This window comes from Neofelis nebulosa, chromosome 1, assembly GCF_028018385.1.
Source record: "Neofelis nebulosa isolate mNeoNeb1 chromosome 1, mNeoNeb1.pri, whole genome shotgun sequence".
Taxonomy (NCBI): Eukaryota; Metazoa; Chordata; class Mammalia; order Carnivora; family Felidae; genus Neofelis; species Neofelis nebulosa.
The window spans coordinates 17,096,251-17,168,339 of NC_080782.1; positions in this window are offsets into that span (position 1 = coordinate 17,096,251).

Genomic DNA, 72,089 nt, shown 5'->3' on the forward strand with positions numbered 1-72,089 from the left:
TGGGTTTGAGTCCCGTGAAGGGCTTTATACTGACAATGCTGAGCCTGCTTGGGATTTTCTGTCTCCCTCTCTCTGCCCTGCCCATTCTGGTGCTATCTCTGCCTCTCTCGAAATAAATAAATAAACTTAAAAAAATCATATATGAGGGGTGCCTGGATGGCTCAGTCAGTTAAGCGTCCGACTTTAGCTCAGGTCATGATCTCACAGTTCGTGAGTTCGAGCCCCACATCAGGCTCTATGCTGACAGCTTAGAGCCTGCAGCCTGCTTCAAATTCTATGTCTTCCTCTCTCTCTGCTCCTCCGCCGCTCATGCTCTGTCTCTCCTTCAAAAATAAATTTTAAAAAAACATTAAAAAATGTTAAAAAAAGTCATATGTGAACAATTCACAAAATGTGAAGAGATATATGATTCCATTTTTATGACTTTATGGAGTAGTTAAAACTAATCTGTAGTAAAAATAAAAATGGAAGAGTGGTTACCTTTGAGGAAGCAGAATCAAGAAGTTTCTGAGAAAGGGGGCGCCTGAGTGGCTAATTCAGTTAAGGGTCTGACTTCGGCTCAGGCCATGATCTCAAGGTTTGCGAGTTTGAGCCCCCCATGGGGCTCTGGACTGACAGTTCAGGGCCTGGAACCCACTGGGGATTCTGTGTCTCCCTCTGTCGGCCCCTCTGTTGCTTGCACTCTGTCTTTCGCATCGTCTCAAAAAAAAACCAAACATTAAAAAAAAAAAAAAAAAAACTTAATAAAAAATTTGTTATAAAAATAAGTTTCTGAGAAAGGACTTGAGGCAGCTTTCTGAAGAGATGGTAATGACAATTTATCTTTAGTAGAAATTTCAGTTATACAATATTTGCATTACTCAAAAATCTCGTGACGGGTACACCCAAGATTTGCACATATCACTGCACGTAAGTTTTACCTAAAAAAAGTCATACAAGTAATATTGAATTCTAGCGGCTGACATGCTTGGTGAACTTTTTCAGGTCGAAGTAGATTTATGTCTGCAATTTATTGTGAAACGCATCAGAAAAATAAGATAGATTGGCAAATGAACATGAGTAGACATATATGTTAATTTGAGAATCTTTGTGTGTGTGAGTAGACATATATGTTAATTTGAGAATCTAGAGGATAGGTATATGAGTGTATCCTTTCACTTGTACAATTAAAATTTTTCATAATAAAATATGAAACTGAAAAAAGGGCAGATCTTATCTTTCCATGTACTGTTAGAATTAGACTGTTTAGCGGCACTTGGGTGGCTCGTGGGTTAAGTGCCGACTTTGGCTCAGGTCATGATCTCACGGTTTGTGAGTTCGAGCCCGGCATCCGCCTCTGTGCTGACAGCTCAGAACCTGGAGCCTGGAGCCTGCTTCAGATTCTGGGTCTCCCTCTCTCTCTGCCCCTCCCCTGCTCATGCTCTGTCTCTTTCTGTCTCTCAAAAATAAATAAACATTAAAAAATGTTTTAAAGAATGAAGACTGTTTATAAGAAATAGCACGATAATTCCAGTGCTTGATCCTTTTTAAATATCTACAGCAAAGAACTGTGTTCCAAACTGAACATGTGTGGAGACCATATTAGATTGACCAATCTTTACAAGGACTTAATGGTAAATTCTCTGTATTTCTAGATAGTTACCTAATTACTGAGAGAGAGGGCAGTTTTTTCCCCTACTTGGAAAATAGTTATTTTTCCACTTGTGACATTACATATCAATCAAAATACATAAATAACTTAAAAAATTCAGAAAAGTCAAAATTTAGGCAATCCGTTTTCATTAAGGGGCCATAGGCACTTTAACTTTTAGAGGTTTTTCAAGACTAAATGGGTTCCCTCCTCACTACCATGCCTTTCACAGACAATGTGTAATAACTTTTTATTTATTTATCTGTTGGGTTTTTTTTTCCTCCCTCTTAGCCTTTAGAGAAATGTATCACCTTAACTTGTTTTCTTTTCCTCAAGCAGTAGTGGAAAATTATCTGGCTGATCTACTAGATTTCTCTGTGTAATTTGTAACCTCTTTTCACTGCTCCCTCCTTCTTATTTTTTGAATACAATTAGAAAAATGAGGCAGGATTGATAGAATAAATATAATACTCAGTTAACACATGCATGTAAAAACAAGCCAGAAAATCTTCTATAGCACAGATGAAATTAAATATCTGATCCAGGAGTTTGTGGAGAGAAAAATTAAATGAGTCCCAATTAAACCTAGCACCAGGCTTAGTAGACTTAGTGTTTATTTTTCATTAGACATTGGAAGAGCACACTCTTGGGAGTAGAGTGTTTTAAAGGAAAATTCTTGGCTTCGTGTTAATTAAAAGTCGGAACTAACCTCAGACTGAGTAAAGAAATAGCAATTGCTTTTTTTAGCACAGACAAAGCTCCAGCTAGAGGTTCATGGCATTTAATTGCTATGTGTGAACTTGAAGTTAATAGTATTCCATTCTAATAATTTATCACCCTGCACTAGAAAAGCCTAATCACTATGTGTTACCTACTGGGTTTGAGTATTAAAATGTTTTTTCAGGTGACAAATTTCTCTTTGTATTTTGTCTTCCTTTTATTAATTTTAAATAAAATAATAAAACACCTTTTTCTTAAACATGAAGGTTCAAACTTACATAAACAAGTTCTTTCCAAAATTGTCAACTTGTGTATTTTAAATTATCACATTTTTATATGGAAATCTTTGCCATTAAAATACTAAAGTCCATTGCAATACATTTACATTAGTAAACTAATGTTGATTCATTCTTTACTGGAAATAATGTGGTTGCATTGCAAACTTTGAAAAGAGGAAAAGACAGCTTTAGTATAAAAATATTTTGTTATGTAATTTTCAAATAATTTTGTCATTTAAGATGTCAATAAGAGTCATCTAAGTATACTATATAGAGAATACATTTCCAATCCCAAAACAGAACGTTTACGGAACTTTGATCCAATGTATCTTAATATGCTAAATATTTTAGATTAAGAGTTAAATGTTTTTAAAAATTATCACACACACACAACTTTCAAAATATAAACCTATCTCTATTCAGGGAATAAAGCAATGGTTGAATGAAACAGAATCACTTCTAGTATGTAGTTGCCTGTTTTAGAAACAAAACAATTTCAAAGGCGCACACTGAAATAAATTCTATAAAATGTATCCCAGAAAAGATAACTGACTTTTTAGACTAGAGATTTAAAAAACTAGAGTTGTTACAGATGTCATATTTGCTGAAGTATTACTTTAATTAAATAAATAATATGGAAAACATGTATTAAAAATACAGAAATATTAGAACAGTGAGTATAAAGTCCTACGTTAAGACTCGTATTTTAAGGCCAAAATATAAAAATGTGCCTATGCTTCAAAACAGCAAAATTTGCAACAACTTTTTTGTTGATTTTTGGTGAAGAAGTAGTAAAATTTGAAGTTTGTAAGCACAATAAGATTGTTGAAAATGCTAAAATAAAAATTATTTTTACTCTAAGTATAATGTACAATCATTGCGTTGATTTTATACAATACCAAAGATTATGTAAAATAATAAAAATAAAAATAACACCCACAAATTCCCAAGGGATAGGGAGGACTGTTAAAATAGTAAGAAATAATCATTGCATTAATTTATGTCTTTTTTTTTTTTTAATGTTTATTTACTTTTGAGACAGAAAGAAGCAGAGCACGAGCAAGGGAGGGGCAGAGAGAGAGGGAGACACAGAATCCAAAGCAGGCTCCAGGCTCTGAGCTGGCAGCACAGAACCCGATGCGGGGCTCGAACCCACGAACTGTGAGATCATGACCTGAGCCGAAGTCGGACACTCAACCGACGGAGCCACCCAGGCACCCCTCATTGCATTAATTTATACAGTACCAAAGAATGTGTAAAATAATAAAAATGAAAATCAACCCCACAAATCTCCAAGGGCTAGGAAGGAATGTTAAAAGAGTGAAACACCTTAAAGATCTCAGTTGTGTTCCATTTAGAGGAACAGGGATTAACAAGAAAGATTTAAGAGATTATAGTACCTAACAGAATGCATGCTTCTTCAACGAAATGTGGGTAAGTACTGAAACTCAATTTTTGTAATATAATTTTGCCATATATAATGCAGGTCAAGTTTCAGTCTGGTACCATTTTGCATACTCTCATCTAAATTTAAAATGAATATAAAAGTCCAACAACCCAGAAGGACATTAGCCTATGTAGGCACAATAGTTCACAGACAAATATATGTAATTGCCTTTTAAATATATGAAAGTATGGTCAGATTTCTTCTTAGACCAGAACTCTAAATCACAATTACAATGAGATATCTTTTCACAGTTTACTGGTTGGCAAAATCTGTACATTTGAAAACTGTGTATTGTGGGGAGGCTGTGAAGAAATTGTCAATTGTTGAAAATACAAATAGTTCCGTTTCTATAGAAGAAAAACACTTATAATATTATAAAATTCCTGACTCTCAAGTTTGGGATTTTAGCAAACCAGCTCCTGAAGCAAGAATGAAATGCTAATTGTCATTTGGTAAATACAAATGCAGGACACCAAGAATGAAGAGAAAGGAGAAGGGTAGAGAGAAGGAGAAAGAGGGGGAGGTCAATGCAATACCGGGATAGACTCTCCCTGTGCAGAGTCAGTAAGAGCCCTACTATTCAGCCTAGAAGAATGTCTTCAATTCGTACTCATGAACTATATCTCAAATCATTCCACGAGATGTAGAAAAAAAGAGAGGGCTTATTAAAATGTGGCTCTTTCCTCTCTCCTAATTCTCATAAGTAAGATTCATTCTTTACAAAGGCAACTCTCCCGCCATTTAACCCCTTTGCTCAACAAGCCACAAGGCATTTCCACCTCCTTTAGTGTTTCCTTCTGCAAACAAAAACTCTGGGGCATCTTCTGGCTTTCCTGGCTGCAGGTAAGACACAGGGTTCAGCGCTGGTGGGCAACCGGAGTCCATCACCTGTGAAATCAGCTAAGGCAGAGCACGAAGCTAAGGGTTTTAATGAAGGAAATATAATCTGAAGAGGCACATTAAAAATTGTTGATAATATACACTACTTGTGCCTCTCAGGTCCCATTATTTGTCAACATTATAACTAACTAGCTTCCATGGTTAAACATAAGGTCACTATTTTTTTTAAGTATACTCTTTCTGGACAGGTTAGATATGCATCCAGTCAGTCACAGAATCTCTTTCAGGGTGGTCGTAATTCACAATCCCCTTGGAAAACTTAAAGGTAATCGGGAAACAGAAGCACAGTCTTTGCTGCCTCAGCTGGTCCCAAGACTATAGTGGATATTCTTCATCCTTCCTACATGAAACCACTCTACATTTCCTTTACCCTTTACTAACACTTTGCCTGGTTTAGTTTGTTTCTTGGTGGAGAGACTGAGGGCTTTCAATCTCCAAAGGGACTAAACTCTTTACTTCCTATGACAGTTTACTACTTGACTAGGAAACACTGAAAGACCCAATTCTCTGGATTCCAGAGTAATCCTTCTGGTCCTTTTTAAACAATAGTAACCTTGGTTTTTCATGGTAATGAGGATTGAATATTATAAACAGCAAACTATTTTTTTCTTTGCCTGCTTTTGTCTACCATCACACGGAACCCCACTTAGCCAAATGTTGCACATCTTCCAGATCAAGGAAGCACTTACTATAGCCTCTGATGAAGTGTTCCCTGCCTGCCATGAACAGTTCTTGTACCCCTGCAGACCCCAAGTTCTTAAGAATGGGAAGCCCAAATGCCATAAATGGATAACTGGTTCTGATAGTGAGATAAATTGATAATTCTTACACTGGTTGAGTGAACTATGTATAATATCTATTGGAGACACAATATGACGTATTGATTTCTTAGTTCAATGCATCTGTAGTACTGAGTAATATTCCAACACTTGGATGTACCACAGTTTATTTACCCATTCACCTACTGAAGGACAGTTTGGTTGCTTCCAAACTTTGACAATTATGGATAAAACTGCTACAAACTTTCAAGGGCAGTTTTTTGCATGCACATAAGTTTTCAACTCCTTTAGGTAAACACCAAGGAGAATGATTGCTAGATTGTATGGCAAGATTATTTAGTTTTATAAGAAACCATCAAACTGCCCACCAAAGTGGTTGTGGCATTTTGAATTCTCAGCAGCAATAATGAGAGTTGTTTTCCTTCATATCCTCAACAGCACTTGGTGCCGTTGGTATTCTGGACTTAGGTCATTCTAATAGGTGTGTGGTGGCATCTCGTTGTTATTTTAATTTGCATTTCATGATGATGTATGATGTGCAACATCTCAGATATTTAAAAAAGTACAATGATATAGATATCACAGAAATGTGATTTCAACGTTTTTATTTATTTTTTATTATTTTACATTTATTTATTTTTGAGAGACAGAGAGAGACAGAGCACAAGTCGGGGAGGGGCAGAGAGAGAGGGAGACACCGAATCCAAAGCAGGCTCCAGGCTCTGAGCTGTCAGCACAGAGCCCGACACGGGACTCCAACTCACAAACAGTGAGATCATGACCTGAGCTGAAGTCAGACACTTAAGGAACTGAGCCATCCACGTGCCCCTCAACGTTTTTTTTAAAAAACCCCCTTTTTGGGAGTGGGGGGAATGTAATTGATAAAAACCCATGAATTTTAATTGGTTCGTAAAATGGATCTCAGACCTAGATACAGTCACAAATAATACACTAAATCTACAAAATAAACCCACAATTGTTGGACAGCCCTGGCAGCTTATAAAAGAAGAGTGGATTCCTTTCTTATGAGGAAGGATCTATATAAATCATATGCAAAAGCAATTAATATAAAGCCACCTGACTTGTATTTCAAGCCAATAACTAATACATATGAGATGGTTTGATTCATAAAAAGCCATTAAAAGTGCTACAGAATGTTTACTAGATTCCAAGTATAAATGCATCCTCTTTTTAATTTTAGCATTATGAACATAAATATTGATTACAACATAAGCTTTAGCACATGAAGAATTACTTTTAGCTTATTATAGAATGTATCTATATGAAATAAAAGATTATCTGATGATACCAGCAAAATAAAAAATACCTATACTTGATTCAAAATATTGATAAAAATCACAATGTTAAACAAAAATAAATAAATTTAATTTCACATACCACAAAATATTTTTAAATTCATCATTGTTTATAATTTTATGATTTAGAGTTGTTGCATAAATAATAAAACTGCAACCCTTATCTATCAATATTTAAATTCTTTTTGCTACACATGGATTTCAGGTCAAAATACCTCAAATATCTGAGTGCATTCAATCAGTACAGGAATGTGCATAAATCTTTCTAAGAGATAAATTTAAAATTAATTTATGGCAGCTCAAAAGAGAGACTACACAAAATCAAAATGAACCTGGAAACACTGCTGATCCAAAATGATAGATTATAATACATCTAGCTGACAGTGCAGAATCCAAATCATCATGAATAAATATATTCTAAGGAGAGCCTTGAACAGCTTAATAAAACCCTGTAAATCACTCCTCAACTCCATCTACTGTGCCAGCAACAGCACAGATACACATTGGTAAATGTGATCGAGCTTAACTTCTGATGATGAGAAAAAGATTAAATAAGATTCGAGACTATAGTACTTAGATTTCTTTGTGAAACATTTTGGAGCCAACTTACATTAATAAATAATTATTTCTTCTCTTTATAATAAGGTGCATGTGAATTTTCACATTCAGTTGTTTTTTAGTTTGAAAGTACTTTCATCAGAATTTTTTAGATATGTGTGTGTGAACACTCTATGGATAGCCTTCATGTTTATTACATATGAGTTTGATGAGATAATTTTGGGGGCCTGGAGATGATGATCCTAAAACAGTGTTGAGCACCAAGGAAGATTTAGACAAACGTGCACATTTGTAGAATAAACATTTGAATTAATGACTTAATAAATTCATCAATATATAAAAGCAGAAATTATTTTGCAGAGGATTTTTCAACCCTGATTTTTTTAATTTTTTTCGGGGCGCCTGGGTGGCGCAGTCGGTTGAGCGTCCGACTTCAGCCAGGTCACTATCTCGCGGTGCGTGAGTTCGAGCCCCGCGTCGGGCTCTGGGCTGATGGCCCAGAGCCTGGAGCCTGCTTCCGATTCTGTGTCTCCCTCTCTCTCTGCTCCTCCCCCGTTCATGCTCTGTCTCTCTCTCTGTCTCAAAAATAAATAAACGTTGAAAAAATTTTTATTTATTTATTTTTTTTAATTTTTTTTAATTTTTTTTTATTTTTATTTTTGGGACAGAGAGAGAGACAGAGCATGAACGGGGGAGGAGCAGAGAGAGAGGGAGACACAGAATCGGAAGCAGGCTCCAGGCTCTGGGCCATCAGCCCAGAGCCCGACGCGGGGCTCGAACTCACGCACCGCGAGATAGTGACCTGGCTGAAGTCGGACGCTCAACCGACTGCGCCACCCACGCGCCCCAAGCCAGCAAGTCTTAAAGAGAGTCACAAGATGTGACTCACAAAAGAAACAAGACTCCGTTCCCCCTGGTAGTAAAAGCCAAAAAGTCTGGTCATTGTTAAAATCGTTCCCTGTGGGTGATTTCACAATCCTGAAACAAAGGATAAAATAACCACCCAATGCAAATGATAAACCCAGAGATAGAGTAAGCCCCTTTCTACATGGTTAATTTTAAAAACTTATAAAATCCTTCATTAGAGACAAAGGGAGGATGGGTACTCTTCCCCATCTAGGAGGAGAGACCATTACTTTGTGAAGTAGCTCCTTTCTTACTTCTGTACTTAAGGAACCTTTGTCCCTTTCTCCAAATGGCTTCCTCTCGAATTCTTTCTAGTGCAAAACCAAGAACACTCTTAGCCAGGAGCCTGAGGCCCTCCCTCTCAGGGCCTTGCCCATCCTCTGGCATCAAAAACACATGGAAGGGGGTGCTTGAGTAGCTCAGTTGGTTAAGCGTCCTACTTCAGGTCATGTATGATCTCATGGTTCACGGGTTTGAACCCCCTGTGGGTCTCTGTGCTGACAGCTCAGGGCCTGGAGCTTGCTTCAGATTCTGTGTCTCCTTCTCTCTACGCCCATCCCCTGTTCATTCTTTGTCCCTCTCTCAAAAATATATGCAAAAAAAATTAAAACAAAATTTAATTTAAAAAAAGACATGGAGGGATCTTAAATGCATTTTAAGTGAAGGAAGCCATTCTGAAAAGGCTACCTTCCAATTATATGACTTTCTGGGAAAGTCAAAACCATGAGAACAGTAAAAGATTTGTGATTGTCAGGGGTTAGGGCAGAGGGAGGCATGGATAGGCAGAACACAGGGGATTTTTAGGGCAGTGAATATTGTCTGTAAGATACCATAACGACGGATACGTGTCAAACCCATAGAATTTATGGGTTTGCCCATATTTATTTATTCATACCCATAGAATGTACACCAAAAGGGAACCCTAATGAACGCCATGGGATTTGGGTGATAATGATGTATTATGTAGGTTCATCAGTTGTAACAAATTATGCCACCCTGGTGAGTTATGTTGATTAATGTCCCTTCCTTCGTGATCTTCTAAAACAGCTCCAGGCTTGGAGAAAGCAATTAGTGCATCCACTCAGCAGAACCTGCGGCTGCATCTGGCTCAGAGCTCAGGCCTGCAAGGCTACTCTTGGACAGGGTGAGAAGCAAACCTTTTGTCCCATTTCTTTGCAGCTGTGGCGGTGGGCTCTCACATACTGTGAGAGGGCCAGGGCTAGGAGCCCTCGCTGCTCCCTTCTTTGGTTCCACTAGAAAACAATAGTGCTTGATGTCTCATCAAGACCCCCTAAGAAGTGTTATATTGATGAGGGGAAAGGCTATGGATGCCTCCCTACAGTAGGTGTAGAGTCTCTATATCTTACTCTTACCTTTCTTGTGAACCTAAAACTTCTCTAAATAATAAAGTCTACTGAAAATAACAATACAGAAAAGTTTCCTTTATTAAAAAATAGTATCATTGGGTTTTGAATTTACTTTTAATGTGTACTTTATCATCCTCTTCCCAATTTATTATTTCTTTATTCTAGATTTATTCTGGTATAGGCTTTCTGCTGCTTTTTACAGTAAAATCCACTTAATATTCAAGAAGACATAATTTGTTTTTTGGTCATCTCTTGTCTTAGAAAATTCAGTAGATCGTTTTTAAAATGAGTATTTACTTGCAATAAACCTCAGGCATACTGTATGCTTTCATTTGTAATGTTCATTTTATTAACAGATGGATAATATTTTCTCCTTTTCATCTTGGGAGAAGATAATAGTTCCATTTTTTTTTTTTTTTTTTTTACCTCCAGACATGAATCACATTGTGAATTCTCATTATACACTACAGACATAATTTGCATTGTCTCTTTAGTTCTCCTCATTGCATACTTAGGTGAATTTCAGTTTTGTTTTGTTTTGTTTTGTTTTGTTTTAATCAGATGAAGGTATTGAATGAACATGTTTTTATCCACTGCAGGGCCAATACCTCTCTATTCATCACAAATATTAGTGTTCCAGAGACCTCGGTCATCCATCTGTCCCCTTAGCTTTTCAATTCTGATGTCATCCGGACTGATCTCCTCTACCCAATTTGTTTCAACACTTTCTCTGAGCTGATAAAATGCACACCTGTATTTCTAACCAGTTCTTTTGTTTTTCTGAAGTTCTGAAACCACACCTAAATGCCTCAATATATTTCAATTGGGATGTCTTACAAGCACAATTTCAGCATGCCAAAAATTAACATCATTTTTCATCTAACTATGAACTTTTTTCATTTTTGAGCTCTTGTGTGAAGTCAATTAATATTTGTGTCTTTTCCCTCCTTCTAGGTGTGAACTGACTGAACAAAAGTGCCACTTCTTACTGAAACTACCAGGAATTCCTGACTTTGCCTTGGATCTTTTGACTACCCTCCCCATTTTCTTTTTTTTTTTTTTTTTTTTTTCAACGTTTTTTATTTATTTTGGGACAGAGAGAGACAGAGCATGAACGGGGGAGGGGCAGAGAGAGAGGGAGACACAGAATCGGAAACAGGCTCCAGGCTCCAAGCCATCAGCCCAGAGCCTGACGCGGGGCTCGAACTCACGGACCGCGAGATCGTGACCTGGCCGAAGTCGGACGCTTAACCGACTGCGCCACCCAGGCGCCCCGACCCTCCCCATTTTCAAACCTCCAGAAACTGATGTGTCTAAGTCATAATAACTTCTCAGTAGTTAACATGCTTTCCTAGAAGGATATTAAATTATTTTGAATGTAGTTTGACTTTCCTGGATTCACTCAAGGAAGTTTTGCCCTTCACTGCAAACTTTATGCAACTAGATCTTTGCCAACTGCTCCTACCATATGAGATGCACTAATCCTCTCCTAGTAACATTTTCTCTATTAAGTTCCATGCTTGCTTTCTGGCATTTCTTTACATTTACCCAATGTTAAAGTCTTCCTTCTCTTGGATATATTTTCTAACTCTTTCTATCCTATGTCCTGTGTCATATGAAACAGAAAATAGTGCTAGGAGAACACTAGTTTATTTCATATCATAAGAGCACTTGGTGAAAATATAGTTGTGTAGGGTTTAATATTGATGCCAATTGTAATCGTAACTGGTATGTATTTTTTTCTGCCACTACCTGGAAGGTGGATGATATGTTTTTGATTCCTGGATTCTTAGCATTTAGCCCAAAGTGTTGAGACATATTCGATTTCTAGTAAGTGAGTGTAATAACAAAATACACACATTCGTAATATGTTAATAATACATAGATAATATTTTCAAACAGCTAGTAACTTATTTTACATTGTTCTTTAAATTTTAAGTAAGCTAAACATGCGAAGCATGTAGATTGCAGAGTTTGTAGTAAATCTTTCAGATGGCCGTGCATCTATACCTATAAAAACTCACCTCCCCGAAATAAACAAATTATGTCTAATGACTAGAATGTGTGTTTTGGCTCAAAAATTATGATGAACAAATCATAGTATATTGTGATAACTAAAAGGATAAAGCTAGATACGTGGTTCTATATTTAACTTGTTTTAATAAAATGTAACTATTTCATCAATAGGAGATCAGACTTTTCTCATTACAGAAGATAAAACCTTTGAGACTGAAGCTTGCAACTCCTACGCATGACATAAAAGTCTTCAGTAAGCATCTGGCTATGATTTGGTTCAATAAACTTGATGTGGCTAGCAAATAAACAAATACACCAGATACTTGAAATAAGGTTACAACAGCTGGAATTGCATTAATCAAAGTTATGATGATGACTGAATCCAAATATTACTTTTCTGGTCCTTAAAATGGAGAAGACACTAGATTGATTGTCTTTGATACAGGGAAGCTTGGAAGCATAACAAAAATTATATCCAGAGAGCAGGATGTGAGAATTTGGAGTAGGCACACTGAGTGACAGAAATCAATACAAAATGTTTTGTTTGGTTTTTTTTTATCCAATCACTTGTTGATTAGCTCTCAATCCAGCTGAGGCAGATGGGAAATTTAAGGAAAAACTGGAGACATCGTGTATTTTCACACAATAGCTATCACCCACAACACCATGCCAGATGTTCACATTTAAGACGATATTAGTGTTTTAATGTTTATTGACTATATATGTATTCAACACATTGAAAATACTTGGACTGTATTTTATTTTAATGTTTTTAGGAATACATTTTAAAAACATATACTTCAGATATTTTTTCCTTGAGTTTAAAATAGTTTTAGCATATTATATTTGTCCCTAGCAGTTTTAAAAATTATTATTCAAAGTTTATCCAGAAAATCTGCATTGTTGTCTTCTGTCTTTCACCATCTCAAATTTGGTGATGTCAAAGGAGCATCAGGGCAACTAATACGGAACCCTAATTTAAAAGGAAAAAAACTTAGGAAGAAAGAAGCCGAGAGAAAGAGTCAGATTCCATTATGTGACTTCGTGATTCATTCCTTCAAGAGCAAAAGGAGGTGATACCAGGGTAAGGAATAAAGGGAGATATTATAGTCATATATATATATATATATATATATATATATATATATTTTTTTTTTTTTTTTTTTTTTTTTACATTATGTTTGTACCCCATCACTATTGACAGGCAGAAAGGCGGCAGCAATAGTATCTAAAGGATAGAATGGTCACTTCAAGCCAACTTGCAGAGCTTGACATGCATGGGAGCGGGTAAGAGGGGCAGGCCCACTGATCAGTTCATGTGCATTTTTCTCCTTACCTTTAGTATATTTCAGTTCAAAAGAACTTTTGAAAAGAGCAGTCCCTCTAGCAGAAGGCAGGGAGAGTTTATTCTGGTATTCACAGCTTCGAGAAAAAAAGCAGGAAGTGGCTGAGACAGACTTTAACATCAGAGCATCTGAACCTAGGCTAAGATCCAGGGAAACATTCTCTAAATTGTCAATCGGTGCACTAATTAGAACCTGAACTCCAGTCCTTATATAGAACCAATAAGAGAGCATCTAGCCCCAGAGGATTAGGGATTTAATGGTTAAAGATACCAAGCTACCATGTGATTTCACTCATACGTGGGATTTAAAAAACAAAACAAATAAGCATAGAGGGGAAAAAAAGAGAGAGAGGCAAACCAAGAAGCTGAATCTTAAGGAGAGAATAAACTGAGGGTTACGAGAGGGGAGGGGGTTGGAGGATGGTTGAAATAGTTGATGGGGATTAAGGAGGGTACTTGTGATGAGCAAACTGGGTTGTATGCAAGTGTCCAATCACTAAATTGTATGCCTGACACTAATATTACAAAGTAGGTTAACTAACTAGAATTTAAATAAAAACTTAAAAAAGAAAAGGTACCAATTAATTCAGTTGACCTAAATGAAAAACAACAAACTAAATTACCTATAACAAACAAAGCAGAATCGTACACCTGGGATAAGTAAGAATTCAAAATAAATCTTTATGTATTCTGAAAGAGTTGAATTACGTATGTTAGAGAACAGAATCAGAAATCCAAAAGATGAAGCAAAAAAAGTACTGGGTGAGAAAAGATAATGGTGAAATCTACACAGAGGATGAGTGCGGGAGGTCAAATAATAGGTCAAAGAATTATTTTAGGATAGGAAGGGAAAAGAAATGCAATGTTCCTAAGAAAGCTTAAGGGACAGGGTATTTAGATTTAATATCCATATAATAGAAGGTCAAATGATATTGCAAAATATTAATGGCAGAGAGGAAATAATTGAAGAAATGACCAGAAATTGCCCATACTTAGAAAATATATTAGCCTTCACAATGAAAGAGCTAACGCATTTCTACTTAGTAATAACAAAAACATCACTGAGTCATACCACAGTGAAAATTAATAATAATAAAAAAAGAAAAAAATAGGAGAAAAATCATTAAGCTTCTGAACAAAAATCAGCTCATCCAAAGTAAACACAATCAGACTGCAATAAGATAAATCCACAGCAATAATGGATATGGCAATGGATTATACTTCACGAAGTAATGAAGGAAAGTAACTTCAGTTTTATAACAAGCTAAATAACTATTTAAATATGAAAATAATATAAAAAATATTCTTAGTCACACAAAATTCTCTTAAAAAAAAAAGTAAAAGCTTGGAAAAAAATTAGTCCTAAAGGAAATGCATTTACAAGGATGTAGTTATGAGGTAAGTAAATAAGTCAGTACTTTTTTGTTAATAAAAGTAAATTAAAATAAAAAGGAAGTTTATAAACTCCACACATACACACATACTGACAAATTAAGACATTTAAATAGTGACTCTTCAAAACCTAGTCTCACCTCTCCCTTTAAAAGAACCCTGTGGGTGTGTGGCTGGTTCAATCGGTTAAGTGTCTGACTTTGGCTCAGGTCATGATCTCACAGTTCATGGGTTCCAGCCCTGCGCCCAGATCTGTGCTGACAGCTCAGAGCCTGGAACCTGTCTTCAGACTGTGTCCCCCTCTTTCTCTGACCCTCCCCTGCTCTCTTGTGTGTGCGTTCTCTCTCTCTCTCTCTCTCTCTCTCTCTCTCTCTCTCTCTCAAAAATAAATAAAACATAAAAAAAATAAAAATTAAAAAAAATTATAAAAGAACCCTGGTATAGAATACAGATAACTAAAAAATACTTATCTATCTAAACTCAGCCATCTAGGGGTAGACTGGAAACCTTGCACCCACAAGGACGGTGTAGTTGAAATATGGAAAGCGTCTTGCCTGATATTATCACCAAACTACTCTGTCTTATTTACTTCAGTTTTACTACTCTGTTTAAGCGACCATACTGGATTTTTTTTTCATTTTCAGCTAACTTTAAAACACGCAAACATGAGTGTATCTAGTGAAGAAAATAAGAAAGAAAAACAATATTTAAAAATAAACAGAAAATATGAAACAAAATAACAGAAGTACACCCTAATTACAATACTGAACACAATAATAAATGTGTTAAATTGACACGCATACATACACACACACAGAAAGAGAAAAAGTCACAGGATCTATAATTGACAAATAAAATAAAAACAAAAAAAATTCTTAAAACCTACCAACATGAGCCAACAATTTATTTAATGCTCACATGTGGAAACACAGAATGGTGAAATATTTAGAGAACTGGAGAAAGATACAGCTTATGACGATGACTGGAAGGAAATGAGAACAATTTTATTATCAAAAAATAAGATTTAAAGCAAGTTATCTTAATTTACAAAGACAGATACTTATAAATATATTCAAATAGCATTCCACGTTTAATTTGTTTGTGCTTTGAAAACTTGAGGATATAGAGGTAAAAGTTTTAAAAAAAGGACACCTGGGCTTGGGTGACTAAGTTGGTTGAGCATTCAATTCTTGATTTTGGTTTAGGTCATGATCTCAGGGTCAAGGATTCAGGCCTGCACTAGGCTCTGCACTGGCCATGGAGCCTGCATAAGATTCTCTCTCTCTCTCTCTCTCTCTCTCTCTCTCTCTCTCTCTCTCTCCCCCCCCCCCCTCTGCCCCTCTCCCTGGCTTGCTGTCTCTTTCTCTCTCTTAAAAAAAAAGTAATCATTCCCATTAAATTTTATGGCATTCTGGGGCACCTGTGTGGCTCAGTCAGTTGAGCATCCCACTTCAGCTCAAGTCATCATCTCATTGTTTGTGAGTTCGAGCCCCACATCAGGCTCTGTGCTCACAGCTCAGAGCCTGCAATCTACTTCAGATTCTGTAACTCCCTCTCTCTCTGCCCCTTCCCCGCTCCTGCTCTGTGTGTGTCTCTCTCTCAAAAATAAATAAACATTAAAAAAAACCTAAAAGTTGTATGCATTCTTACATATGTAATTAACATATGGAATAGAAACTTGTACACTAGTCTTGTCCCAAGTTTTGTCCCAAGGACTTTGCTCCTATAATTGTCCCTTCTCTGTTCCTCCTCTTCATTTCTTTCTTATTTAATAACTATCAAAGTAACACCACAAAGGATCGGTGCACACAGTGAGTGATGAGATCCCACTCAGAATCAATCCCCGCCTCTGTCTAGTGTAAATTTCAGAACTGAAGAGGTTGGAATGCTAAACAGTTTAGTTGCAAAGCCCCCTTGTGATGAAGGTTTCGGATGTCAGATAGGTTGTGCCAACCAGCTGCATCGTGTGAGATTGGGAAGCAGCACTGGGAAAAGAGTATGTCTTCTTGCATTTTTAGCTATTGCTTTCAGGCAAGCAAAGTCACCGAAAAACTGGAAGCTTTGACAGCAGACTGCCCTATGTCATAATCTTAGTGAGTTTATAGATAGAGGCAAATGGGAGAGTAGCCACAGTTGGCAGGATCCAGCTTTCCGAGTCTGGAGACTAGCTTTGTTGCTGTCAAATAGTGATTGATAAAGCGGTGATTGCTTTCTAACCATTAAATACCACCTGTCTTGAAGCCAGTAGTTCCAGCAAAGAATTTGTGGGTTCCCTGTATCAACTAGGGAACTATCCGGAAAGAATGTCCACCTCATGTATTTCAAATAAGCAACCTTTAATGGATTACTAACAGAGGTGTGGGCATAGGTAAAAGATCGCTGAAGGGATGTTGAGGCACCCAGCAGGAGGCGACAAGGTGAATATAAAATGTTACTGGAGCCCAGAGACAGTTCAAACTGGAGGAAAACTCCTGGCAAGAGCTGACATCTTGGGGGGACACAGTTTCTGCTAGCAGTCCATACTATTGTGTTAGTATCCAACTTGTATTAAATCTGTTCAGTCTTGAAGAGTCGTGTGCTATTTTCCTGTAGCAAAATCCTAAACCCTGCAAAATAAAGTTGTCCTGACTCCATATTCTTACTGTGTCATTATGGTGCAATTATTTATTGAAACTGAAAAGAAATTTACCCACAACCATCTCCAATTCTTTATTGGACTCTCACTCCGTAGAGGCTTTTATCCCCACCTCTTTGGACCAAGGTTTTTTCAGGGTCATTAGTGGCTTTCATTTTGCCAGATATGTGGATTGATTTTCATTTCTCATCTCCCTTGATACTTGGTTTCTTCAATTGCCACAACACTTTGCCATTTTTTCCTCTATCACTCATGACTTCAAAGATTCCATTACTCATTTTCATTATTCCAAATATTAAATATTTGAGATATTCCCAGTTTCAGTTCTCAGACCTCTTCTCTTCCTTATCTTTCCTCGCTCTTCAGCTGATCTCATTTGGTGCCATGATTTTAAACACAATCTTCACTCTGATGACTCAGAAATCTATTTCTTCAACCCTTCTTTTATATTTGGGCCTCACATAGAAAGTTCTCTTCATCATGAACATTATTACATCTAATATTTGTTTCAGCTGTAACTGACCTGATGCAGATTGATCTTTCACAGTCTTACTAAGTAGAATTTCTACCTCTTAGCATTCAGGCAAAAATATTTGGAGTCATCCCCGATCTCTTTCATACTTAGGAGAAAATCTGTTAAGAAATGCTGCTGGATCTATGTTTAAATACATCCAGACAGAAGCTCTTAATATCTCACTAAGTATACTGCTAGCACTTTGACCCAACTCATCATAATAACTTTGCTTGGGTTAGCAAGATAGTTTCTTATATTGTCGCCTCATATTTTAGAAATGTTCTCCTTACTGTATTTTCCACACAGAATTCAGAACGATCCTTTACAGTTGTAGGTTAGGTCATGCCATTCCTCCACAGCGAATATTCCAAATGGCTTATATCTCACTCAGAAGAGCTTCCCAAGTCATGGCACAGGCTAAAAGCCCTACATAATATGGCCAACTGTTTTCTCTCATTTGTCTCTCCCATATCTCCGCCAACCACGAGGGCCTCTTCCTCAAACACAAAACTTGGATTTATTTCAGGGACTTAGTGCTTGCTATTTTCTTTGCTGGGATATTCTTCTTCTAGAAATCTGATCTGCTTCCCCCCATTTTCCTCCATGTCGTGTATAAAATAACATTTGCCTTTGATCTCCACTCCTTAAACTGCCTGTATGACCACTTTGTATATGTGTATTGTTTTATTGTATGCTTGTGTGTGTACATATATTTCTTTGCTGTATCTTTCTTCCAATACTAGAATGTGAACTACCCGAGAGTAAGACATTTTGTCTAATTTAGTGCTCATAGTAGGGAGACTTCTAAGATGGCTCCCATTGAGTCCCATCTTTTTGTTTTCTTGCCCTTGTGCAATTTTCTTTCCTTAGGTGTAAATTGGACCTGGTTACTTGTTTTTAACGAATAGAATATGACCAAAGTGATTAGATGTTACTTCTGAGATTAGGTTACAAACCACTGTGACTTTCATATTTCTGGTCTCTCTCTTTCTCTCTCTCTCTCTCTCTCTCTCTCTCTCACTCTCTCTCAGATCTTTAGATCCTTGTTCTTCTCCACACCATTGTTCTGATGAAGGAAGCTGGAGAGGCCCATGGGGTGAGAAACTGAGAACAGACTCTGGATAATGACCAGAAAAGGACTGAGGGCTTTAGTCCAACAACCATTGAGGGACAGAATCCTGAATTGCATTAGGGAGTTTGAACTGGATCCTTCTTCAGTCATGTCCACAGAGGAGACCAAAGGCCTATTATTTCAATTTTAGCTTATAAGAGACACTGAAGCAGAGGGCCCAGCTGAGTCATCCTGGGATTCTGGACTGTCAGAAAGTGTGAGATATTAAATATTATTTTGATTCAGTTTAGGAGTAATTGTCATACAGAAGATAAATAATAGAGTGTTTTATTCCCTCCATAAAGGAAGCACTCAACAAATATTAAGATAGCTGAATGCAACTGTCATCTTTGGAGATCAAAAATGGTCAACTGTCAATAGTTTCAGCTTAATATATATTTGTTGAATGGAGTAATGAAGAGCTTGCAGAAATATAAACAGAGACTAAAAACAATGAAATTGCATAAAGCACTTAATTAATTAAAAGCAGATAAGAGGGTACCAGTAAAATTTAGTGGAAAAAAATATATAAGGTCAGGAAGCCCTTTTGAATTGTTACTTTGACACTTTCTGACAATGAGATATTTGGTAAACTATTCTCAACTAACTTTGTAAATCGAGAGTACCAACTATTTTAGAGGATTGTTGTAAAGATAAAGTGATAAAAACTAGAGAAAATAATATGCTTATTGCCTAACAGTGATTTTTAATAAGTGCTTATTCCCTTCCTAAGCATAGTGTTTTTTTACTAAGTACAGATTTGGAGGATGGGGGTCCTATATTTTGAGAAAGCTGAATATTAAAGAAACCAGCCAAATATTTGGCATAAGTAGCTTTGAGGCCTAAGTGATCTTGCTTTTAAAAATACAATCTAGTTTTAACATTAATCATTTATAATTTTGCTTGAAATATTTTTGTGGAGTCAAGATAACACTGTTAAGAGCCATTTAATCAATCAGATTTAAGGTAAATATTCCCAGATAGTATCATACTTCAAGAAGAAAATGATAATCATACTTTTGAATCAAAGTCATATATTTAGGTTCAGAACTAGAACTTTCAGTAACAGCTTCTATAAAATATTCAAAAGCAAGGAAATATTTGTCTTGAATGTCAAGGAAGAGGCACATATTTCAGAAGTAAATCTTGGTGATTTATGTCTAATGCTTTTTTTTTCTATTTTTTTTAAATTCAGATACATTACTAAGTTGAAACTTTTACAAATAATGAATGAAAGTGATGGAAGAAAAAGGAAAATCTCTTTGTATGTTAGAAAGCTGTGAGAGATATTTTCAGTTATTATATTACATTATTATATTCAGATATTACAGTTATTCAAGTAGAAAAAAATAATAATGAGGAATACTTTAATATGTTTGGAAACTTTGCAAATAGGCCTACACAGTAAATATATAATGCTTGATTTGAGGAAGAACTATGAACATTAACTAATTGCCAATGGTCTCAACTTATATTCACAACTTTTTATTTAAAGTTTGTTTTCCATTAAGAATATTTGTATAGCATGCTTTTCATTTTAAAATTATTTGAACTTCCAAAGTATTTTACTCAATTTGGATGATTCCAGATATGTATTTTTCAGCAGATATCTAGTTATTTAAAATATAAAGAATTGGGGATCCTGGGTGGCTCAGCCGTTTGAGCATCTGACTTTTGATTTCGACTAGGTCATGATCCCAGGGTAGTGGGATTGAGCCCCCTATCAGGCTCCACATTCAGTGTGGAGCCTGCTTGGGACTCTCTCTCTCTCTCTCTCTCTCTCACTCTCTTTCTCTCCCTCTGCCCTCTCCCTTGCTTGCATACTCTCTTATTCTCTAAAATAAAATAAATACTAAAATAAAATAAAATAAATAGAATTATGATTTCACATAGATAAAAAGTGTTATTATGAAATTAAAATGCATATTGTGAATTGTGATCTAAATATATTAGTATAGTATTGACACAGTTATATCAAAAATGGAAACAAAATGTGAATAAATTTGTATATGGCAGAATCATCTTAGAATGCTAGAAAATATCATCCTTATAGACTTTAACATTTTGGCATTTCTTGCTTTATTTAATTATACGAAACTTAAACCTGTTGATAAAATTTGTATTTTTATGTATGAAATGTGAGGTTGATTGCTGGTGATAAAATATAATTCCACTGCATCTTTTCTTGCTTTTTACTTTAGAATTTAGTAAAATTAAATAACCATAGCTATTTCAATAATTTTATATAGTGCTCTTTAAATTATGAACATAATACATATTTATTAATTAAAAATATGGAAAAATAGAAACAGGTTGAAATTCATAATATTCCCAACATTTAAATAGAGTTGTGGCTGAATATTCTGGGACTATCAAAGGATACGCTTTACCTACAGTTTTGATAGCAACAATAAGTTTTTGGAGTTGAGAATTGTGGGCTTAGAAATCAAAGTGGACTCCAAAGTAAACAATGAGCTGTATGGCAGAGGAGCGAAATAACAAATATATAAAAATATGAATATATTGTATAAAAATACATGCATATATACCCATATATGTGTGTTTATATGTATATATATGTGTGTGTGCTTACACATGTATACACATGTATATACACGTACTTATATGTGTAGATACATAGGACTTGACTCTTTCACTAGGGCTTGTCTGTAGACTTGAGATATTAGGTATCATGGGATCCATTTATATTTGCACAACCAAAATTACAGAAGAGATCATTTCTCATGGGATGAACACCAGACAAATGGGAATTGGTGACCAGCAAATGACTTCTTCCCATTTTCTTCCCCTGAAAGACCATCATGGCAAGAAATTGCTCATAAAACCTATTGTAAGATGTTTTTGTTGTTGTTGTTGTTGTTTTAATTTTTTTATGTTTTTATTTATTTTTGAGACAGAGAGAGACAGAGCATAAGTAGGGGAGGGGCAGAGAGAGAGGGAGACACAGAATCTGAAGCAGGCTCCAGGCTCTGAGCTGTAAGCACAGAGCCTGACGCAGGGCTTGAACTCACAAGCCTGAGCCAAGGTCGGACGCCTAAACGACTGAGTCACCCAGGCGCCCCCTATTGTAAGATGGCTTTACAAAACTGTTACAAAATCCTAGAAAGCTCAATAACGCACCATGTATTCCCTGTCTCACCTCTCTTTGTTAAATTGCTTTTTTTTTTTCTTTTACTCCATTCCCTGGAATTATAGTTCCTAATAGAATGGTAGAATATATACAAACTTTTCCGTGTATATCTGCTTGTTAGGGAACCATAGACGAAGATAGTTGGTTCCAGAAGTGTTCCTAAAATCAGACTCCCAGAATGGCATTATTTTACCTTTATTTATTTTTGATAGAGAGAGACAGAGCACAAGTGGGGAGGGGGAGGGACAGAGACAGAGGGAGACACAGAATCCCAAGCAGGTTCCAGGCTCCAAACTGTCAGCACAAAGCCCAAGGTGGGCTCAAAACCACAAACCGCAAGACCATGAACTGAACCGAAGTCCGAAGCTCAACCGACTGAGCCACCCAGGCGCACCACAGAATGGCATTTATGAAGTATCTTACTTAGTTTCCTGATGGCAATAATCTGATTTTAGTTAACCCCTGGCTTGCAGTGGCATCATGATCATTAGCATTCTCAACTATTATTAGTTGAGATCGGGTATATCTGGCAAGTTGTATGTTGATATAGACAGTAATTGTGGGGCTTCAAGATTATGGAGCCAATGATAATTACAAGTATATTATAAGAAACCTTGCCCAAACCAGTCTCACAAATATTTTTTTTTTTATATTTTCCCCCTAGGGTTTTTACAGTTTTAGCTCTTATATTCAGAACTCTGATCGATTTTGTGTTTTTTGTTTGTTTGTTTGTTTTATGATGTGATTACGGCCTGAAATTCATTGTTTTCTCATCTAGTTGCTATAGCAAAAACCCATTTAAATATCTCCCATATGGAGCAAAGTGCCTATCAGCAAATATGCAATATTTGGTGACAGATATAAGCAAAGTAGTTGAGTCTATTAAGATCTATTAACTTCACAATTCAGGAAAAAAAAATAGAAAAAGTAGGTAGATTCAGAAAAAAATTAGAAAACCTAGGTACAAAAGAAAATAGGAACATTTAAAAAAAAGTGCCAAGTGTATATTAGTGAATTTTGTTACAGTACAAGCATTTGCTAAAGCTCCCTGGTGTTACGAGAAATATCTTTATGGCCTTCTCATTGCATACCAGGGTTGTGGGTTGGCTCACAATGCCACATTTATTTTATCTATCTTAACATTCTAAGATGTAAGTTAAAGTGCACCCTTATTTGAGGTGCGTCATTCTTTTGGCAGAGAAAATGAGCATGTAATCTGGCAAACATATGCAATGGCTTAAACCGTTGTTGTTCAGAATTGTCACATGCCATTCCTGCTTAAAGTTCATTGGTTAAAGTAAGTTCAAATCTAAGTTCCTCCCCCGGAGGAAAAACCCTTCTACGGCAACAGCAATATATAAGAAAATAGAACCCTGCTTCAAAAAAGAAGGAGCAGAATAATTGGGTAAAATATTGAGAGAAAAAATTAAAAACAAAGAAGAGGGGCAACTGGGTGGCTCAGTAGGTTAAGCATCCAGCTCTTGATTTTGGCTCAGGTCATGATCTCATAGTTGATGAGTTGGAGCCCCACGTCGGGCTCTATGCTGAGGGCATGGAGCCTGCTTGAGGTCTTCCCTTCTCCTTTCTCTCTCTGCCCTTTCTCCCTCTTTCTGTCAAAATAAGTAAATAGAAATTTAAAAGAAAAACAAAGAATGGATTTAAGTTTGTACTTTTAAAAGAATAGATATAGTTACTTTTGTGTATGTGTGGTATTCTCATCTACTTAATATCTCTACTTAATATCTTCTTTCAGCAAATTTCAAGTATGCAATATAGTATCATTAACCATAGTTACCATGCTGTGCTTAGATCCCCAGAAATTACTCATCTGGTAACTGAAGGTCTGTACCCTTTGTCAATATGTCAATAAAAGCTGGGAAAACAAAACAAAACAAAACAACAACAAAAGAAATATGTATAGTTCTAGAGTTTGACGATAATACTACTTTTTCTTTTATAAACTCTATTTATTTAATTCAAAAGATATTTATATCATCCACCTGTCTCCACTCTCCCCACAGAAAAAGTGTTCATTAGGGCCTGAAAAATTGTCTAAATTCTCTTACCTGGATTATGTTGAGAAGTGTGTTGATTGAATGCTTGCAGAATGTAGATGGTTTGAATGTAAATGGTAGAAGCAAATTTTTAACTAACATAAAATGACTGGCACATAAAAGTGAAATGAAAACAATGTTATTTAACTTTTGTTTTATCTCCTAAGGTTAGGAACGGAAGGATTCCACAGCTTTCCCATGGAGACAGCTGACAACTGTCATCCCCAAGTATTGAAATTTGTAGCTAATATTTTATGTCCTTTTTCTTTCAAGATTCTGTCATGGGAGATAAGTAAAGTTATCTGCTTTCATTGTGCAAAATATAAGCATGACAGTGGGGTATCTAATAGTAAATTGTTTCAGTTTCTGCAAATTTGAATAAAGTACGTAGAGAAACGATAACCACATGGACTGTTAGTGCACATCTTTGTTGATCTAATATTCCAATAGAGCTACACGTGGTATCTATATAGAAATTCATTAGTATGACCAATGATTAAATTCAGGTCAGAGATCATGTGATTAAAATTAATTCTTTTTTTTTTTAATTTTTTTAAACGTTTATTTATTTTTGAGACAGAGAGAGACAGAGCATGAACAGGGGAGGGTCAGAGAGAGGGAGACACAGAATCTGAAACAGGCTCCAGGCTCTGAGCTGTCAGCACAGAGCCCGACGCGGGGCTCGAACTCACGGACCGCGAGATCATGACCTGAGCTGAAGTCGGCCGCCTAACCGACTGAGCCACCCAGGCGCCCCTAAAATTAATTCTTAATAGGAGTGCTTGTAGTTTTTCAATTTTACATACAAAATTTTCTTCATAGTAAACATTGTTTTCTCAACAATTATATTAAGCGCAGCAGAAAATACAGAATTAAAGTATTACTTTATAAAGAACCAAATTTCAAGCTCCAAAACTAAAGTTTGGTGACATTGCTGAAGATTTCACTATTTTCCCTTAAACTCTATTTATTAATTCTATAATGTGCTCATAATTTTATGGAAAGAATTGGAAATGATATATTTTAATCGTGTAATTATGTTTTAAGGAAAACTTTTGAAGTGCATTTGTCAGTGTTTCAACAATAGGATGGCTATGAAAAGACTCTCCTCAGATGTCTGACTGTGGCTCCATGCTTCTGATAACATCAGCATATTCATGTCAAGGACATCCATCCCAGACTGCTTGCAACCAATGACTGAAGAGGGTAGATACAGTAGAGCCAAAACACTCCTGACTCTAAAGTCATTGCTAGATATTTGCATAGCCTTGGCCAAAGCTTCCTCAGATTTAAATGGCAGTCTGAGGCATTTCCTGTTCAACTCTCCTTATTTCCCTGTCTCATTTTTCAGGTTTAATCCCTGCATACAAGTCTGAGGCTTTTCCTGGCCTCTTCCTGCTTCAGCTCTTTTACCTTTTACAGGTATATCCCCCAAAACAAACAAACAAACAAACAAACAAATACAACCGTCACATCCAATTCCCACTGAGAGAACTGAACTTATTCAGGTACCAGCAATGGTTCCAGAAAAGAAGGTAGCAGATGGTGTTTGGCGACTGATACACTTACTGCCAGTCAAGAAAAGGAGATGCCATCTTCAGTGGTGGGTGAGATATGGATTGTTGCCAGCACAAGATAGGGTCCTAATTGCTCGTTATTTCACTATGGTGACCAGGAAAAAAATGGTCTGATGGAGGGGACTGCCTTTGCAGTTGCAATGATTGAGGCTTTTAAAAGATTTGAGGGGAATCAGTGCCTTCAAGGAACGAGGCATTAACTGATTCTTGATGAGCTGTATTGATGCCCTGCAGAGAAATGATAATAAGCTAAGGTAATTTTTGGTAAAATCTGGGACCCTGAAATACGCGGTGAAGACATTTAGATACATGAACTAAATAGATGCTTTTGAAGAAATTGTCTCCGCTGGATTCTCTGAATCCTCAGAGTTCATCGAGGGAAGGCACCACTTTTCTCTAGTGAAAGCTAGCACTTTATCCATGCTAGAACACACCATAGTGTCCTCTCCCACAAGGACAACAGGCTACAACCTTCCCTCAAGAATTCCATTTCTTCTCTCTCGGGTCATAGGCTGATAACTAATATTAAATCAAAACATGGTTCAACTGGAATGTGTTGAGCCTAATAAAGAAGCAAATATAAACTAAAGAGGCTGTAAATTTAACCTACAAGCACTGTCAGGAGTCAGGGAGTAACCTCTGGATTGCCTTTTGGGAGTACTTGATGGTTGGCCAGAATATAAGATTGGATAAGGAAAAATTCTTCTGAGGACATAGGGATTTCACACTTAGACAAGGATACCAAGCATCCCAGGGAATAGAGCAAGCAAGCTCACTGCCCCAGAAGAATGAAGAAATTAATGTCCCATTAATTAATGTGCTGAGCAACGCAGACATAGCTGAGTTGCCAAGACAGGATAAAGAAGCTTCAGGAAGAGAGAATGCTGAGCAGCATGGGAGGACCCGCAGTACCCACCAAGGCCATCAAAAATGCATTGATGAGACACCAGCAATGCAAAAAGTGAGGTATAAGGCTCGTCGGTGATAGGAAAGGAGGTAGCAAAGCTGGCATAGCTAATATCTGTGGATATGATAGAGAGGACTAAAAATAAGAGGAGTGAGCACTAATGTCAGAAAAACAGCCATGGTTCATGGCTTAAAGGTAGCAGTAGAGATAATTAATTGAGTGTGCTATTCCTACAGGCAAAAGTGGCGGGCAGCCACTAAGGCCCTGTTTAACATCTACAATAAGAAAATGGCAAGAATGGAGGGACAGGACAATGAAGGTGGTCACTCCAGTAAAGAGCCATGATCCCTTGCTCAGTTCCCCAAAACTGTGCCAATTTTCAGATCTGTAGCCCATTTACTGGTGAGATAGCCAGATGGCTAGGAGGAAGGCTTATTCCGACATCATAGTCAGTGCATATTGTAATAATTTATCCAGTTCTTCCCAAGGGAACTATGGACATTTACTTCAGTGACAGCAAATTGAGGAGAGACTGCGGTTTGATTCTCAAGCCTGTCTGCTGGTCGAACTCTCTCACCATTCAGGGAGAACATTTGTTTCCGATGAAGGCCTTTAATGGGTTGGGTGTGGCCCATCCATATTGTGAAGGATGATTTGCTTTCCATAGTCTACTGATTTAAATGTTGACCTCACCTAAAAACTACCTTCACAGAAATATCTAGAATAAGATCTGGCCAAATATGTGGTTACCATGGCCTAGCCAAGTTTACACGTAAAATTGACAATCATGCCATGTAATATATTTTCTTTCTTCATTTTCTTCTTCTTTTCTTTCACCTCCTCCTCTTTCTTCTTCATATCTTTGTGCCTTTGTCTGGAAAGGAGATTAAGAGGTGATGACAAGGAGAGCTATGTGCAAATCCTAGCCAACTGCATTTTTATGATAATCAATACAATTTAAGAAAACAGAAATCAATTGCTGTCAACCAGGCTCACTAATCATGATAGAGAGGTTTTGTGTGAAATAAACATTTGATTCTGTGCTTCGCACTTGCTTATTCTTAATGCACCTCCCAGTTCACTTAATGGAATCCAGTTTTTACCGGCAACGATGATAAAAATGAAAAAAAAAAAAAAAAAAAGAGCCTTAATCATAGTTTTCCTGACAGCAACATGTAAGAAAAATATTTTGTCTGATAAGTCTGAAACTTATTTAAAAGATACCAATCTTTACTTCTGTGATCTATGTTAAATGTCAACTATGTTTGACCATTTATTGAGAGCTAAAATTAATGCTCAATTAATGTGATAAGATACAATTCACAGTCTATTTTTCAAGATGATCTGTGGGAGATACACGTAATGTAACCAAAGCAAGTTGTGCTTTTTATCATATGGTTTCAAATATTGAGAACTGTTCCTTATGAAAAAAATAATAATCTATCATTCTTCTTGGTTTTCTTTTTATCTAAATATGTAACAATGTTCAGAAGAGGGCTAATTTCTACTTTATGCACTTTGAAAAAGAGACAGTCTGGAAAGACAAGACCCTGAACTTTTAACTAATTGGCATAATTCACTCCTGGGGAAATTTCGATATATTCATCTAATCAAAAAATATTTATTATCTATCTGCATTATGTCAGGCGCTATACTAGACGTTGCAATTATTGTTATAAATGCCAGGTTATCTTGCCTGCTGTCTCTTCAAGCTTATAGACTATGGAAAGGAGGTAGTAATAAAATTGTAAAACCAGTTATTGTAGAAAGGAAAGTACAGGGTGCTCTGTCTTGGGTCCCTTAAGAGTCAGGGAGCTTGGTTTATTCAGGTGTAAAGACATGTTTGGAAGATAGCAAAAAATATTTATGTCTTATTGGTAGAGAAGTTACTAGTATTTTAGTATATATGAAAAATGCAAACTGCCTTTGAATAATGTTTCTTTTTCATGGTCTGGCCCCTTCTCTGTGGTTTAAGGAAGATCAGTTTTTTGTTTTTTGTTTTTGTTTTTTGTTTTTTGTTTTTGCCCTAGGGAAAAATTCAACAGACTTGTAGCCTAACAAAAGTTACCGCTTCAGAGACCCTTTGTTTTATGAAATAGTTGCAATGATAAGAGTAGAGAATATTGAGTAGTGTGGAAGATACTCCTTTAGGGGTCGGGATGTATCACAGATCATGACCCTGGTATATTTTCTTTGGAGGAGATACATGATTAGAAGTTTCTTCATTTAGAATTCTTCTCACATTAAAGGTTCGGAGGACCACAAAGAGGCACTCACAAGGAAGAAAGGAGACAACTTGATTTAAGATCCAAACATAACTTCAGTATCTGTAGGTTTATCTAGACTATCCGAATGTTGTGAAGCGTTCAAGTCCTTGCAGGATCAGCCAGCCAGGCCCAGTGACCGTACTGCAGACTAGGGACGGGATGTGAATATGCATGAGATCTGACCTTGGACCATAAATAAGCATGGGCCTTTAAGGAATCCTATAGCATATCTCTAGTAATGTGGCTTACCAGAAGGATCATCCAAATAGAGAACAAGATTCACTAGAGATAGACATTTTTTTTTCTAATTAAGATTTATTGGAACTCTGGCCTAATTTACAATGTTCACATCTCTAGCAATCAAGGAAAATTGTGGCTGATGATTTTGGAATTTGGAGCTTCTGTCAAAAGGGTCTTGGGTCCCTTTAGGGCCACCTAAAAGTGCCCCTTGGGATTTGGGACTTCCCGGGGTTTTAACCACCCTGGCATAACTAGTAGGTGCATTGCATTTATTTTTTGTTTTATTTCTGTTTTGTTTTCTGTTACCTTTATTTTTAATAGTGATATGTTGCATTTCAAATAGAATCAAATACTAGAAAATATATCTAATTTACCACCTCTATCTCTGCCAGGCGTATGCAAGCAGGAATGGTTCCTTTGGCCTATCTTTTCAGCAGAGTCCTGAAAATTTGTTTGGAGGTTATTGTAGAAACCACTAAATCACTAAACGCCTTCTCATTCTTGAGAACACAGCTCAACTACGTTTGCCAGCCATGTCAATGTGGTTGATATTCCATGTGGCTCCGTGGCCAAATTCTCTCAAATAAGAAAGGTACGTCTGCCATATGTTTTTCTTCCAGGTTGGGCATTTAAAAGCATGCCTTGTGTTTTGTTGTTTTGTTTTTTTGTTATTGTTTTTGTCCGCCAACCCCCAAAGTCTTTTAATTTCAGCTGGCTGTCTCCCTCTGGCCCTGGAAGATGGCAGAACCATGCGTGGAATAAACTCCATGTGGAAGAACAGCAACACAAATAACAGAACATCACTCTATAGTGTAAGAGTGATTCTACTGGAGTTTTGTTTTTTTTTTTTTTTTTTTTTTTTTTTTTTTTTTTTTTTTTTTTTTTTTTTACAGTGCTTTAGTCCAAAGTAAGGGTTACATGGTTATAATGGTAGAGGAAAGTGGCTTCTACAAAGCAAATGTAATTTTCTTGCTGCTAACGCTGAGTGGGGACCTGATTAAATATTTTTTTAAATACATCTGAATTAATTTTTTATCTAAACAGGTGAGAAAATTCAAAATCATTACACAATAACTAATTCCAAACTAAATCGCATTTTAAAAATTTAGGTAAACTAAAAGCTCCTCACAAAAGTTTGACTTTTCAAATTAGCTATCCACATACATACCTACATAAGTAGGTAATAGTTAAGGTCATTTGTAACTTTGCTTTGCAAACCTTGTGCCATGGAAATTGAATTTCATCACACTCCCTGCTATTTTATTAATTATGACAGTATTATCCATTTGCTGAAGATGGTTTTCAGAGTCAAACAAAAATGGATCAAATTACTGAAACTGCTGAAATTAGTGTGTTCTTCCTTAGATTTTGGAATAAACTAAAATTTGCAGTGATATAAATTCTCTATAAGAAGAGATGACTTGGGGCACCTGGGGGGCTTTGTTGGTTAAGTGTTCAACTCTTGATTTCAGTTCAGGTTATGATCTCACAGTTTGTAAGCCTGCTTGGGATTCTCTTTCTGCCCCTCCCTCCACACGAGCGCTCTCTCTCTCTCTCTCTCTCAAAAAAAAAATAAACACTAAAAAAGAAGAAGAGGAAGAAGAAGAAGAAGAAGAAGAAGAAGAAGAAGAAAGAAGAAGAAGAGGAGGAGGAGGAGGTAGGGGCACCTGGGTGACTCAGTCGGCTAAGCCTCCAGCTTTGGCTCAGGTCATGATCTAGCAGTTCCTGAGTTCAAGCCCCGCCTCTGGCTCTGTGCTGACAGCTCAGAGTCTGGACCCTGCTGGGATTCTGCGTCTCCCTCGCTCCACCTCCTCCCTCACACTCTGTCTCTCTCTCCTCAAAACTGAATAAACATCAAGACGAAAAAATTAAAAAAAAAAAAAAAAAAAGAAGAGGTGGCTTGAAGAAACATATGTAAGATTTTTTCTTAAATATAAATTAATATTCTTCAGGACTTATGTTTGATTTTCCCAAAACTATTACTTCTTAATTTTAACAATGGAAAACATGCACTCAAGTAAGTAATCCTAACGGCACTAATTTTTTTGGCTCTAACTGTGTGTTCAATATTCCATACAAATTGGACAAAATATATCTCTTAAATTAGGCAGAATTATAAACTTGATTATATGTCTTAGAAATATGATATTTAGAGGAGTCCAGGAAGACAAGATGTTAACATTATATGAATCTAGAGAAGGCACGTTTTTGAAAGCACAAACAATTCTGAATGCTTGTATTAAGAGGGTAAGATTGAACTGGGATGGAGATATGCACCATCCTTTGGGTTAGAAAAATTGTTTTAAAGATTTCTTTTAAATATAAACATATGTATATTAATAATGCATTTGGGGGGATCTGATTAATTTTCATGGTAGTTTCCAAATATTTTGTCAAGCATTTCAAACTGATTTGCTCAGTGTTCTGTTTACAATTGTAATTTGGGTTTTTCTTTATAAATTTAGATGCCCGGTAAATATTTTCTCTGTGCTGGATTTAGAAAATATTATTTTTGAAAGACTATTATACAAGTGTAGACCTGTACGTCTATGTTTTCTGAACAATCGATTACAGGATCTATTTGTACATTAATCCAGTCTTTGGGAAGACAGATAAGCTGTTCTGACATCTCTAATACACAGCAAAGAAATAAAGTAAAATCCAATACCATTAATGATAGTACAAAAATATTGGTCACAATCTTCATTTTATAAATAATCATGGCTACAAATGAAAAAATCTTTTTAATATTTGGGGTAGGGTTTTTTTTTTTAACATATTTGAATACATATCCAAGGACAGCAACAAATGTGTCATCTTTGTATTTCAATATTTTTAGTGTTAGGGATGAATTTATTTTACAGGATAGTCACTTACCTTGGCTCTATTAGATTCACCCGTTATTTTATAATAGGTTTGGTTCAGCTCAACATCTAAATTCTAAAGAATTAGTTCTGCTCATTTCCATTTAGATGAGTACATGATTAAAGTACAATGGCACTCTGACTTCTTAGTATAAACCTTTATATTTTTAGATAGGAAAGTGTAATCTTTTTACATAGTTTAAAAGACTGAAATGTGGATGCCACTCAAATACTAAATATTTGTTTTAGTCCACATTTTCATTATGATGTACTTATATTCTCCAGTTTGTGAAAGTGCTTAATGATTTCTAGTAACTTTTTTTTTAGCAGAATAGTATTTTAATTTTTATACAGAACTTGAAAATTAATAGCATATGACAAGAAACATGTGAAAGATAAAGGGGTAAATAAAACAATAAAATATAAGACGGGGTGCCTGGGTGGCTGAAACCATTGAGCCTCTGACTTCGGCTCACGTCATATCTTACGGTTTGAGGTTCAAGCCCTGCGTAGTTTTCTGTGCTGACAGCTTGGAACCTGGATCCTGCTTTGGATTCTGTGTCACCCTGTCTCTCTGCTCCTTCCCCACTTGTGTTCTGTCTCTTTCTCAAAAATGAAAGCAAACATTATTATTATTTTTTTTAAACAGAATTGAGGATGTGAACTGAAATATTCGGGAAAAGGGGGGAGCCGGGGTGGCTCATTCCGTTGAGCGTCTGATTTTGATTTAGGCTCATGTCATTATCTCAGGGTTCCTGGGTTTGAACCCCACATCAGGCTCCGCCCCGGCAATGTGAAGCCTGCTTGGGATTCTCTCTCTGTCTCCCTCTCTCTGCCCCTCCCCCACTTCCTCTCTCTCTCTCTCTCTCTCTCTCTCTCAAAATAAAAATAAAAATAAACTTTAAAAACTAATTTAAATAAAATAAAATAAAATATTGGGAAACTTCATCATTCTCTGAATATTTTTTCAACTTTCCTGAGTATATACATATTTTCTCGTTCATACCAACATTATAATGGATTTCCCTTTGTCAAAAAATAAATAAATTTGGAAGTGCTCATGTTATTCTCTATTAGTGACTAAGGAAAGAAATGGCCCCTTTGGTTGCTTGTTTTTTCTGTTTCAGTATTCTTTTCCTATGCATTGGATCACTACACCAGCATTCGAATATTCTGTAGAATCCCTCACCTTAAATAGAAAATCAAAGGAGGGGGTGAGGGCTTAGTCTTAATATCTGGTCCAGAAAATAACCTGATAGGCATTTTGAAACAGATATAGCCTTCTAAAATCCGGCAAAATTTCTTACTTGCCCTCTTTCTTTTATTCTTCCTCCCTTTCTTCTTTCCTTCTTTCCTTCCTTCCTTCCTTCCTTCCTTCCTTCCTTCCTTCCTTCCTTCCTTCTTTCCTTCCTTCCTTCCTTCCTTCCTTCCTTCCTTCCTTCCTTCCTTCCTTCTTCCTTCCCCCTAACCAATTGTTAGCCATTGTCTTCCTAGAACTGGATACTAAGTCTCTTCAAACCTACAATTCCTCATTGAATTTATGATTTGCAAATTCTTATTCCTATAATGCTGATATAACTATTCCTTTAATCTTTAGTTTGATTTTATACAAAATAAGGATAATAGCTATGGTAGGCATAGTGGTTGCCTATCCAACTTTCAATTTCTCTATTAGGTAATCAATTTTGTTCATGTTTTAAATCTCTTTCATTTGACTCACTGATAAATCCTGCTTAGTCTAAGCTACTCACTAGAATCTCATTCTCCTTGCCAGTGATAAGGTAGAAAAGATTATGAGACCTTGATCCTGCATAAGAATTAAAATATATCTTATTCACCATTATATTGTTATTCTTACTTATTCATATTTTGAAAACTGTGAAGGAAGAATTCTGGGGAAATTCCCCTCATTGAAAAAAGGAAGTCACACAAGAAAAGTTAGAGTTACATTTTCTACTATACATTCTCATGTTTACACACAATCAAAGCCATTTTACTCTCATGAAGAGAGGAAGCTTGGGAACAAAGCTGCTGAGAATTGCAGATCCAAAAGAAAAAAATCTGGGTTCTTGATGATATCATTCAGCCACTGAATTAAACAACCCTAGGGGTCCCTGACTTCTAGAGCTTTTTATACAGGAAATATAATATAATATATATGTTATTTTATTTATTATTTATCTACTATATTACATATATTAAATATAATATAATATAATATAATATAATTAATATAATATAAATAATAAACTTTCCTTATTGAATTGGAATTTCTTTTTTTTCATGCAAAAGAATCATATCTTATGTAGCACTTACCCACAATTCTAGTAGGATGATTCAGTAATTTAATTCACATACAGCACATAGCAGAGATCTTGAGATATAAAATGCTAAAAAAATGTAAAATGTTAGTATTAAATTTCTTCTAATATTATTGTTGTTGTTATCAGTATTAACTTTACTACTTCATATGGTCTAAGTAAATGTAAATTCCATGATAGTGTTATCATGTACTTTTGTTAAACAAAACAAGAAATATAATAAAAAAATTATATAGCAGTTAAGATAAACACAAATCATCTTATGTAATTTAAGAAACATCTTCTGGCTTAGAAAGTTTTAAATGTGGAGGATTTTAAATGCCTGCTCAGTTCTGTATCAGGTTATCCATGATCTGGATATATTCCTCATCCTTACGCTTCATGAATATTTTTAGTTAGGCTTGTATCTCGTCTTCATGCATTTTACTCAACAATGGCAAGTAATAATATAAAATTTAAGCAAGTAGTAAATATGACAATAAGATATTGATTATTTCAAATTTTATGTTTCTCACTTATAAAGGAATAAGCTTTTCAAAATAGGGAACCAGGTGGAAAAGATGTGATATTCAAAACCAAATATTTTATTTCAGTTATATTAAGTGTTATGTTAAGTCTCTACAGTGTTATAGTACCTTACTCACTCTTGTAAATATTCGATCCTAATTAATTTTACTTAACAATAAGTAATTTCTTATTGATTTGAATGCCAGTGTTATGACAAGAGTGGTCAAAATTTCAAATAATATATGGGAAACTGAGCAGGTATGGAGCAAATCTAAGGTGAGAATGTTAAGCTTAATATAAGGACTGTAATGTCTAAATAACTCTATCAGAAAATCAGTGAAATAAAATCTACACCATATAAGTAGTGAAGTAATTGTTGCTTCAATCTTACTGTAAATTAAATATAAATATCACTGATAAATAAATATTGTTATGTGGTTTGAGTTGGGTAAAGATGTATACAATTTTATAACATCATGGTCGTTGAAAACTAAAAAGCAAACAATTAAGTACATGACTACATTTGAGTCTAAGTATTTTGTTGTTATTGTGACAATAACTGGTAATTGTCCACATTTCAGAAATTATTGCCTAATTATAGTTTTCTTTGTTCCAACGAGATTTTTCAATGTAAAAATTTGACATAAATTTTGATCATTAGATCATTAGACAAAGCTAGCATCAAGATAGAAAATCATTTGTTTCATGACCCTTTGTACTAAGAGATAGGCATTATCACTTAGGTTAATTGAGCTCCCATTAAAACTGGCTTTCTATAATTCACACTACAAAATATAGATAAAAATAAGATGGATGGTTCTCAAACTGGCAGAATTGTACTATGCAATTTTAATAAGCTTATTTATATTAATTGCTAAGAAATGTATAAGGCAATGAATTTATTTTAATGGTGTCATTTATTCTCCTAACTAAAGAACTTGCATTATTGATAATAGGATGGAAACACCTTTCTACTTAAAAACAAATAATAGTTAATTGAAAAAAAAAATACCTGAAGGTTAGTAAAAAGTAAGTGAAAAAAAAATGGAGGATGTTTTACCCATTCACAATTAATGAAATATTATATATATGTTTTCTTTTCCATTGTTGCCCTCCTATTCTTATGTAATAAATAAAGTTATATTTCTACTAAGTACACTTTAGAACATCAAGAAGGGAATACACTCTACTTTTACTCTCCTTTGTTGAAAGTCTGTGTACTGGTACAACTTTCATTCATTTATTGTTAACTGATACTTTCTTTACATTGTTTTATCAGTCTTGCTGAGAGTTCTTCTCAGGTTCCCATTGCTGCTATAACAAATTAACACAATTTTAATGGCTTAAAACATCACAAATTGATTATTTTACAGTTCTGAAGATCAGAAGTTCCTAATGGATGTCGCAGGCTAACGTTAAAATGTTTGCAGGGTCACATTTGTTCTGCACATTCTAGGAAAAAAATCCATTTTCTTGCCTTTCTCAGCTTCTGAAGGGGCTCCGATCCTTGACTAATGGTTCCCTTTCATGATCAAAGCCTGAAATGAAATCATTCTGACTTTGCTTACGTTGTCACATCTCTTTCGGACAGACTTTTTGTCTCCCCCTTCTGCTCTCCCAACAAGGACCTTTGTGACTATGCTGGGCTCACTGTGGTAATCCAGATACTCTATCTCAAGATGGAAACGCTAAACTTAATCACATCTGCACTCTTTTGCCACGTAAGGTAACATGTTCACAGGTTCGGGGAATTAGCACATGTACATCTTTGGCAAAAATATTATTCAGCTACTACAGAGTTTACCAATTTTATTAAACTTTTTGAAGATTAGTACTTATGGCTATGTTATTTTTCCCTAGTTTATATCTTTGATCTCTCGTCGTTAAAATGTTCATCCTTCTTCCTCAGGGTTTAATTTCCTTTTCTCTTTATAGAATCTTACGATTGAGACTTAATTTATTTATTTATAAAACTTTTTTATTTAAATTATAAGTTGCATCCATAACTTGCCTGAATTACATAAATGCGGGTGCGATGAATTTCTATGTTAATCTTGTTCCAATATATTTTTAATTCTTACTGAATTTCCTTTTAAAAACTGGTATTTAGACACATACTGCTAATTTTCGACGCATAAGGATTTTCTCATTCTTCTTTTTTTTTTTTTTTTCTTAAAGTTGTTTTATTTGTGTTATGGTCACAGAACTTATAATCCTTTGTGATTTCATGAGACTTGTCTTACAACACTAACAACTGTATCTTGTAGCTGTTAGATGTAATAGTCCACAAATTCCTTTTAGGTAAGTTAGATAATAATCTAGTTTAAAGCTTCTGTATCATTGCTGATTTTGGCTTCTTTTTTTTATAATGAGAAAGTGGTGTTTAATATCACCATAGTTGGGTGTATATTTTTTGGCATCTACTGCTAATTCTTCTCCTATGTCACATTTTGCTTTAATTACTGCTTTGCTCCAGAAATTCAGCTTTTTGATCTTTAACTCTTCAAAATGACTTAAAACAATACAAATTGGCCATTGTGAAACAAGTGCCATTTGTTGTTGTTTTGGCTTCTTTTTACTTTCCATTCATTCTCCTTTTGTGTGTGTTATATATCCACAATATTTTTATTTATTTATTTATTTATTTATTTATTTATTTATTTATTTTATTATTTTTTTTGCTTTAAAGAGTTAACAGTTATCTAATACATTTTTCAAATATTATTATATATTTAACTTCACAATTTCCCTTTCTAGTGATCTTCACTTTTTTTCTGCAGGTACATACATGCATGACTAAGTTTATGCTCATTTTTTCTTTTGTTTTGCTTTGTTTTACCGAACGAGCTGCAAATACATTCTCTCTGTTCTTGTTTACCTGAAAATTTTATTAGTTAGCCTTAATTTTGAGACAAAATTATTATTAGATATAAAATTCTGGATTTACACATCTTTCCTATAAACTCATTAAATATTTACTTTTACTGTCTCTGGCTTCAATCGTTTTTGATGAAGGTAACGGTCATTCTTTATATCACTGTGCTAACATATAATGCATCTTTTTATTTTCTTGTTTTTCAGAACATTTCTTCATCTATAGTGTTTGACCATGACGTGATTCTTTCTAAATGTATTTTGTTTGTAGGTTGAAGAGCTTTTTTTTAAAGTTTATTTATTTATTTGAGAGAGACAGAGTCAGTGCAAGTGGAGAAGGGACTGAGAGAGAGTGAGAGAGAATCCCAAGCGGGCTGCATGCTGCCAGCTCAGAGACCGACATGGGCCCCGAATACTACACAGACTGAGCCACCCAGGCTCCCGGCTTGAGGAGCATTTTCTTTAATGCATTGTTTAGAACAATTTTAAGTTTACAGAAAAACTGAAAGATATTACGGTCAGTTCTCATAGACCAAGCCCCAAGTCACATTCTGCATCCATCCTGGATCCCGCGGACCTCTTAAATGATTTTTAAAATGTGTTTATATTAATATTTACTATTTGGGCTATAAAACTCTATGGGGATTTATAAATGCATTGTGTCATGTATGTAGAGTAAAAGTATTTTGCAGGATAGTTTTTTTTTTTTAATGTTTATTTTTGTTTTTGAGAGAGAGAGAGAGAGAGAGAGAGAGAGAGAGAGAGGTAGAGACAAAGCATGAGTGGGAGAGGGGCAGGGAGAGAGGGAGACACAGAATCCAAAGCAGGCTCCAGGTTCTGGACTGTCAGCACAGAGCCCAACTGGGGCTCTGTCCCACGAACCAGGAGCTCATTTTCACTTCATGACCTGAGCTGAAGTCAGATGTCTAATCAACTGAGCCACCCAGGCACCCCTGCAGGATAGTTTGAACACTCTAAACAAATCCCTGGTGCTTTGGATTACCTTTGCTTGTTTGTAAATATCAGTCGACTCAATTTGTGTGCTTCTATTCCTGGGCTGTTTATATGCTTCCACTGATCTACATTTCTGTCCTTGGGCCAAAACCATGCTGTTTTCATCACAGTGGCTTTACAGTAAGTCTTAAAGTCATGAACTACAACTTTGAGGGCACCTGGATGGCTCTGTCACTTAAGTGTCCTACTTCGCACGTTTTGATCTCGCGGTTTGTGAGTTCCAGCCCCACATCTGGCTCTGTGCTATCAGCTGAGAGCCTGGATTCTACTTGAGATTCTGTGTCTCCCTCTCTCTCTACCTCTTTCCGCTCACATTCTGTCTCTCAAAAATAAATAAATATTAAAAAAATTATAAACAAACAAACACATATTTTGAACTACAACTTTGCTCTGAATCTTCTATTATTGTTTTGCCTTTTCTAGGTCTTTCTCCTTTCCACAGTAACTTTTTATTTAAGTTTTTTTTTTTAATATTTATTTACTTTTGAGAGAAAGAGTGCAAGTGGGGGAGGGGCAGAGAGAGAGGGGGACCCAGAATCTGAAGCAGGCTCCAGGCTCAGATCTGGCAGCACAGAGCCTGAAACCAGGCTCGAACTCATGAACCATGAGATCATGACTTGAGCAAAGGTGAGATGCTTAACTGACTAACCACCCAGGTGCCCCCACAGTAACTTTTTATTAGCTTGTCAATACGATAGCTTACTGGAATTTTGATTGGTGTTGCATGGAATCTGGAGATCCAGTTAGAAAGAGTAGACATCTTAGTGATACAGTTTCTTTCAATTCATAAACACAGAATTACTCTTGATGTATTTAATTTTTTATTCATTTTACTAGCATTTTATACTTTTCTATATATGAATCCTATACATATTTTATTAAATTTATACTTAGACACTTAATTTTATGGTATACAAGTGGTATTTTAATTTCAAACCTCATTTTTCACATATCTATATGTGTGAAATAGATTTATATTTATGAAATATATTTATTTATATATATTTATGAAATATATATTTATTCAGACATTTATTCAGAGAGTGAGATAAACAATTATAGTATATTATACAAAATGCATAATATTTTCTGTGACCCTGTTATATTCCTTTATTATTTCTCAGATTTTACTAGAATTGTATTTAGTCTTCTACATAGACAATCTTGCATGTGGATAAAGACAGTTTTATTTTATCTTTTCCGATTTGCACATAAACTTTTTCTTGTCTTAATTCACTGGCTAAAAACCCAATTAAAATGTAGAGTGGGAAAAGTGAGAGAAAATATCTTCCTTTTATTTGTATTTTAGTGGGAAAATATACAGTAACTCAATATTAAATATAAGTATATCTCTTTGTGTTGCTTTTATTTGGTTTTGCTATCGTGGTAATGTTAATGTCACAGAACAAGTTCCCTCCATTGCTATTTTCTGGAAGGGATGGTAGTAAGAAGTATCATTTCTTCTTTAATTGACTGGTGAAATTCTCTAGCAGAATTATTTGGGTTGAAAGTTTCCTTTTCGGAAGGCTGTCAATTATTAATTCAATTTCTTTAATAGATGTGAGCCTAATGAGATTATTTATTTCTCCTTCTTGTGTAAGTTTTAACCATCTGTTGTCAGTCAAGAAATGTTCTATTTCATCAAAGTTATCATAAATCTCTTCATAAAGTTATATGTATATGTTCATAACATATGTATATGTTCATAAAGTCATCATAAAGTTACCATAAAATTATCATAAAGTTGTTCCTTTATGATAAGTACGTTCCCTTCCCTTCCCTTCCTTTCTTTCTTTCTTTGTTAGCCTGGCTAGAAATTTATAAATTTTGCGGGTCTTTTCAGAACACAACTCTTTAGTTTCATTGATTTTCTTTATCATTTTTCTGTTTTCAATTTCAATAACTTATGCTTAAATATTCATTCCTTCTTTTTTTATTTCTATGTAAACTAATCTTAAATTTCACTTCATTCCTTAGTTTCCTGAGGTGGAGCTTAGGTTATTGATTACAGATCTTCCTTCTTTCCTAATATATGCACTTAATGTTATAAAATTTCCCCACAATATTGTTTCTCTATATAAATTTTGACATGTTTTATTATTAAATTTGATGTAATTTATTTTTTTAGTTCCTCTTGAGACTTTCCTTGACCCACGAGTGATATAGAATAGTGTTATTTAGTTTCTATATATTTGGAAAATTTTCCAACTATCTTTTGTTAGTTCCTTCTACTTTAATTACACTGTAATCCAATAACATATTTTGGATTATTTCTATGTTTAAATTTGATAAATGTGTTTTGTGGCCCATGACATGGTCTTACTAGTGAATGATACATTTGGGCTTGTGCATTTTGTTGCTGTTGGAGGAATATTCTATAAATATCCATTATGTTAGAATGATTGATACTGTTCAGGTCCAACTATCTCCTTTTTTTGTGTCTGCTCAATCTATCAGCTTTACTTTGCATATGTTGACAGATTGAAGTCACATTTTACACTTTAGGGTTATAATGTCTTTTTGGAAAATTGGCACTTTGTTAATATGTAATGCCCCCAATTTTTTCTTGGTAATTTTGTTTATTCTGAAGTTGGCTTTGTCAAAATGAATACAGCTACTCCAGTATCCTTTTGATTTGTGTTAGCTTGATATATCTTTCTCTTTCCCTTTACTTTTTTTTTTCTCTTACGCTTTATTTTTAGAGCAGTTTTAAATTTATGGAAAAATTGAGTGTTCAGAGTACATATATATTCCCAATTCCTATATCCTTTAGTATTCCCCATTATTAACATTTTGCTTTGATGTGGTACATTTGTTGTAATTGATAAACTTACAGTGACATGTTGTTATATACTAAAGTCCATATTTTATAGGATTCACTTGCTTTGTGATTCTATGAGTTTTGCCAAATACACAAAGCTATGTACCCATCATTACCATATCATGTAGAATAATTTAACTGTCATAAAAATTCCCTGTCCTCCAACCATTCAGACCTTGCCTCTCTCCTACCTAACCCATGGCATTCACCCATCACTCCATTTTTCACTGTGATTATGAAAAATTCCAGATTTTCTCCAAACTTAAAACGGCATATCACACTTTAATACATGGAGGGAAAATATCATTAACATAATTTATTTTTTTCAAATATCATCACTCTTGGTTTATGGCACTCCTAAATGTTTGATAATAATAAAGCATCTTGTCTCTGAGACTTGCTTGCCTGTGTTTAACTCACATAAGAACTTTTGAAAGAGACCACAGGCTTCCAACTCTTGTGCTGGACAGAGCCATTATTATTATTATCTTTTTGTCTAAAGTTATTTCCTTTCCCAATTATTCTTGTGACTTGTGCCCTGTGTGGCTGCATGATACCAATGTTGAGAGCTCATTACTTATTCATTCTCTGCTCATCACCACTGCCCCCATGGTGTGAGGCAGCATCTGTTATGCACTCCTTGCTCAGGTCACAGGATTACTCTGTATAGACACTTACTCTGGGCTAAGTGTGGTTCTTGAATGCATCATAGGGGCTCTTTAGCCCTAGTTTGATGTTTTGGACTTATTGGTATTGTGGAAGTTTTGTGGAAATCTTATAACCTAGAGATGCTATGGTGTTTGCTTGTTTGTTCATTTATTGGTTTGAAACTTGAGTAACACAAAATCTTATTTTTCTGCTTACTTCCCAAAGATTGACATATGGGTGAGTCAATTTGTCCTTTTAGTGTACGCAATATACTAACACATCAACATGCTTCTTCTTCCTTACTAGTCTTTGCTGTCTCCATTTAGTACCTACATGGCAAGAAAGATGTTCTATGAGTTTATCTCAAGCTTTACTTGAAAGAGGTTTAAAAAAAAAGCTAAATACTAGAACTATCCATAATGTCAACTACTTATAAGGGGTATAGATACAGACACAGATGTACAGGGTACCTGGATGACTCAGTTGATTAAGCATCTGACTCTTTATTTTAGCTCAGATTATGTTCTCATGGTCGTGAGATTGAGCCTGGCATCAGGCACCACACTGGGTGTGCAGCATTCTTAAGATTCTGTCTTTCCCTCTCCCCGTTTCTCCCCCACTCACTTGCTTGCTCTCTCTCTCTCTCTCACTCAAAAAAAAAAAAAGATACAGATATACATGTGCATATCTCTTTATATGGATTTATCTAAATGTTAATATTATTTTTATAGTGAAATGTTAAGATTTCAAGTAACTTCTCCCTTATAAGGATTTCCTAATGTTCCTCAGAGTATTCATTTAATTATAAAGGGGGATATATAATCTAAAGTCCTAAGTATTTATATCAATATTGACATTAAATTCCAACTCTTCATTGATCACTAAGTGTATAAACAATGAGATGTGCAAAATTTTACAATTATATTAATAGCTTTAGATACAGATACTGAAATCTACATGCAAGAAAATGCATGCAAGACAATAGAGTAAACAGGTAAAACAATTAAAGTGATAAAAATTATAATAATATCACAATGTGAAAGGAATGTTTATATTGAATTAAGTTAAATTTTACTCACTAAATGTGAACATCAAAGATCTTTAGTTTCTTTCAGTTGGACAGAATTGATCAGAGACTTGTATTGTTGGTAATGATTTTGTAGAAAGACGCCTTTAATTTTCTGTAAAGTAATACCATACAGTAGGTAAATTCAATCAATTTTATGTAATTTCCCTCTTTGTAAATAACCTTCAAGCCTGAGAGAAAGGAAATTTTTTTAAAATGAATTTTAAATGATCTGAGTGTCTCTTGTCAAGTATATAAAATTAATCCACACCATTTAACATAATAATTCATTTAGTTAGCAAGAATTTTTCTGACCCATTGAAATCCAAGACCATTATAGTGCTGTTGATGATTCATAATGCTAAGGCATTAAGAAATGAATTCTTTAACAGAAAATCTAGATGACAATGAGATTGCATGAATAACAACTGAAGACACTAATTCTAAAAGCAAAGTAGTTCTTCTGGCTATAGTTTCTTATAGTTTGAAACATAAGATAGACATTTTCTTTCTCAATAGTGAAATTTATATATATGATTCCTGTTATTATATAACAAAGCTGCTTAACATTAGTTTTTGAACAATATTCTTGGATGTATGTTTGCCAATAAATTTCTGAATCACAATACCCAGTTTCATTTCCTCCTGCAGAGGAATATTTTACTCTTCTGATGAGGCTGTATTCTTCCTAAAGGTTTTTTAACCCAGTGAGAAATTGAACCGGGATCTGGAGAAGTTTTCTCCATCAGTTGGGCATGAATATTTGTGTAAGTTACCTCGTCCTCATCTGGGCATGATTTCCCCATTTTTATGTTTCTTATGTTTTGCTTACTCAAAGAAACAAGCCTTTGTTTCCTCCCTCACTTTAGAGAGGCCGTTGTATTTTTGTCCATGTTGATACAAATTTTGTCAGCCTCTTAAGCAGACTTCAAAATAATACCTGTTTTCTGCCTCACTTTCACCTCCATGCCCTTTGATGACTGCTTCCCAAATGTATGAATCTTTCTGGAGTTCACTTATACAAATCAGAAATCCTCCAAGATTATTCCAAAAATTTTTAAACTTTCATCAAGTTTCTAAATCAATTAGAGCATATCTATTCTCTTTACAGACTTACTCATACCATTGCTGTTATCTTGTTTGCTTTCCTAATTCTTTGTTGGTTTATGCTTTTTTATTTTATAACTTTATTGTTATTATAGTGAGTCTTGAGGGGTAATGGAGGTAAACACATATGTTCAATCCAACTGTCTTTTCCAGATGTCTTTTATTGTTTTTTTTAATATATTCAGTTTCAAATTACTTTGTATATCTCTACAAAATTAATGTTCCATTACTTTCTCCATGTCTTGCTTAATGAATTTTAAAGCACCACTAGGATCTACAGGGCAAGATGCAAATAACTTTCTTCTGGAACCACTTTCTGCCACAGTGCTTGATTCCTATTTTGTCAAACTTGACATTGACCATTTCCATCCACAATGGCTAATGCCACACCACCTTCCAGATCACTCTTACTTTTTTCTCACCATTGTCTGGACACACGTGCTACTCCCACTTCCAATGTGGGTTTCTGGAGGGCTTAATTTATTTGTTCAAAGTCAAATAACGCTAAGTGCCAGAGTCATCATTTGTACCTAAAACCACTGATTTCAAAGCACAAGTTACACCACGATGCTCTGTAAGTGTATGTTCAAGTCTGAAATCCTGTGGATTGCACCTCTACTACATTAATACGTTGTTTAACAGATAAGCTATCAACTTGAGTTTTTCTCTACTAAAAATTCTCTGTCTTCCCATTTTGCAAGTAAACTTACATGTATAAGAAACAGGGGCGCCTGGGTGGCTCAGTCGGTTGAGCGGCCGACTTCTGCTCAGGTCATGATCCTGCGGTCTGTCTAAAAGTTCTGCCTCTGACGCTAAGGATGAAAATTTACAGGTAGAAATATTCAAAATTTTCTGTGTGACTTGAGTATTTGAGTCTTTTTCAATTCATTAAACTCCTGAAAATGCTTCCCGTTTTGAGGGTCGGGGATTCTACTCAAGCAACTGTGTCTCTACCACATGAAAATTAAAGAATGAAAGTTTGTTTATTTTTCTGGATTCAATCGCAAGGTCGAATGTCCCAGTTTTCTGCTTAAAAAGTCCTGCAGACAATATTGCAACCAGCTGGGCCATTCCAGTCTGGAGTGTGCACATTATATGGGGAATTTCTGAGAATGCTGGGTTGTGACAAGAGTAAATATAGAAAGTTGTATATATGATCAAATTATACATCACCAAAGTCAACTATAAAATACATGAAAGTCAAATCGTGAAAGGTCTTCAATGTTTACTTCAAAGATCGTGTTTATGTTGAATATCTGTGTAGATCAATAATAATCCTGGCATTTTTACTGACTATTTTGTCAAAATTATGTTTTGACAAATTCTTAAATATGTAATGACGGTTAGCTCATTTTATTATTTAACATATAGATATGTACTCAGAGATGTAAAGAACATCGTTCAAGTATGATTAGCTGTCTCTTGGAAGAAATCAGATTGCAACTGCACTGTTAGAGATCTGTATAGTTCAACATACCTACTCTGGGGAGAAGGATACCTCAACATTCTGATATAGAAATAATCAATTCTGTTATTAAGGGACTTCAGAAAATATTTCAAAAGAGCCCAAATAACATCTTGTCAAATTTTTAACACTTTTTGAACTAAGAAAATATTTTCTATATAAAAATGTCCATTGTGTATATCTCTAAATGCTATTATTATAATCCTCAACAGAGAGGAAATTAGCAGAACTCATTTTTAAATATAATAATCACTGCTACCTGTGGCCTGTCACTGATTAACTAATAATTGTATATCATTAAGAATGCTAGTATTTTTGGGGCGCCTGGGTGGCGCAGTCGGTTAAGCGACCGACTTCAGCTCAGGTCACGATCTCGCGGTCCGTGAGTTCCAGCCCCGTGAGTTCCAGCCCCGTGAGTTCGAGCCCCGTGTCGGGCTCTGGGCTGATGGCTCAGAGCCTGGAGCCTGCTTCCGATTCTGTGTCTCCCTCTCTCTCTGCTCCTCCCCCGTTCATGCTCTGTCTCTCTCTCTGTCTCAAAAATAAATAAACGTTAAAAAAAAATTAAAAAAAAAAGAATGCTAGTATTTTTTAAATTGTTTTACATTTATTTACTTTTGAGAGACAGAGAGAGACAGAGTACAAGTTGGGGAGGGGCAGAGAGAGAAGGAGACCCTGAATCTGAAGCAGGCTCCAGGCCCTGAGCTATCAGCACAGGGCCCAATGTGGGGCTCGAACTCACAAACCATGAGATCATGACCTGGGTATAACAGCAAAGAATATAAAATCTACTCTCAAGAGTCACCTGCATCCTCCATTCATTCTACTATGTGATGTTTATGACACGGGTCATGTTTTGATACATTTTTCTTGTGCACAGAAAAAGTGATGTTTTAATGATTAATGAAGCAGAGTCATATCATCTTTCCCAATCAAGAAATCTGATATATTTGTTAGATGACATGTAGGTAAACGTCAAAGTATAACCCTTAAAGTTACCTCTTATCAAAAAACAATTATATATTTATGTTGAACCAAGATAATATCTCAATGGCAAATTATTGGGAAAAAAACTATTTTTACAGACATGCTGTCCTCAATATGTAGTAATATTTTCTACCCCATGTTGATGGACCACACACTGGAGAAATTTGATCTCAAATAGCTGGTATGCTCACATGATACCAATTTTTACTACAGTGGAATATTTGGCCTACTTTGATTCCTTATTATATTATGTCATGTTTATTACCCCATCTCTTCAGGGTAACAAATTGCCCTAGTGTGGGTGTGGTTTCCAATGTTTGCTCTTGGCCTAAACAGGAAATCAAAGGAGTATCCAGTTGAGAAACTGCCACTGACATTCAAATGAACCATATGCCATTAGCGGGCATTATTTACTCATAAATTCCATATTTATTGGGAGCATTTTGAAATTCCAGAAGGTGATCATAAAGTCATCTTGGCTACGTATTGGAAGACTAGCAAACAGGAATTGCTATCATGAAATCATTAGACTGAAGCTCTATCTCTTGGCCCTGAAATATGGGACCACCATATTGGGGCCACCATTCAATGGTGTTTGAAAACAGCATCAAAGAGCATGGCACTCTACAAGCTACTAGATGCAAATATGGAAAATGGCTAAGTAGTTTGTCAAAATTTCATATTGATTTTACAGGTATATTGCAGTAAGAACACTTGGGTTGTTTTACTTGCTTCATAAATGGATTTTGAGAATGTTACGTTCAAAATAACATTGGTATGTTATTCCAATTCTTTGGAAATCTGTTATTCCAAAGTCACTTGATAAAAACAGATATATCTCTTCTCGAACCATCTTTTATTGATTTTGAAGCTAAGTCTCTTAATATCTCACTCATCCAAGCTGAGAGAGAGAGAGAGAGAGAGAAATAATACACACACACACACACACACACACACATTTCTCAAAGTATTGAAGTGTTAAAGTGTTCAATGAGAGACATCTGTAAAATGGCCCATTTTGCAAGTGGGAGTATAATCGATTATATGCAATGCAATATAATATTGCAATGGAAAGTGGGAGTATATTATGTATGAAAATTGAAAATCCTTTTCTTGGGGTCTGTTCAAACAAGATATTCTTTAAAAAAGTGTATGATACAAAAATATTTACTACAGTGCTACCTATAGTAAATATAAACTAAAAGTACAATTGTAATAAGTTATTAAATTTATCTAGCTCTTATATGGTCAACTCTTGTTTGTACCTTGTCTTATTTAATCTTGTCAACCTAGTACAGTTAAGCCCAACTATTATGTGTGGTTTAAAAATGAAGTAATTGGGCACCTGAGGGGCTCAGTTGGCTAAGTGTCTGACTTCGGCTCAGGTCAGCGTCTCGCGGTCCATGAGTTCAAGCCCCGCGTCGGACTCTGCTGACAGCTCAGAGCCTGGAGCCTGTTTCAGATTCCGTGTCTCCCCCTCTCTCTGACCCTCCCCCGTTCATGCTCTGTCTCTCTCTGTCTCAAAAATAAATAAACGTTAAAAAAATTTAAAAAAATTAAAAATAAATAAAAATGAAGTAATTAAGTCTCAAAAACCTTATCTAAACTAAGCAAGTCTAACATGTGAGACATAATTTGAACAGAAATCTGATGTTTTGATATTCATGAGTTCTAGAATGCTGTCATTAAACTACAATGTAAACGTCTTTAATAATAAAGTTTATTGGAAAACAACCACTGAGTGTGTTTCCTTGCATTTTGTATGAATTTTGCTTTACCATGAAAAGTGCAAGAAATGTTCATTATGCTATTAGAATCAGTCAGTTCTCTATCCTCAACTTCAAGAAATGTGTGTAATGAGGTGGATGCATAAAGATGGCGGCGTAGGAGGACGCTGGGCTCACCAGGTCCTGCAGATCACTTAGATTCCACCCACACCTGCCTAAATAACCCAGAAAACCGCCAGAGGATGAGCAGAACGGAGTCTCCGGAGTCAAGCGCAGACGAGAGGCCCACGGAAGAGGGTAGGAAGGGCGGCGAGGCGGTGCGCGCTCCACGGACTGGCGGGAGGGAGCCGGGGCGGAGGGGCGGCTCGCCGGCCAAGCAGAGCCCCCAAGTCTGGCTGGCAAAGGCCGAGGGGCCGGACGGAGTGTGTTCCGACAGCAAGCGGGACCTGACATCTGGAAGGTTATAAGCTAACAGCTCTGCTCGGAGAACGGGAGGGCTGGAGGACAACGGGAGGGAGAGTTGTTGAGCCCCGGACGGCAGAGCTCAGCTTGGCGGGGAACAAAGGCGCTCGCCAGCACCATCTCCCTCGCCCATCCCCCAGCCAAAATCCCAAAGGGAACCAGTTCCTGCCAGGGAACTTGCTCGCTCCGCGCAAAAACCCAACTCTGTGCTTCTGCGGAGCCAAACCTCCGGCAGTGGATCTGACTCCCTCCCGCTGCCACAGGGCCCCTCCTGAAGTGGATCACCTAAGGAGAAGCGAGCTAAGCCTGCCCCTCCCGCCCCCGTGCACCTTGCCTACCCACCCCAGCTAATACGCCAGCTCCCCAGCACCACAAGCCTGGCAGTGTGCAAGTAGACCAGACGGGCCACACCACCCCACAGTGAATCCCGCCCCTAGGAGAGGGGAAGAGAAGGCACACACCAGTCTGACTGTGGCCCCAGCGGTGGGCTGGGGGCAGACATCAGGTCTGACTGTGGCCCCGCCCACCAACGCAAGTTATTCAAGACAGCACAGGGGAAGTGCCCCGCAGTCCTGCACCACTCCAGGGACTAGCCAAAATGACCAAACGGAAGAATTCCCCTCAAAAGAATCTCCAGGAAATAACAACAGCTAATGAACTGATCAAAAAGGATTTAAATAATATAACAGAAAGTGAATTTAGAATAATAGTCATAAAATTAATCGCTGGGCTTGAAAACAGTATAGAGGACAGCAGAGAATCTCTTGCCACAGAGATTAAGGGACTAAGGAACAGTCACGAGGAGCTGAAAAGTGCTTTCAACGAAATGCAAAACAAAATGGAAATGACGACAGCTCGGATTGAAGAGGCGGAGGAGAGAATAGGTGAACTAGAAGATAAAGTTATGGAAAAAGAGGAAGCTGAGAGAAAGAGAGATAAAAAAAATCCAGGAGTATGAGGGGAAAATTAGAGAACTAAGTGATACACTAAAAAGAAATAATATACACATAATTGGTATCCCAGAGGAGGAAGAGAGAGGGAAAGGTGCTGAAGGGGTACTTGAAGAAATCATAGCTGAGAACTTCCCGGATCTGGGGAAGGAAAAAGGCATTGAAATCCAAGAGGCACAGAGAACTCCCTTCAGACGTAACTTGAATCGATCTTCTGCACGACATATCATAGTGAAACTGGCAAAATACAAGGATAAAGAGAAAATTCTGAAAGCGGCAAGGGATAAATGTGTCCTCACATATAAAGGGAGACCTATAAGACTCGTGACTGATCTCTCCTTTGAAACTTGGCAGGCCAGAAAGGCTTGGCACGACATCTTCAGTGTGCTAAACAGAAAAAATATGCAGCCAAGAATCCTTTATCCAGCAAGTCTGTCATTTAGAATAGAAGGAGAGATAAAGGTCTTCCCAAACAAACAAAAACTGAAGGAATTTGTCACCACGAAACCAGCCCTACAAGAGATCCTAAGGGGGATCCTGTGAGACAAAGTACCAGAGACATCACTACAAGCATAAAACATAGAGACATCACAATGACTCTAAACCCGTATCTTTCTATAATAACACTGAATGTAAATGGATTAAATGTGCCAACCAAAAGACATAAGGTATCAGAATGGATAAAAAAACAAGACCCATCTATCTGCTGTCTACAAGAGACTCATTTTATTTTTTTTTCAACGTTTTTTATTTATTTTTGGGACAGAGAGAGACAGAGCATGAACGGGGGAGGGGCAGAGAGAGAGGGAGACACAGAATCGGAAACAGGCTCCAGGCTCTGAGCCATCGGCCCAGAGCCCGACGCGGGGCTCGAACTCACGGAGCGGGAGATCGTGACCTGGCTGAAGTCGGACACTTAACCGACTGCGCCACCCAGGCGCCCCAAGAGACTCATTTTAGATCTGAGGACACCTTTAGATTGAGAGTGAGGGGCTGGAGAACTATTTATCATGCTACTGGAAGCCAAAAGAAAGCTGGAGTAGCCATACTTATATCAGACAAACTAGACTTTAAATTAAAGGCTGTAACAAGAGATGAAGAAGGGCATTATATAATAATTACAGGGTCTATCCATCAGGAAGAGCTAACAATTATAAATGTCTATGCGCCGAATATGGGAGCCCCCAAATATATAAAACAATTACTCATAAACATAAGCAACCTTATTGATAAGAATGTGGTCATTGCAGGGGACTTTAACACCCCACTTACAGAAATGGATAGATCATGGATAGATAGATAGATCTATCAATGGATATCATGGATAGATAGATCTATAGATCTATCAATGGATAGATAGATAGATCATCTAGACACACGGTCAATAAAAAAACAAGGGCCCTGAATGATACATTGGATCAGATGGACTTGACAGATATATTTAGAACTCTGAGTCCCAAAGCAACAGAATATACTTTCTTCTCGAGTGCACATGGAACATTCTCCAAGATAGATCATATACTGGGGCACAAAACAGCCCTTCATAAGTTTACAAGAATTGAAATTATACCATGCATACTTTCAGACCACAATGCTATGAAGCTTGAAATCAACCACAGGAAAAAGTCTGGAAAACCTCCAAAAGCATGGAGGTTAAAGAACACCCTACTAACGAATGAGTGGGTCAACCAGGCAATTAGAGAAGAAATTTAAAAATATATGGAAACAAACGAAAATGAAAATACAACAATCCAAACGCTTTGGGATGCAGCGAAGGCAGTCCTGAGAGGAAAATACATCGCAATCCAGGCCTATCTCAAGAAACAAGAAAAATCCCAAATACAAAATCTAACAGCACACCTAAAGGAAATAGAAGCAGAACAGCAAAGGCAGCCTAAACCCAGCAGAAGAAGAGAAATCATAAAGATCAGAGCAGAAATAAACAATATAGAATCTAAAAAAACTGTAGAGCAGATCAACGAAACCAAGAGTTGGTTTTTTGAAAAAATAAACAAAATTGACAAACCTCTAGCCAGGCTTCTCAAAAAGAAAAGGGAGATGACCCAAATAGATAAAATCATGAATGAAAATGGAATTATTACAACCAATCCGTCAGAGATACAAACAATTATCAGGGAATACTATGAAAAATTATATGCCAACAAATTGGACAACCTGGAAGAAATGGACAAATTCCTAAACACCCACACTCTTCCAAAACTCAATCAGGAGGAAATAGAAGCTTGAACAGACCCATAACCAGCGAAGAAATTGAATCGGTTATCAAAAATCTCCCAACAAATAAGAGTCCAGGACCAGATGGCTTCCCAGGGGAGTTCTACCAGACGTTTAAAGCAAAGATAATACCTATCGTTCTCAAGCTTTTCCAAGAAATAGAAAGGGAAGGAAAACTTCCAGACTCATTCTATGAAGCCAGTATTACTTTGATTCCTAAACCAGACAGAGACCCAGTAAAAAAAGAGAACTACAGGCCAATATCCCTGATGAATATGGATGCAAAATTCTCAATAAGATACTAGCAAATCAAATTCAACAGCATATAAAAAGAATTATTCACCATGATCAAGTGGGATTCATTCCTGGGATGCAGGGCTGGTTCAACATTCGCAAATCAATCAACGTGATACATCACATTAACAAAAAAAAAGAGAAGAACCATATGATCCTGTCAATCGATGCAGAAAAGGCCTTTGACAAAATCCAGCACCCTTTCTTAATAAAAACTCTGGAGAAAGTCGGGATAGAAGGAACATACTTAAAGATCATAAAAGCCATTTATGAAAAGCCCACAGCTAACATCATCCTCAATGGGGAAAAACTGAGAGCTTTTTCACTGAGATCAGGAACACGACAGGGATGCCCACTGTCACCGCTGTTGTTTAACATAGTGCTGGAAGTTCTAGCATCAGCAATCAGACAACAAAAGGAAATCAAAGGCATCCAAATTGGCAAAGATGAAGTCAAGCTTTCGCTTTTTGCAGATGACATGATATTATACATGGAAAATCCGATAGACTCCACCAAAAGTCTGCTAGAACTGATACATGAATTCAGCAAAGTCGCAGGATACAAAATCAATGTACAGAAATCAGTTGCATTCTTATACACTAACGATGAAGCAACAGGAAGACAAATAAAGAAACTGATCCCATTCACAATTGCACCAAGAAGCATAAAATACCTAGGAATAAATCTAACCAAAGATGTAAAAGATCTGTATGCTGAAAACTATAGAAAGCTTATGCAGGTAATTGAAGAAGATATAAAGAAATGGAAAGACATTCCCTGCTCATGGATTGGAAGAATAAATATTGTCAAAATGTCAATACTACCCAAAGCTATCTACACATTCAATGCAATCCCAATCAAAACTGCACCAGCATTCTTCTCAAAACTAGAACAAGCAATCCTAAAATTCATATGGAACCACAAAAGGCCCCGAATAGCCAAAGTAATTTTGAAGAAGAAGACCAAAGCAGGAGGCATCATAATCCCAGACTTTAGCCTCTACTACAAAGCTGTCATCATCATGGTATTGGGACAAAAACAGACACATAGACCAATGGAATCGAATAGAAACCCCAGAACTAGAGCCACAAACGTATGGCCAACTCATCTTTGACAAAGCAGGAAAGAACATCCAATGGAAAAAAGACAGTCTCTTTCACAAATGGTGCTGGGAGAACTGGACAGCAACATGCAGAAGGTTGAAACTAGACCACTTTCTCACACCATTCACAAAAATAAACTCAAAATGGATAAAGGACCTGAATGTGAGACAGGAAACCATCAAAACCTTAGAGGAGAAAGCAGGAAAAGACCTCTCTGACCTCAGCCGTAGCAATCTCTTACTCGGCACATCCCCAAAGGCAAGGGAATTAAAAGCAAAAGTGAATTACTGGGACCTTATGAAGATAAAAAGCTTCTGCACAGCAAAGGAAACAACCAACAAAACTAAAAGGCAACCAACGGAATGGGAAAAGATATTTGCAAATGACACATCGGACAAAGGGCTAGTATCCAAAATCTATAAAGAGCTCACCAAACTCCACACCCGAAAAACAAATAACCCAGTGAAGAAATGGGCAGAAAACATGAATAGACACTTCTCTAAAGAAGACATCCGGGTGGCCAACAGGCACATGAAAAGATGTTCAACGTTGCTCCTCATCAGGGAAATACAAATCAAAACCACACTCAGATATCACCTCACGCCAGTCAGAGTGGCCAAAATGAACAAATCAGGAGACCATAGATGCTGGAGAGGATGTGGAGAAACGGGAACCCTCTTGCACTGTTGGTGGGAATGCAAATTGGTGCAGCCGCTCTGGAAAGCAGTGTGGAGGTTCCTCAGAAAATTAAAAATAGACCTACCCTATGACCCAGCAATAGCACTGCTAGGAATTTACCCAAGGGATACAGGAGTACTGATGCATAGGGGCACTTGTACTCCAATGTTTATAGCAGCACTCTCAACAATAGCCAAATTATGGATAGAGCCTAAATGTCCATCCACTGATGAATGGATAAAGAAATTGTGGTTTATATACACAATGGAATACTACATGGCAATGAGAAAGAATGAAATATGGCCTTTTGTAGCAACGTGGATGGAACTGGAGAGTGTGATGCTAAGTGAAATAAGCCATACAGAGAAAGACAGATACCATATGTTTTCACTCTTATGTGGATCCTGAGAAACGTAACAGAAACCCATGGGGGAGGGGAAGGAAAAAAAAAAAAAGAGGTTAGAGAGGGAGAGAGCCAAAGCATAAGAGACTGTTAAAAACTGAGAACTGAGGGTTGATGGGGGTGGGAGGGAGGGGAGGGTGGGTGATGGGTATTGAGGAGGGCACCTTTTGGGATGAGCACTGGGTGTTGTATGGAAACCAATTTGACAGTAAATTTCATATATTAAAAAAAAAAAAATAAATAAATAAATAAATAAATAAATAAAAAGAAATGTGTGTAATGAATTTATTCCCGTTCTTGGGATTTCTTGCTATGGCAGGCAAGGCGAGAATGACCTGGGAGTCACAGAGCAAGAGTGTGGGGTCCCACCCTCAGAACAACCTGAACCCAAAGGTCAGTGGTCTATAGCTGCAGTCTTGAAATTATTAGGAATGTTCCCTTTGAATTTGTATTTTGTAAGTGAATTCTGTTATAATAATGGTGCATGTGTTGGGAACTTGAAGACTCAACTTGCAGGGGCCCACCACTTGTTTCTTCATGGCCTGGGATTCTATATCCCATGGGCTCCAGCCTCACTGCCCTCATCCAGTGATCTCTGTCCTCCACTCCCTGTGTGTGTCCACACCCAGGGTATTGGCATTGGCAGCCTCTGTCCTATGCTAGCATTGCCAAGGTGGGTTTGGCGGGTGACTCAGCCTAACGGAGCCTCTTTCCAGCTCCTAATCCAGTTACTGAGGACACTGGAGCATGGAGGTCTTTGGCTATTATGATGCCAGAAGATGTAATTTTCAATGGTGTGACTACTGCAAATGCCCTGGCGAGGATCCATGGTTTTCTAACATAGCCATACATGCTACAGCAGAAATTCACCATGGAGAAAGCATCACAGAGTGAAAAGAAAGGATCCCAAACGCTAAAGATGCTAACAAAGCAGAGCGAGGGGATATTATGCCTTGCGACAGGGTTCCCCATCCACTTTTATAAGATTGGCCCCACCTCACCATTTCCTCATCCAAAAAATGAGGTTTTCCTCTTTAATATTTTGTGCTCCTTCCAGTTTTATTACTCTGTGATTATGTTTCTTAAGACATAATAATAGGAGGAGAGAATGAGCTTAAGTTCAGTCTGCCTTTTCTGAAAACTCACATATGTGGATAGTATATGTGTACACATATTATATATATGTGTATATATATATATATATATATATATATATATGGTGCTAGCCTATTTATTTTTGTTTCCATAAACTCTCTATTACAGCAAAGTTAGTTTCTGCAGTACTTCCCACAAAGTCTTGCTCTGTGGTCAAAAAATTCTTATCACTTTTAATTTTTTTTCAAAATAAAATTAGATTCTCTCTCTCTCCCTCTCCCCCCTCCCTTCTCCACAATAAAATTACTGCTGTTTATTTCTCCCAATTAAAATTTTATTTCTTCCTTGTCTTTCAACTTACATTCACGATCCTCATATTTTATCACTTAAACATTTTTTTTTTCCCAAATTCATACACCCAGAGTCTTTAATACACTGGGGAGGGCTTGTGAAGAGAAGACTGGTAAAGGCTGGTTTAAGGTGAATATGCTTATGGCATATTCAAATGGAAAAGAAGAGATAGATTTTTTTTTTAAAGTCTAAAACTTAGGGGAGGAGATGGAGTTGGAGACAGAAATGAAAGTCCTCAGAAAATACTTTATGTGACCTCAGCGTTTAGATATTTTTCTAGGGAGAGCATACAGATGAAGAAGAAGAGATGAGAGCTTAGGACATAGACCTATGGACATGTCCCTTAAGGACATAGCAGAGGAAACAAATTCATCAAAGGACACTGTAGGAGCACCTGGGTGGCTCAGTCAGTTGAGCATCTGACTCTTGACTTTGGCTGAGATCATGATCCCAGTGTTGTGGGATCGAGTCCCACATTGGGCTCTGTGCTGAATGTGAAACCTGCTTAATATTCTCTCTCTCTCTCTCTCTCTCTCTCTCTCTCTCTCTCTCTCTGCTTTCTTCCCTGATGCATGTGCTCTTTCTCTCTCTCTCTCTCTCTCTCTCTCAAAAAATAAAAGGACACTAAAAAAAATGAGCTTTGTACTGGGATATAAGAGGCAAGAAAACAGAAATCACAGAAACAATATCAAAAAAAAACCAAAAAAACAACAAAACAAAACAAAACAAAACAAAACAAAACAAAAATAGAAAACAAAGATGAGTGAGTAACAACGGAAACTCAAGGAAAAAAAAAATCAAGCAAAATGGGCTCATCAACTGTGTCAAATGCAACCATCAAGTCAAGGATAAAGAACAGTGTAATAATTACAGATGGTAGAAAAACGCTAGTTATTTGTGACTTGGGTAAAAATTATTTCAAAACTTTGTGGAACCAAATTTGTTGAGGCAGAGAATAGGGGATGTGATGAAGTATGGAGACAATTCTTACTGTGAAGTTTTGTTGTAGAAATTAGCAGGAATATAAGCCAGAATATTATGTGCATTCAAGAGACTGTTGTTAATTTTTTGTTTTATCACTGAAGGTAGGTGATATTACATATGTATATATGATGACAGGGAAAGAAGCTAATGACTGTAAGACAATGTCTGTAAATGTAAGAAGGAATGAACCCCAGACACAAGTTGAATGGCTGGGCTAAACGCGGGAGTGCTACCTTTCCCAAGTAATAGCAGGCGTAGCAGAGTATGTGGATTCGGATCCTGTAGACTGGACGCACATACAGTAGTTACCCCTTATCTGTGTTTTCACATCCCAAGGTCTCAGTCATTCACAGTCAATCATGGTCAGGAAAGAGATGATCATCCTCTCGATGTATGATCAGCAGGTCAGTAGGAGCCTAACCCTACATCACAATGTCTTTGTCACTCACCACACTTCATCTCATCATGTAGGCATTTTATCATCTCACATCTTCATTAAAGAAGAGCAAGTTCAGGAGCACCTGGGTGGCTCAGCTGGGTAAGCATCCGACTTTTGGCTCAGATCGTGATCTCACCGTGCATGGGTTCAAGCCCCCATGTTGTTCTCTGTGCTGACAGCTCAGAGCCTGGAGCCTGTTTCAGATTCTGTGTCTCCCTCTTTCTCTGCCCCTACCCTGCTTGCTCCTCTCTTTCTCTCTCTCTTAAAAATAAATAAAAACAGAACAAAACAAAAAAGAACAAGTATAGTACAACAAGATATTTTGAAAGAGAGACCACATTCACATAACTTTTATCGTGGTCTACTGTTATAATTATCCTATTTTATTATTAATTATTATTGAAAACTTCCTGTATCTAGCTTACAAATTTAAATTTATTATAAGTATGTATGTATAAACATAGTTTATATGGGTTTCGGTGCTGACAGTGGTCTCAGGTATCTACTGGGGATCTTGGAATAGATCTCCAGGAGATAAGGAGGGACTACTGTACTCTTCATCCACTTTGCCTATGAACTATGGAAAAGAACAGGTGGAAGTTAGCAATGTGAGAGTGAAACATTCCTCATGGGGAACAGAAAATACCACATGCAAGATAATTGTCTGGATTTCTGGAGTTCGGATTTGAGAATGCTGTCATAAATTGGAAATGAATCCAGTCATCACAGTTAATCTGGCAATAGTCACCTGCTCAGATACAGATTCATAGAATGGATAGCTGGGTTTTACCGGAGGGCCATGTTTTGCCAGAGAAAAACAGTAGAAGGGAGAAGATTCAGGGGTGGGAGAGGAATAAAAAGCAAAGAAATCAGTGCTTAGAGACCTGCTCCATGCAACTGAAGCCAGGAAATAAGATGAAAATGTAACAGGGTGTCGAGGGTCCATCTCACATCCCAATTCTAACGTAACCTCAGGTCCAGTGACCAGGTCACGTGCATGCTGATGGTTTCCTATTCCAATGTCATTTGTTCTTAGTCCATTTGCCTCAAAGCTTTCTCTAATACTTAAGAAGTTTTCTCCACGTATCTTCAGCACTGTGTGACATCAAGTGACAAGAGTTGAGCCAACCAATGCAAACCTTATCAGTGAATATATGGAGTCAGTGGGTAAAATCACACATTTGTACATCCTTCAATGAAAAAATTCTAAAGTGTGCCTTCTGTTGGTGGAAATGCAAATTGGTGCAGCCTCTCTGGAAAACAGTGTGGAGGTTCCTCAGAAAATTAAAAATAGACCTACCCTATGACCCAGCAATAGCACTGCTAGGAATTTACCCAAGGGATACAGGAGTACTGATGCATAGGGGCACTTGTACCCCAATGTTTATAGCAGCACTCTCAACAATAGCCAAATTATGGAAAGAGCCGAAATGTCCATCCACTGATGAATGGATAAAGAAATTGTGGTTTACATACACGATGGAGTACTACGTGGCAATGAGAAAGAATGAAATATGGCCCTTTGTAGCAACGTGGATGGAACTGGAGAGTGTTATGCTAAGTGAAATAAGCCATACAGAGAAAGACAGATACCATATGGTTTCACTCTTATGTGGATCCTGAGAAACTTAACAGAAACCCATGGGGGAGGGGAAGGAAAAAAAAAGAGGTTAGAGTGGGAGAGAGCCAAAGCATAAGAGACTGTTAAAAACTGAGAACAAACTGAGGGTTGATGGGGGGTGGGAGGGAGGGGAGGGTGGGTGATGGGTACTGAGGAGGGCACCTTTTGGGATGAGCACTGGGTGTTGTATGGAAACCGATTTGACAATAAATTTCATATATTGAAAAAAATAAAATAAAATAAAATAAATTGAAAGTGAAAAAAAAAATAAAGTGTGCCTTATGCGGTTTTGCAAATTGTCCCATGTAAAACTGAGCTCCATTTGTAAAATTGTAAGCATCTCATTACTGGATACTCTATTGGCTCTTCTCCCTTCACTGATTGACATTCCCAACATCTTCAACTGTTCTTCCTGGGATCACCTCCCAAATAATCGACATATACACAAGCACTAGTCTCAATGTCTCCTTTAATGGAGCCCAAAGCAAGAGAATGTGGAGATGGAAAGTGAAGTGCTAAGCACAATGAATGAGAAGTACTGCTGGGGTGGAGAATCCATTAACTTTGTGTACTCAGTCGTATAAGCTGGAGCATCTGGGTTGCTCAGTCAGTTGAGCGTCTGGCTTCAGCTCAGGTCGTGATCTCATTCAGGTCACGATCTCATGATTTGTGCGTTCCAGGACTGCATCAGTCTCTGTGCTTGGCAGTAAGGAGGCTACTTTGGATCCCCTGTCTCCCTCTCTCTCTGCCCCTCCTCTCTCTCTCTCTCTCTCTCTCTCTCTCTCTCTCTCTCTCTCCTCTCTCTCTCTCTCTCTCTCTCTCCCATCTCTTTCAAAAAGAAATGAATAAACAAACAAACAAACAAACAAGTAAAATTGTATCAGCTGGAAAGGTGGGAATTAATGCTTGGAGAATTAGAGGTAGAAAAGTGATATTTGAGAGGTGATGGGACTCCAGATTTTTAACTCAAAGGTTTTGATTATAAACAGATGTGTGTTTTGCTAGGGGCTGGCTGGAAAATCCTGATGAGAAATATTGGTCAGATTCTCTATATGAATGCTGAAGCTACTAAGAATATAGCAGGGGTTTGGTAGTTAGAATGCAGAGATAAAAATATGATTATTGATGGAGATGACAAGGAAGTTGGTAGAAAATTTAGGCTGGTGACATTTGCTTCATAGAAGTTACGACCTAGGAAGGAAGTAGAAAGACAAACTGAACACCACAAGAGACTGTGAAGAACATCCAAACCAATGTATTGCCTTAAATTATTTGAATGTGGATTTAGGAAAATGCTTCCACTGTGAATGTTGAAAGAGATCAACATCCCCTGGAGACAGTAGAATTCTTGGAGCACAGGGCTATTCAGGACACTCAGGCACTGTTACTTGCCCCCAGGCACAGCCCATTGCTGGGAATGAAGGTTTTCTACAGATGGCATGCTCTTCTGTCAGGGACTTGGTGGGTTGCTAAATCCGAGATGTAAAGACTCCAGGACCACCGGTCTTTTTTCAACAGAGTTGAAAAAACTCTGTACAAAGCTGTAGGAATTACAAATAGCAAGAGTTCCCAATACCAACATGGCTTCAGGTTCATTTAGCAAAAGAAATTAAGAGGTCAAAAACATTAATCTTTACCATGCAATAAATGTCTTGTGACCCTGGGCTAGATTCTTAATCTTTATGTTTCCTGCTTTAGTTTCTTCAACTTGTAAAATGTAGATGAGATAATGTTGTGCGAGTTAATTAGTTAGTGTTCCTAAAAAATAGATCATTATTAAATGTAGTCAGAAGTGCTAATTACTCACACTGACAAAAGGGCAAGTTTGGGGCCAGAGGACACCGTGTTCGTGATAAGAGTAGCAAGTGTCCCTCAACTTCTAATTTCATGTAAGTATCTTATCTTTGTTACAAAGATATCTCTTGTTTTGATGACCATAAATCGAACCGATGCTTCTAGTTCGTGAACGTTAGTATCAGCCAAGTAGATATTGTGAATGTTCTCCATTTAACCTAATATAATTAATCCCATGATAATAGACAAAGTGATGTAGCAAATAGTGCTTCTGATCTGGGCTCAAAAGAAATACATGTAGTGTTCCCTAATTATGTGACCTTGTGCTAATCACTCACATGGTCTGAAATTCAAATTTCTACTGGGTGAAATATGCATAATCATCTCTTCTTCAGGATACTTGTAAAGCTTTGGTGATATCTTAAAGTATTGTACAATATTTTTTTTTTGAAATGCAAGCAATAAACAAACATTAGTACAATCTACTTGCTCTGTTTCTTTCAACCAAACATGAGAAGCGGATTGTTGTGCTGGCCTCTTCTTTCTGTGCACGTTACTTTCCTGAGCATCTCATTACCGTGATAGAAAGGACTCCTTAATAAATGCATGTGGAAATTCATTCAATGATCATGTTGAATGCTTCAAAATGTTAATACTTTATTGGGAGATAAGGGCGCCCTGGGTGGCTCTGTCAGTTAAGTGGCCAACTTTGGCTCAGGTCATGATTTCACGGTTCATGAGTTCGAGCCCACGCTGGGCTCTGTGCTGACAGTGAGGAGCCTGTTTGGGATACTCCCACTCTCTCCCTCTCTTTCTGTCCCTCCCCCACTTGTGCTCTCTATCTAAATAAATAAATAAACTTAAAAAAAATTTGATCGGGGATGAACAAAAAATAATGGACAGGCATGTAAAAAAAGCAGTTATAGAACAATGCACTATTTAAGAGAGGAAGGTATAAGAAAAAATATTTAAGTATGTTATGTTAGTGTTTTGCATAACACATTTGTGTGTAACGAATTTCCACAATCTCAGCAGCTTAAAAATATACATACATTATCTCATAATTTCTGTAACTCAGGGCATAGCTTAAGCTGCTTTTTTTGCTGTCTATCTCACAAAGTTGCAATCAAAGTATGGGCCAGGCTGCATTCATATCAAAATGGGAACAGTCTACTTCTTTTTATGTGTTTATTTTTTTTAATGTTTATTTTTGACACACAGAGAGAGACAGACCGTGAGCAGGGGAGGGGCAGAGAGGGAAGGAGACACAGAATCCAAAAGCAGGCTCCAGGCTCTGAGCTGTCAGCACAGTAGAACAAGGTGGGGCTTGAACTCAGGAGCTGTGAGATCATGACCTGAGCCGAAGTCGGACAGTTAACCGACTGAGCTACCCAGGCACCCCATGATCTCCTTTTTGATTCACTCAAAAGCAACTGATTCGTAAACTTAATAACACTTGCAAAATCTCTTCATGTTTTCCATATTGGCTGGAAGCAATCCAGGTCTTGCCCACAACAAGGGCGGGGAGGATTCTATAGGATGTAAACATCCTGGGAACTTCTCCTAGGATCTGGCCACCGCAACCATGGAAGAGTCTAAGGAATAAATAAATACATAAATAAATACATAAATAAATAAATAAATACGCTTCAAATAAATTTAATATTAACAATAAAAATAACAACGAACATTATGAGCCCTTACACCCCCCAAGATAGATTCTAAATTACTAAATAATTCAATTTTAAGTTAGTGTCATTGAATCTATATCACAATATGAAGTAACACGGTACAACAAATAGAGCAGGAAGCAGATAGGGAATGGTGTGAGTGAGCGAAGCTCTTGTTTTATAGAACATGATCAGGGGAAGCCACTCTGATGCAGTTATATTCAGGCGGAGACCTTAAGAAAGCCACCCATTCTAGGTTGAGTAGTATGCTGGCTGAGATGTCAGCTTTGGGTGAAGAGGTGTGTAGAACAGTGGAGGTAGTAGGAGATTATGTGATAGAGGGGGTAGGTCATCTTGGGCTTGCAGGCCACCATTATGTCTTTAAATTTTACTCTAGAAGAAATCGGAGAGCATTAGAGACGACCATTTTAGAAGGATGGTTCCAATGGCATCACATATAAACAGCGACCTTGGGAGTGGATGCGGAAGCAGGGCGCTCAGTGAAGAGACCACCACAGAGATACGGTTGAGAGGTAAGGTCAGTATTGGGGATTGAACATGTGTTAAAGAGTGCCTACATCCCCAATATATTTTCAACATAGAGCTGGGAAGATTTGTCGTCGAATTGGGTTTGGATTGTAACTCTAAGGATCCTTACCAGAGAAACTGGAAGAATGGAGTTACAATTTACCTAAGTGGGGAAATCTGTGCCAGAAACATTGCATGAGACATACATTTTTAAGCCTCAATTCCTGGAGCTTAGAGAAAGCTGAAAGATTATGAGGACCACCAAGGGAAACTGCATAGAAATGGGTAATACTTAGGAATAGAGATGACCTAAGTGGAGTCCCAGAAACCAATAAAGAGAGTGTTTGTAAATCTAAAGATTGTTTAGTATTTTTTTTTTTTTAATTTCTCCAGCCACCTTCAGGTGTTAGAACAGTTGGAAGAAGTGTTAGATTAATCAGAGTTGAAGTTCTGCAGGTAATTAGTTTGGGTAGAGTTATGTGATAAGGACAAAAGTTTTGAGGAGGTGTGTATGACAGTGAGTGTTAGGGATCATGGATTGATAATTTGGAAGTTTTCTTCCAAGGAAAGGAGAACAGAGATCGGGGGAAGGAGTGGAGAAGGACAAAATGTTGCTATGTACCGTAATGTGCCAAAGAGAACTGGAATGTGCATACAGAAATGCAGTTACTAGGAATGGTGAAAGTGGGACTTAAACCCGGTTGCTACTGGGGCTCCCACTTCCGCTCGAGCACAAGGCAGTGCTTGACATGTTTACATGACACCAGTGTATCGGGAGGACAAACTCCCAGAGGTTCCGTTACTTGGGATCCATGCATGGGAATTCAAGTCACTGTGACTCCTCTTGCGCATGCATCCAGCATCCATATTGTTCAGTTCAGTCCTTTCCCATCAGCCCAAGCCCATCCCCCACGGCACCCCCAGCAAACTGTGGAAGCCAGAGTCTTCAACTCCTTCCAACCTATTTCAGCCTTGAGGAAACCAACCTGTCGCTCCCTTGCTTTTCACAGGTATCATCCTCTTTGTTTCAACTTAAATGCCTATTTCTTACTCTGTTTATAATTTTATAAAATATTTAAAGAGTCTTTGGCTTTCAGCAGCTTCTTTCTGCTTTCTCACGACAAATATCCATGAAGCAAGAGAACAGAAAACAATTATCTGCTAGAAATTGTAGTAGCAGATATATGTAAACAAATACGTATCTCAATACTATCCCATTTGCGCATATACTTCTGATCAGAAAACTTTCATATTTGGGAGTTAAGTAGTGTGTGGTAATATTCTGTATCCTCAGAAAGGTTTTTAAAAAAGAGATCTTTGAATGCTTTGTCAAAATGGGCTGCATCTTGACTGTTAATTGTTCATTCCTTTGGCGTAGCATGGAGTCCCTACTGAAATGCAAACATTTTCTGGGAAAATAGCACTGATGTTACTAGTTACTATGCCTTCATGTAAATGAATTTGTCAGCTCTGAGACTATGACCACTGACAGCCGTGGACTGCAGCTGGTTAAGGTTGGATATAAAGTAGTATTTTGCTAGAGGGTGGGAAAGAGGAAGTGTCTGAGCCTAATTGATATTCTTAGCCTGATTCACTATGTAGAAGAAGCCAGACTGTGAAGAAGTCTAGGAATATTTACCTCCTCTGCTCCTTTTTTAGTTCTAAATATAGCTCAATTTTTGAAAATAAAGGGCCATATAATATTTTCAAGATTAGCTTCATTAATAGTATCAGTAAAGGATTAATTATTTCAAATTAAAAGTTACCCTGTCACAAAGGGGAAATCATTTGTCTGGAATGAGGGAACAGCCTGGCTTTTAATATAAAATATTTTTTTACAAAAAGAAAATTATGTTGAATTGCACTCAGGGTAATTAACTTTTCAGATGCAAGAGCTTCAAACTATTTATGTTTCTTGCAAATACATTACTTCCAAGTAATTTGTTGCAATTTTTTGAGCCACAGCCCAATTGCTATGGGTATTATAGAAGCAACAGTTGCTATTCAGGAGGGTGATGCTTTACACTCTGTCCTTTCATCAACTCCTGCCTGCAAATACAAGCACAGATCTAGAAAATTTGTACCCGCTTTGCTTTTAACATCATTACGGTGCCTATACGCTGTGGGAGTCAGGCCAAGTGTTTGAATCTACACTACAAAATCTCTTAGATCTACCTCACGCAAATTATTTCTTTCCCTTGGCTTATAGAGAGCCATTTAGTGAAGTGAAATAGATATCCCGTGGATAAAGATGTAACAAATGTCTGTTACAGCCTGGGACATTAAAGTTCTATCTTCTAGCCTTTCTGTCTTGGTGCCATGGGTTCAAGTTAGTGATGTGCACATCCCAATACATGTAAGATCCCCGAAATTGAGGGCATGACTTAGCAACACTTTCTTCAAGGACCAGACATTCAAAATATGAGTGGTAATTATATTTCATAATTAAATTATTTTTCTAATATAAGCCTTATGTTTCCCTTTAACCTTCATGCTAAGAAGACGTGATTCACATGATTTGACAAATACCTACCTGATTACGTGTTTACTCACATGTGACTTTTTGACTGCTATTGTAGTGAACAGTTACAATTGTGCAAACAAAGGAGAAAAGGTACTTCTATCAAGGGATGCTGACAGCTGGAGGAAATACAAGAGGCAATTTAGGACAACTCAGTGGTTGAGCTGAGAAGGCTCTATATTCCAGTAACGTTTGTTGTTGTTCCATTTTTTTCTTCTTCAAAATCTGTGTCTGAGCAGCAACTCTATGATTGGTTAAGCATTCATTTATTAACTAGTAATTATCCACTAATTATTGATAAGTAATTGTTAATGCAACATATACATTTTGTAAAAAGTTATATACATTTTAGAAAATATCTAACTTATTTCTTAAAATATTTTTGTACTCTGTAAAAAAATATTATCAAGGGTTTGAATGATGATGTAATCTTTTTATACCAAATATAACCTGGACTTTTTGGGAAAAGAACCGTTTAAGGGTATGCAATTTTCCTGAATTGTGGATGTCAGGCTTGGCAAACTTGTTATTTCCATAAGTATATGAAAGCTACGATTTCGAAAAATGAGTCAAAATTATAATGGTGCAAATTGGAACCATTACCAGATGGAGTAGAGAAGAATGGCTCGTTAGTTAAATATTAAATTTGTCTAGGGGCAACCGGGTGGCTCAGTCGGTTGAATGTTTGACTTTGGTTCAGGGCATGATCTCATAGTTTGTGGGTTCGAGCCCCACGTCAGGCTCTGTGCTCACAGCTCAGAGCCTGGAGCCTGCTTAGGATTCTGTGTCTCCTTCTCTCTCTGCCCCTCCCCAACTCGTGCTCTCCCTCTCTCTATCAAAAATAAATAAACATTAAACAAATTTTTTTAATAAATTTGTCTGAAACGATCTAGAAGACAGCACCTTTTAAACATGACATTCATACAGGTGACATAAAAAGGTGTAGTAATTTTCTTTTTCTTTTTTAAGTTTTACTTATTTATTTTGAGAGAGAGGGAGAGACAGAGCGATGGGCCAAGAGCATCTCTCTGAGTATATAGCTCGCCCCATGCACAGCTTGATCCCAGGAACCATGAGATCATGACCTGAGCCCAAATGAAGATCTACCTGCTAACCCATTGAGCCACCCAGCAGCCCTAGGGGTAGTGTTTTTCAAATTTAATTCAAGATAATAAATCAACTCCGGAATCATCTGTGAGCTACACCTAATCATTGCCTGTTGCTCATCCTTTTAGGCCTAGCTCTGAGAAACATATTTTGGAAGGACAAAAGACAAAGAAGTTTGCAACACTAGGCTTATGAAGTAAGCCCTGCCTAAATTCTCCTCTTTAATTGTACTGTGTACTGAGATAACATATTTGAAAACATTTCATATAATCTCCACACCAAACAATTCACACTGAAATGTAGTTATTGTATTAAAAATATCTTGCCAAAAGCAATTCTTTACGGAAGAGGAGTGAATGTGTGCTTTCAAACTTTATAACTCAGAGTAATACCTTTTTAAAAGCCTTTGAATATTGGATGTGACCAGTGTGTAAACCAGACAGTCTCCAATTCAAAGATGCTTCAGGGAATTTCCTCAAATAGATGTCCTTATTTGGGTTTGCTATGTTTCTCACCATCGCATGTCTGAATTACAGCAGTAGCCTCATAATTAGCTGGCCTGATTTGGCCCTTGTCCATCTCCAATGACTTCTCTACACAGTAGCCAGATTATCATTAAAAAACATAACCTTAGTCTTTCACTTTCACTAAAAATTTTGAATTAGGTCCACATTTCACTTTGAGTATAATCCAAACTCTTTAAATAAATTAAAAAATATAAAATGACTTAGAACCTTGGGGCACATGGGTGACTCAATCTGTCAAGTGCCCGGCTCTTGATTTCAGCCCAGGTCATGATCTCATGGTTCATGAGTTTGAACCCCACATCAGGCTCTGTGCTGCCAGTGTGGACCCTGCTTGAGATTCTCTCCTTCTCCCCCTCTTTCTCTCTCTTTCTCTCTATCTCTCTCTGCCCCTCTCCTGCCCTCTCTCTCTCAAAAATAAATAAACATTGACAAAAAGATTAAAATTACTTAGAAGCCTGTATTATTCATCCCCTTTAGGGCTCAGACATCTGACATCACTCTCCCTCTCCTTCTGCAAGAGCATCAGAATGCTCTCCAAGTATGCCATGCAAGTTCCACTTTTAGGATTTTGCTGTGACTCTTTTTGGGCCAGTTTCCCCCAATTATCTTCATGGTGAACTCCTTCACATGTCAAATTTTTGGTCAAATATCACCAAAAAGGGGCCTACCCATATCAGCTGACATAAACGTGTAACCCACCAACAACTCTTACTTTTTTATTATTATTATTTTTTTAATTTTCTTTTTTATTTTTTAAAATTTACATACAAATTAGTTACCATATAGTGAAACAATTATTTCAGGAGTAGATTCCTCAATGCCCCTTACCCATTTAGCCCATCCACCCTCTCACAACCCCTCCAGCAACTCTCAGTTTGTTCTCCATATTTATGAGTCCCTTCTGTTTTGTCACCCTCCCTGTTTTTATATTATTTTTGTTTCCCTTCCCTTAAAGTCCTCATATGAGTGAAGTCATATGATTTTTGTCTTTCTCTGACTGAATAATTTCACTTAGCATAATACGCTCCAGTTCCATCCACATAGTTGCAAATGGCAAGATTTCATTCATTTTGATTGCCAAGTAATATTCCATTGTGTGTGTGTGTGTGTGTGTGTGTGTGTGTGTGTACCACATCTTCTTTATCCATTCATCCATCAATGGACATTTGGGCTGTTTCCATACTTTGGCTATTGTTGATAGTGCTGCTATAAACATGGGGGTGCATGTGTCCCTTCAAATCAGCACACCTATATTCCATGGATAAATGCCTAGTAGTGCAATTGCTGGATTGTAGGGTACTTGTATTTTTAGTCTTTTGAGGAACCTTCTTACTGTTTTCCAGAGTGGATGCACCAGCTTACATTGCCACCAACAATGCAAAAGAGATACTCTTTCTCCGCATCCTTGCCAACATCCGTTGTTGCCTGAGTTGTTAATTTTAGCCATTCTGACAGGTGTAAGGTGGTATCTCACTGTGGTTTTGATTTGCATTTCCCTGATGATGAGTGATGTTGAGCATTTTTTCATGTGTCAGTTGGCCATCTGGATGTCTTCCTTGGAGAAGTGTCTGTTCATGCCTTTTGCCCATTTCTTCACTGGATTATTTGTTTTTTGGGTGTTTACTTTGATAAGTTCTTTATAGATTTTGGATACTAACCCTTTATCTGATATGTCATTTGCAAATATCTTCTCCCATTCTGTCGGTTGCCTTTTAGTTTTGCTTATTGTTTCCTTCACTGTGCAGAAGCTTTGTATTTTGATGAGGTCTCAGTAGTTCATTTTTGCTTTTGTTTCCCTTGCCTCCAGAGATGTGTTGAGTAAGAAGTTGCTGCAGGCAAGATCAAAGAAGTTTTTCCTGGTTTATCCTCAAGGATTTTGATGACTTCCTGTCTTATGTTTAGGTCTTTCATCCACTTTGAGTTTATTTTTGTGTATGGTGTAAGAAAGTGCTCCAGGTTCATTCTTCTGCATGTCACTGTCCAGTTTTCCCAGCACCGCTAGCTGAAGACTGCCTATATTCCATTGGATATTCTTTCCTGCTATATGAAAGATGAGTTGGCCATACGTTTGTGGGTCCATTTCTGGGTTCTCTATTCTGTTCCATTGATCTGAGTGTCTGTTCTTATGTCAGTGCCATACTGTCTTGATGATTACAGCTTTGCAGTATAGCTTGAAGTCTGGGATTGTGATGCCTCCTGCTTTGGTTTTCTTTTTCAAGATTGCTTTGGCTATTCGGGGTCTTTTCTGGGTCCATTCAGATTTTAGGATTATTTGTTCTAGCTCTGTGAACAATGCTGGTGTTACTTTGTTAGGGATTACATTGAATATGTAGATTGCTTTGGGTAGTATCAACATTTTAACAATATTTGTTCTTCCTATTCAGGAGCATGGAATCATTTTCCATTTTTTTATGTCTTCTTCAATTTCTGTCTTTTTCTGTTTTCAGTGTGTAGATTTTTTACCTCTTTGGTTAGATTTATTCCTAGGTATTTTATGTTTTTTTGTGCAACTATAAATGGGATCAATTCCTTGATTTCTCTTTCTGTCACTTCTTTGTTGGTGTATGGGAACCCAACTGATTTCTGTGCACTGATTTTATATCCTACAACTTTGCTGAATTCATGAATCAATTCTAGCAGTGTTTTGGTGGAATATTTTGGGTTTTCCATATAGAGTATCATGTCATCTGTGAAGAGTGAAAGTTTGACCTCCTCCTGGCCAATTTGGATGCCTTTTATTTCTTTGTGTTGTCTGATGCAGAGGCTAAGACTTCCAATACTATGTTGAATAACAGTGGCAAGAGTGGACATCCCTGTCTTGTTCCTGACCTTAGGGGGAAAGCTCTCAGTTTTTCTCCATTGAGGATGATATTAGCATTGGGTCTTGACGTATGATCTCGAGCTTTTATGATCTTGTGGTATTATCCTTCTATCCCTACTTTTCTGAGGGTTTTTTCAAGAAAGGATGCTGTATTTTGTCCAATGCTTTCTCTGCATCTATTGAGAGGATCATATGGTTTCTGTCCTTTCTTTTATTGATGTGATGAATCACGCTAATTATTTTGCAGATATTAAACCAGCCCTACATCCCAGGTATAAATCCCACTTGGTCGTGGTGAATAATTTTTTTAATGTATTCTTGGATCTGGTAGGCTAATATCTTGTTGAGGATTTTTGCATCCATGCTCATAAGGGAAATTGGTCTATAGTTCTCCTTTTTAGTGGTGTCTCAGTCTGGTTTTGGAATCAAGGTAATGTTGGCTTCATAGAAAGAGTTTAGAAGTTTTCCTTCCATTTCTATTTTTTGGAACAGTTTCAAGAGAATAGGTGTTAACTCTTCCTTACATGTTTGGAAGAATTCCCCTGGAAACCACCTGGCCCTGGACTCTTGTTTTTTTTTGCAGATTTTTGATTACTAATTTGATTTCCTTACTGGTTATGGGTCTGTTCCAATTTTCTATTTCTTCCTGTTTCAGTTTTGATAGTGAATATGTTTCTAGGGATTTTTCCATTTCTTCCAGATTACCAATTTTATTGGCATATAATTGCTCATAATATTGTCTTATTATTGATTTTATTTCTGTTGTGTTGGTTGTGATCTCTCCTCTTTCATTCTTGATTTTATTTATTTGGGTCCTTTTCTTTTTCTTCTTGATCAAACTGGCTAGTGGTTTATCAATTTGTTAATCTTTCAAAGAACCAGCTTCTGGTTTCATTGCTCTGTTCTACTGTTTTTTTGGTTTTGATAACATTAATTTCTGCTCTACTCTTTATTATTTCCTGTCTTCTGCTGGTTTGGGGTTTTATTTGCTGTTCCTTTTCCAGCTCCTTAAGGCGTAAGGTTAGGTTGTGTATCTGAGATCTTTCTTCCTTCTTTAGGAAGGCCTAAATTGCTATGTACTTTCCTCTTATGACCGCCTTTGCTGCATCCCAGAGGTTTTGGGTTGTGGTGTTATCATTTTCATTGACTTCTACATGTACTTTTAAATTTCCTCTTTAACTGCTTGGTTAGCCCATTCATTCTTTAGTAGGATGTTCTTCAGTCTCCAATATTTGTTACCTTTCCAAATTATTTCTTGTGGTTGATTTCAAGTTTCATAGTGCTGTGGTCTGAAAATATGCATGGTATGATCTTGATCTTTTTGTACTTACTTAGGGCTGATTTATGTCCCAGTATATGGTTTATTTTGGAGAACATTCCATGTGCACTGGAGAAAAATGTGTATTCTGCTGCTTTAGAATGAAATGTTCTGAATATATCTGTTAAGTCCATCTGGTCCAGTGTGTCATTCAAAGCCATTGTTTTCTTGTTGATTTTTTGATTAGATGATCTGTCTATTGCTGTGAGTGGGGTGTTGAGGTCTCCTACTATTATGGTATTACTATCGATGAGTTTCTTTATGTTTGTGATTAATTGATTTATATACTTGGGTGCTACAACATTTGGTGCCTAAGTGTTTACAATTGTTAGGTCTTCTTGATCTACAGACCCCTTGATTATGACATAATTCTCTTCTTCATCTCTTGATACAGTCTTTATTTAAAGGCTAGATTGTCTGATATAAGTATGGCTACTCCGGCTTTCTTTTGTTGACCATTAGCATGATAGATGATTCTCCATCACTTATATTCAATCCGAATGTGTCTTCAGGTCTAAAGTGGGTCTCTTGTAAACAGCATATAGATGGGTCTTGTTTTCTTATCCATTCTGTTACCCTATGTCTTTTGATTGGAGCATTGAATCCATTGACATTTAGAGTGAGTACTGAAGGATATGAATTTATTGCCATTAGGATGCTTGCAGAGTTGGAGTTTCTGG